The sequence below is a fragment of the Dendrobium catenatum genome, unplaced genomic scaffold, assembly GCF_001605985.2.
Source record: "Dendrobium catenatum unplaced genomic scaffold, ASM160598v2 original_scaffold_76227, whole genome shotgun sequence".
Lineage (NCBI taxonomy): Eukaryota > Viridiplantae > Streptophyta > Magnoliopsida > Asparagales > Orchidaceae > Dendrobium > Dendrobium catenatum.
The window spans coordinates 731,391-803,479 of record NW_021394673.1 but is presented as its reverse complement, the minus strand read 5'-3'; the positions used below and the strand labels follow the sequence as shown (position 1 = coordinate 803,479).

The 72,089-nt window shown below is 36.6% G+C and overlaps 2 protein-coding genes across 6 annotated transcripts; one reads left to right on the top strand and one right to left on the bottom strand.

Moving 5' to 3' along the window:
* Positions 1-18,833: 18,833 nt before the first annotated feature.
* Positions 18,834-56,840, bottom strand: LOC110116558 (protein RTF1 homolog). 5 transcript variants are annotated; one of them, XM_028691845.1, is made up of 5 exons: positions 56,570-56,840; positions 56,112-56,177; positions 46,665-46,769; positions 44,528-46,544; positions 18,834-19,120 (listed from the first exon to the last, which is right to left on the bottom strand). In XM_028691845.1, the coding sequence occupies exon 4, from the start codon at positions 46,518-46,520 to the stop codon at positions 44,544-44,546; it is 1,977 nt and encodes a 658-aa protein (XP_028547678.1). In that variant the 5' UTR covers positions 46,521-46,544; positions 46,665-46,769; positions 56,112-56,177; positions 56,570-56,840; the 3' UTR covers positions 18,834-19,120; positions 44,528-44,543. The 5 variants fall into 5 exon arrangements, with proteins under 5 accessions (XP_028547678.1, XP_020705850.1, XP_020705849.1 ...); XM_020850191.2 differs by having other exon boundaries at positions 56,112-56,159; XM_020850190.2 differs by lacking the exon at positions 56,112-56,177 and having other exon boundaries at positions 56,570-56,839.
* On the top strand, positions 28,514-29,026 carry LOC110116566. Its single transcript, XM_020850206.1, has one exon. The coding sequence runs from the start codon at positions 28,514-28,516 to the stop codon at positions 29,024-29,026; it is 513 nt and encodes a 170-aa protein (XP_020705865.1).
* Positions 56,841-72,089: the final 15,249 nt, after the last annotated feature.

Genomic DNA, 72,089 nt, shown 5'->3' with positions numbered 1-72,089 from the left:
TGAAGTTCAAGTATTATTTTCTTTGCTTCTTAAATAAATATGTAAAATATATATTTATTTATTTATGTTCGGCTATGTTATTTATTGAGCTTGGTATGTCTTCAATGATTTTTTTTTTTATTAACATGAATCTTGATTTATTATTTTATATTAGAAACTTTCCGATCATAGCTCGATCGTCAAGGAGACAAAGTCATAGAGACCACAAGTGATTGGATCCAACTTCAAATGAGCACTTGAAACATAGTTGAAAATTTCAGAACAATAATGATCTGCTGAAAAGATTGAAAATTTTCTTATGTAGGGTGATTCAGTTTGCATGATAGAGAAAATACTTGAGCCTTTAAGGTTACCTCTAATCAAATTAGCAGGGCAATTGGCGTTCGGTTGAATCGTTTCGCGGACACCATACACATGTCTAATGTTCGGTTGAGGATGGTCTAAAGGAATAACAATCTACATGTACAAGATAGCATCAAGCCTTTTTTAGGAGATGAAACTAGAACCTATAAAGAGAAAATTAAAAGATTCAAATTTTCTCGTAACTCTATGTATGAAGGACAGTTTGTTACCCTTAGTAGAAGTATGCAATGAAGGGTACACATCACCTAATAAATAATAGATAATTGATTATTGAAGCCATTGAAAGATGAATTTAAGGCTGCAAGCGAATCAAGCGTTCGACGAGCTACTCGATGCTCGGTACGATTAAAGCTCGTTTGTGATCGTTTAACTAACTAAACAAACAAACTTGAACAACATTATAAATAATCGATCCTTAAACAAACAAGCTTGAACACTTATGTGTTCGGTTCATTTATTTCACGAACAACATCATTTAAAGTTGGTGAATAAACTCGACATTAAGCTCGATTCATGTTTGATTCAGAACTCGTGAATAAGCTCAATAAAAACTCGTTTAATATTTATTATAAAATTGATAAATATACAAATATAAATATTTCATTATGTGGTAAATATCAACATGCTTTATTTTATATGATGTATTTGTTTTGATAGTGTGTTTTATATGATGTATTTGTTTTGATAGAGTATTTTTGTAATTCTGACAGAACCATTGAAGTATTTCTACTAATACATAAGATAATCTTTTAGTTGTTTTAGTAAATAGAGAGAAACGCAACATGTAAGCTTCATTTGAAAATACATTCATATAGATTAATCATATTTTTATTTTAAATAGACAATTGCTTTTATTATAAATTTAATTTCATGAATAAGAGATATTTCACATTAATTTGTCCATGTTTGCTAGATTATTTATTTAAGAAGTTCGTAAATAATTAAATTTAAGGTTTGTTTGTTCAATAGATTGTTTGCTAAATATGTTCAAGAACATAGCTCGTTAAGGCTTGTTTGTTTGAAGCTCATTAAGTACTAAACGAACCGAACATGAACCAAACATGAATACCCTTAAATTAAATGAATCAAACATGAACACAAACAATAAAGCTTGAATCAAATATTAACCAAACATGAACAAGCTAATGATAAGCAAACTCGAACATGAACACTCACATATTCGGCTCGGCTCCGTTCATTTGCAGCCCTAGATGCATTATGCACAATTTAAACAAGACAGTGAAAAATCATTTTTAAGAGAAAGAATTACACTGCAAATTTTAAAGAAAATTTTGTATATATATTTTAGATGTCATAAGCTTTGATGTTAAAAAATAAAGGACAATTGATATATCTTCAAAATTTTCATTTGATTGGTATAAATATTGATAATTAGAAGCTTTTTTTTTTTAATTATATTTAGGATCATTAAAACTTTGATTTCAATAAACTTATATTTGAACTGAATAACTGTACTAAACAAGCTCATCGATATCATAATTGATTCAATCTTATTCCAAATGAGCTTAAATTGAGCACTTAAAATATAATTAGAAACTTTGGGACACTAATTAGAGAAAAATAATATCTTTGAATTGTATATCCTTATAATCAAATTGAGAAAACTCACAAGATAGATCCAATTATCTCAATTATGAGACCATTAAGGTGCTCAAATGCCAACTAAAGGATATATGATCCATGAGATCAATATGAGCAATTCAATAGAGTATTTTTTTTTATTATATTGAAATATATCAAAATAGCTCTCCTAAAAAAGCTAATAAAATCTCATTTGCTACGTCAAAGAGATTTAGGAGCCTGAGATCTTAAGATCTCTATTACATTACCTAATAATTGCCCCGGACATCATCAGCAACCACGACCACCATCACATAATTGCTAACATCAAACCTTGTTGAATTCCATTGTCCAATTGTGGACAACTGACCTTTGTTACATTATCATAGTATCAATTGAGATTGTATAATGATTTTCACTATCTATCACTACTTCTTCTGTAATCCCTATAACAAAATCAGGCAATCGCTCTTAATTCTATAACATCACCTTCTTTAATTGTGGAAAATAGCACTCTAATATCTTTAATTATATAGTTGACTATTACAACTAGATTAATATTTCCCTAAACACAAAAATTATGTGCGTCTTCCAACTTCTATTTGTGGGAGTTATGTTATTGTACATAGCTAAGCTATTAAGCACTTTATCGACCCAATTTTTTAAGCATGTAATAGAGCCAAACTCGAATGTTCATGCACCAACATGACTATAATGAAGTTACCATAAAACCAAACACAATTGAATGAGGCCTAGCTTGAATTTAGCTTGTCTAATAAATGAAACTAAAAAAAAAATCATTTGAATAAGTCTTACCAAAAATATAATAATTTATAAAATCATATATTTATAAGAAAAAACAATTACCCGAAAAAAATATAACTAATTAGTTTGAGCATAATCATGGTAGCTTATGGCTTCTCATTAACAATTGTAATGATTTATCATATAAGGTAAGTTCACCGATTAAATAAAAAGCAAGAACTTTTTGTTTAATATTATTATTGGATGCTAGAATTTTAAATACTGGTGGAGGGAAAATTTATCATGTCAATATTACATAAAATTTAGCTTAGAAATAAATGAATAAATTGCAACTCAAAAGAGATGCAAGATTCTTACATGCAATATCCAACATAAGGTCCACCCTTCTCTATCTTCAGACTTCAAAGAATGAGGGATTATAAGATAAGGCGAGGGGTGTTGATGTTGATTAGTGATGGATGATGATAGGGGTGTGAGGGAGTCAAGTCAGCTTGTGAGTTGGCTCAGGTTTGACTCGATAAATGACTTATTAGTCGAGCCCGATGAGCTAATGAGTCAAGCTTGAGCCAGTACTGACTCAACTTGTTGGCTCGTGACCCGGTTCATTTAAAAATATTAATATTGATATGTCATGCAAAAATTATCTTGATCGGGCACGAATCTCGAGGCAAAAATCAAGTTGGAAACTTCAAAAATTAAATCCGGGAGCACCTGAACTCCGATTTTAGTAAACTTATAGTCAAACTGAGCGTCTCGGAAATACGAACCCAACGACACCAAATTTGACTCAATCCGAGCCAAAATGAGTCCAAATCAAGGACCCAAAGCGCTGTTGGAAGGTTCAAACCACAATTTGAGTTACCAAACGGTCTCCGATTTTAATGAGCTTATAGTCGAATCAAACGACTCGACGAGAAAAATCCAACGAGCCCAAGATCGTCGGATTCTGACATCACTAAGGCCTTCAAATGGCTGACGAACGGTGTATGATCAAAGGATTCAATATCAGTCATCCATTCAACCACTCCCTCTTTGCCCTTGATCTCACACCTATTTACAAGCCATGTCACTCCAGAAAAATTATAAATAGAGCCCTCATTCTTCATAAGGGGGGGGGGGAGTGAAGAGAGAGAAGAAGAAAAGAAGAAGAAGAGAAAGGGGAAAAGAAGAATCCTCTCCTCCTCGACCACCGCCGGAGCTCTTCCCGCCGCCTGAATACGCCGGAACTCTGCCGGATATTCAAAAGAACGCAAGAATTCTACCCAACTTCCATGGGATGCAGAAATTCTTCTCAATTAACCATAGAGCTCCCTCCTGACGCCGAAACTCCGCCCAAGTGATGCCGGAGTTCTCCTCGTCCACCAACAGACGTCGGACTTCTACCCGATACCTGACCTTCACTCTTCGCCAAGTTTCTACCCGATGCCGGACTTCTACTAGTTATCGGACTTTCGCTGGACGTATATCCGAATATGGATTTCTTTCCATTGTTGGACTTCTACCTAACGCCGTCCTTCTGACCTTCATCGTCAGACACAGTCCTTCCAGCCTCCCTCGCAAGGCAACTGTCCTTCTAACCTTCGTCGCCAGCCGACTACGGTCCTCCTGGCTTACGTCGCCCGCCGAATACAGTCTTTCCAACATCCGTCGCCCGTCGACTACGGTCCTCTTGACTTACGTCGCCCGCCGACTACAGTCCTTCCAACCTTCGTCGCCAGCCGACTATGGTCCTCCTGACTTACGTCGCCCGCCAACTATAGTCTTTCTGACATCCGTCGCCAGCCGACTACGGTCCTCCTGACTTACGTTACCCACCGACTACAATCTTTCCGACCTGTGTCGCCTGTCAACTATGGTCCTCCTGTCTTACGTTGCCCGCCGACTATAGTTCTTCCGACCTCCGTCGCCAGCCGACTACGGTCCTCCTGACTTACGTCGCCCACCGACTACAAGCCTTCCGACCTCCGTCGTCCGCCGACTACGGTCCTCCCGACCAAACGAACCTGTCAATAGTGATTCTTTATATTCATATCATGTAATGTGCTCTATAAAATGTACATCAAACACATGCCTTCCTCAAAGGAAGGGCCTCATTTGTAATCGACTATAATACTAGTGAATTCATTCAAAATGGGCTATGCCCCATGATTTTCCCCCTTTTCAGGGGTTTTCTACGTAAAAATCTTGGTGTCTCATAAATGTTAGACCCTCTCTCTTTATCTGATTGCGTGCCGGATTTTTGTACAACGCTAAGACGTTAAATCTTATATTTCTCTACCGCCGCGAATACTCCTGGACGCAACAAATATAAAATACAATTAAAATATATTTGAATTCAATATTTCAAATACAAAATTATTTAAAAAATATTTATAATTTATATCTCACTTTTTATATTAATTTTTTTTATTATTGTTGTTTTTTAATATCTCTCTTTTATTTTATCATTTTATTATAATCACTACAAAAAAATAGATTCTTTTGCATCGGTCATTAGGAGCAGTTTTAAAACCGCTTCTAAAACTCCTCCTTTGCACCGGTTTTAATCGGTGCATTTACACCGGTTTAAACCGATGCTAAAGCCCCGATTCGTAATTAAATCCCCAATTCCCAATCGCTATCTATGCACTTCCTTTCTCTTTCGATCCCTAGTTCCACCCGCCGTGCCTCTCCGTGTGGAGCGAATCGCCGAGCGTCGCTCCTCTTCTCACACAAAGACCCTCGGACGGCCAGCCCTTTCCCACTGTGAGTATCTTCCCCTTCTTCTTCTTCTACTTCTTCTTCTTCTTCTTCATATTATTCTCCCTCTTCTTCTCATTTTTCTGAAATCTTTTTGCTGAAAATCACTTGTCTAAAGCTAGATGCCTTTTTGCTCTTACTTTCTCTATCTCTTCATTCATTAGAAACGTTAACTGGCTCATGTTTCTCTAAAATGTTAACTGGCTCATGTTTCTCCCAAGAGACATTTGGAATTGTTTATGTTTCTCATCTACACAAAAAAAAAATTTTTTGATCAAGTATGTGCAAACACTACCATATGCCCATTTCATCGCTTGCTATTGTTGGTTGAGAAAAATAGGTTGAGAAAAGTAGGTTTAGGAAATTAAATATTCCATTAGATCTTGGAATATCACTATTTATATTGTTAGATCTCATGAGTTTGATTATATTACCTTTATCAACTTTATTTATTCTTTAAATATTATGCACACAATGAGTCCACCTATAGATGATTCTTTTTTCCATTGAACTGAAGATAGTAACAAAGGACTACAAACATTACAATATTGAAAATCCATGCCAACATGAGGAGAAGACAGACTATTTACTATTGATTCTGAAATGAGTTGTAAGCAATGAAGATTGGGAGTTTAATAAGTTACCAAAAATCATATCATTAAAAATCATCTACTACATTAAATTACTTGTGATATGCAAGCAAATGAAAAATGATATAGAATTTTGTAATAGGAGCTTTATGTTGATATATTTTGGTTTCAGAAATATTAGAAATGTATAAGCTATAAGGCCATTTTTATATGATAATAATGAATTTCAACTACTTGAAATTGTTCATAATTTATCAATTTTTTAAAAAATCTGGCAATAAAAGATAATTATTGCTCGTATTGCTGTATTTTTATTGCCATATGCTAGCATGAGTACTAAATTATTTTGCACATGAAGCCATTATTCATCATGTATCAGTAATCCTATTCTTATTTGTGATGGGGTGGCTTGCCATTGATGTGATGACTCTTTTTGTATACATGTTTTATTGTGCTAAACAAAGTTTTTTAAAACAAGCTCTTACAAAAACAAAAACTTGTTGAAACTTGTTGAAAGCAGAACAAAAAATAGCTATGTTTGGCTTCACCTCGATCTAGTTTCTTATAAATCATTAGAGCTCTTTGTATCTTAAGATTTCCGACAAGGATGTCAGATCATGTTTCTTTTTGAAGTACTTATGTGGATAATGTTATTAGTTGGTTGGACTGATTGAGTATGACTTGGCGTAGTTTTTTTGCTTATTTTATTCACTCAATCTTCACTTTGTTTTATGCGGTATTTCAAACAAGATTGTGTGAACTTATGAGGTAATTCTTTGGAATTTCTTGATTTGAATCATGCATAGTTTAAGGTTTTGTAGAAGTTAATGTGTGGTGTTTTTGACATGAATTTCCTGCAATTGTCACCATAAAATTGTAGTGAACATTCAGGTTTTGTTTAAAAAAAAAATCTGGACTATTTTGGCGGTTAAAACCGCCACAACCTTCCAGTAATGTGGTGGTTTAAACCACCACAAACTTGAAAATAATTTTTTGTTTTGATTTTAGCGGTTGTTATAAACGATGCAAATTTGGAAGGTAGCATTGGTTATAACTGCCGCTAAAACTAGCACTTCGTTTAATCTACCCCAGCGGTCCCAAAATTGCTGCGGAATGTCGTTGCAGCGCACTACAATCACAGCAGTAAGGCAGCGTTTTTAAAACTGCTGCAAAGTAAAATGTAGGGGTTATAACCGTTGGGAAAAGGTAATAATTTGTGCTGCGATAGCCCTGTTTTTTTTGGTAGTGAATGATTGTTTAAATTATAATTATTTTCTCTCTTTCATAGTAATCGAGCTGACTCGAACTGTAGAATAAACTATAAAGCTCAAGTCAGGGGTGACTCAAACTCAACTCAATTGATCAATGGCATTTTAATATTCCAATCAAGATTGCACTTATATGTTGTTGTGCTAGGCTGGAAAGTGGTGTTGGATATGGATGAGCGGTGGCGCCAACAAATATCACTGAGGTGCCAATATTTTCTATTCTATAGTAACTATGGAATTAATCATATGTAGTGCAACAGCATTAGGTGTCACACCTCGGGATCTATATTGAATAAATATGTCTTTCATTTTCGCCATTTAAGAAAATCTTATCAATATCTTATAAATAGCGGAATGAATTATGCATACTATATAGAGCCTCGTATCTTAGGACCTTTGCCACTTTTTGAAAATATGAAAAACCGCTTAATGAGCACATAGTCCAACAAGTAATCAAAATTTTGTAGCAGAAATCAATGAAGGTAAAATAGAGCAGTATGCTATAAATCATATAAAATAATATATGCATCATTAATGCATTTATATCAGTTATCTGTATCAATAATCAACCTATAATATATCATATCTCAGTTGGTTATATTTCATTCTTCCATTATAAACTATAATCAATCAGTTAGTCAATCAATCTTTATCACTCAATCAATTCTATCCAATCTTATCATTCATTCGGCTCACATCAATTTGTTAGTTACAATCACAATATCAATAATAATATTCAGTATCAGTAACATAATTGTATCAATAAAAACATCAGTATTATTAATCAATATTAATATCGAAAATCAATAATTGGTGTCAATATCATTATCCATATTAGTAATCGATATCAATATCATTAATCAATAGTAATAACCTTTTCAGTATCAGTATCGATATTTGACATTAAGATGAGGGTATCTTAAGTTTGTGTGTATCACGTTCAATCAATTATACCAATCAATCAGTGTTCTATTAGATATTCATGTGAGGGTATCTTGAAGATATCTTGCTCCTACACTTATGACTATGAATAAGTCACCACTTATGACTCCCAATAAGCATACTCCTTATAACTCTCTTGAATCACGTGAATCAATCACCCCAACTCCTTATAAATATTAATCAATCTCTAGCTCATTAAGACTCTCGTCAATGAACCACATGAATCTTGAGGATATCATATGAGGTTATCATATCATATATCTGATATCAATTAGTACATCATATTTATACATCAAATCAAATTTAGACTAGTAGCAAATATTCTTGCATAACTCAATTATATGAATCATTTTAGTACATATTACTTTATAGTCTATTCATGTCAAATCATAGTATAACATTTTTCAGCCCATTTTCAATCTATCTTTTTACCTACTCATTTTACCTAGAAATTCTTAAACACGTATTTAACTGGTGAAAATACAATAAATCATATCATATTGTTGAATGATCAAATCTATAATATATCAAAATTTATATGATGAAAGCTTATAGAGTCATGATATAATGCATTTTTATAGATTTAGAAGAGATAAATCCATATAAATCAAAATCATCGAAAAGAGAAATAAGAAGATAAACTTACAAAGAATTGAACAAAATTCGTAGCATGAATGACCGACCACACACACACACACACACACACACACACACACACACACACACACACACACACACACACACACACACACACACACACTATTAGTGCCCTAGTACCACTACGCTCCACTTCAAAATTTTTATATTTTAATTTTAAATAAATTTATTTCACATTTTTAGGTTATTACATCAGGTCACTTTGACGCCACGATGCCAAACATTAAAATGAGTTTTTATATATTTTAATATAAATGTCCCTACCATCCCACTTGAGGCATGGGTGGGAGAAGAGAAGGGAGGAGAAGAAAGAGAGTGGATGGAGATTATCTTTCGGGCTCGATCATCTATCACTCTAAGGAAAATTTTTCTGATTGTTGTTAGTGACCATTACCCTACTCTTATTTTTAATGATTTTGAATTTAGTTTATTTCTCTCCTAAAAATGATAAAAATGTTATATCTCTTATTTTAGTGAATTTTACCATATAACTTTTGATATGTTGCAGATATCATCATTATGAATATTTGATTGGTTTATATTGAAGTTTCACATGGTAATTTGATTGATATGATACTTTATCTAAAATAAGTAGATAAAATATTGACTGCAAAATGATTAGGTACTAATGTAAGAAATATGGATATTAAGTATATTACATGCATACAATTATTGTTCATTTGGCATAACATAATTTTTTGAAAAAATACATACATATGATATGCACATGATTTATATATGTGAATGAAGTGATGTGTAAGAACAAACAAGAAAGAGAAATAAACTGATGAGATTATTGCCATAATATTTATATAATTGAGCAGACTAGATGATTGATATGAAAATGATGTACTTATAGATATTAGATATATGATATAATAATTATAACATGATACTGTTAAAATCCACGTGATTCACTATTTGGGGGTTATAAGGAGGTGGAGACTAATACGAGAGTCATAAATGCAAGAATAAGATTCATGTGATTCACTAATTTGAAGTTATAAGGAGTTCTAGACTGATACAGGAATCATAAGGGCAGGAGCACTAGTTTATTGAGATGAATAATTGCATGTGATACCCTTAAGATCTAGATACCTCATAGAAATATTTAATGCATGATAAGTGTATGGATAGTACTAATATATGATAAGAATACTTATAAAGATTGATTGATTGATATCATTGATTAAAATATAGATTTGAAGGACTAACAAACTGCTAATTGATATGACAATATTGGATAACTCACCACCTGAATGATATGAGATCAATATGATATACACTACAGGAAAACTTGGGTATACCTGCGGACTTTCTGGCAAAATTATATCCACTAGTAGTAGCGGTGGTGTAACCAGCTGATATTTCGCCAATTAGCAGCGGTGTATGTAGCATGTCTTATGTTCAATGTTTGAATGTGAATATAATATGTGTATATTTTTTATATTGGTTTGTTTTATTGTAGAAAACATGTAAGGGAGTGCTTTTTTTGTACATGTTTCCGAGGGAGTTTCCCTCGGAAAACAGAGATACGACGAAAATGTATCATCTTTCTGGTAGAAAAATTCTGCAAGCAGTTCTAGTGGGTTATCCACCAGAAAATCATGTCGATTCGTATTCGGAGGACATTTCTGACGGGTTATCAACCGGAGTTCCGGCCGAATTTTCTACCATCATTTACGGCGGACAATATTGCCGAAACGAATGCTTTGCAAACGACAATATTGCTGCACAATTCCTCCGGAAATATTTCTAGCAGTAAAATTCCGTCGGGATAAAGTTTCTATAGCACATTTTACCATTGACTAAATTTTAATGTGAGTTTTTCCTGTATATATATGATATGAATTTGATATAATATGCTACATTATAAATGACACAAATATGTCTGATAGATGATTTTTTATACTAATATGATTATTTATATGTTGTGCATTGAATTTTATTGTAGATTTTTTTTTTTTTTGTGGACATTTATGTTCATTATGTTATTTTTACATTTTTTTAAGCAAGAGTATGAATCCTATGGAATGAGATTCATTTGAGCTGTGTGTTGGTGTTTCTTGTTGCATATGTTGGTCTTTCTTTATTTTGTAATCATGATATATTTATAGTGGCGTATGGTAGCTGAATGTCATGGTTATTACATATGTGAATTTTGGACTTTGAATCTCATGTAAATATTTAGTGATAAGTAATATAATTATGTATTTCAACTATTTATATTTTTCCTATTTATATAATTTGTTAGCTCTCGTTGTTAATTGAAAAGAAATGATAATAAAGATAAATGATGTGCAACTCTTTCAATTTAGATTCTAGAGCGTGACATTAGCATTAATGTTAATGGAGGCCTTACTGGCAAATATGGGCATTAGATTTGTTACTGACGAGGGCATTATTGGTATTGATGGTGTGCATCTTGATTCATGTGGCTATGTCAAGCATCTAGATTGATGTTAATGGGAGGAATTGATTTTGTTAGGGATGGCATACATCTACGTTGGTGTCAACGACTTACATCAACCTTGTTAGTTTGTTGGGCATCAACATTGTTATAAGTGACATATAACAGTTATTAGTAAACATCGTGTATTAGCCCTATTTGTGATGGCAAGTATTGAAGTCATTGTTAACAACAAAAGATGACCTTTTTAGCACAACATTACGATGTGATAATATAGTGATGTCCAACGTCAATGTTATAAGATGGTAGTATGGATTTGACTAACATCATCAAGAGAAGGTAGTCAAACTACATGTAACAACTCAAACTCTTAAATATCGAGATATTGTCATCTTTGTCCTAAGAGCCTCACGGGTTTATTCTGTTGGTGTAACTTCCCAACAGATCACCCATCCCAGAATTGCTCTGGGATGAGCACGCCTAACTACGGAGTTTCTTAATGAGACTTCAACCATTACACCAAAAGGCGCTGCAATGTTTAAGAATTTAGTTTCTTTTACTTAAGGGGTTTCACAATCTCCCACACTTAAATAATAGACGTCCTCGTCAGTATCTTTATCCCAGAATCATCCACCAAATAGATAGGATTCTAGAGGTGGCTCATACAAGTTCAAGTGGTGGCTCCCATCATGTAACACTTTATCACATACAGGGTTCAAGAGGTGGCTCTCATGGCATAGCACTTTGTCTTGTATAGCACTTATTTCCTATCTTTCAGCTGGTATATTATTCTGATACCATTTGTAACAGCCCAAACTCTTAAATATTGAGATATTGTCCGCTTTGGCCTAAGTGCCTCACGGTTTTATCTTATTGGTGTAACTTCCCAGTAGGTCAACCATCCCAGAATTGCTATGGGATGAGCATGCTTACCTGCGGAGTTTCTTAATGAAATTCCAACAATTATCCCAAAAGGCGTCTCGATGTTTAAAAATTTAGTTTATTTTACTTAAGAGGTTTCACACAACAGTTCTTAGGCAAAAACAACTGTGATGATGATCAGATAATAACATTTACCAGCTTTGATCACTACTGTTGATGATTAGGCAGTTTTAAAATTTTCAGATCTATAAACTCTCTCATTTTAGTTCCCCTACATATGTATAAAATGAGACTCTATTTCTAATTTTTGTATTGTTGTTTCAACTATTTAAACCAAAATCTTAAATACGTCATCGAACGGCCCATATTAATCTCATTAATCATATAAATTTTTTTTGGCACTCGAGTATTTTTAATGATAACATAATTAAGTGATCTTAAACTTCTCTCATCAAGATACTTATTTTAAACTATAAACATACAAGATTCGAATGTGAGTCCAATGATATCATCAAAATTTCAACTTTATTCTTTTGTGTTTGATCTATAATCAATTGAACTCGGATTAAGACCTTTTTGATGTCATTGGATTCACCTAGTTAAAATTGTTAGATTTAAGCCAGAAATTCAAAACTTTTGTGCAAAATATATAAGAGTTGCAGGGAATTCGAACGGTTGCATGTGCATTATTTCAGTATAAGACAAACAGAATGATCGAATGAACTCTTTGAGAGTCATCAGACGAATCTATCATCATCACAATTGTGACAAATCATTACAATTTACCAGGAAGAAAAAAGGATAGAAATTTAGTAAAAAAAACATAAAATGGAGACGAGAGGAACAAATTCCACCGCTGGAAGGAGAAGTTAAGCGTTCTCCAGGCGAGTAGACAACAGCGACAAACACCTCGCAGCGCTTCGCCACCAGGAGCCGAAACTCTCGCAGCTTTCCAACTGAGTGAAGTTCCTTAAATCCAGCGCCGCCACCTCCCCGCCCTCATCGCCGACAAACACCTTCCCCTCCCGCGCCGAAACCCCGGTGACCCTCCGCCTTAAAAGCGGCCGCGCAGCAGCCGCCGGAGCTTCATTCCCCGCCCTGACATCCCATACCTTCACCACCGACCCTCCGGCATCATCCGCCGCAGAAACTATCTCCGCTGGCGACGCAAACTGAACCACCGTAGTATCTCCGCTAGCGCCGCCATTATAAGATCTAAGAATATCGCCGCGAGTCGTATCGAGGAACGAAACCCCCCCTCCGGTCCGATCGAATCCAAGCCCAAACCCATCCCAGGCCTTCACGACGCCCACTCCCCCCACGAAATCCGCCAACGAGAATGAAGAGAAGGAGAAACCGCCCATCTCGTTCATCTTTCCTCTCCCAAAATCTTCAGATTCTTCTTCCCCCTCTTCCCTATCTTCCATCTCATCCATTTCCTCCTCTTCATCATCTTCACCATCGGAAGACGATACGGAGGCATCGTCATCGTCGCTGCCGGAGGAATAGAAGGACGGAAGCCGAATCAGGGTTTTCCGCCTTCGGAACCTGGAAAGCTGGAGCTTTGACAATAGGATTCCGACGGCGGTAGCTGCGAGCGCAGTGACGACGGCTGTGAGGAGGAGGACGCCCCAGTTCCAGAAAGACCCCGTAGCGGCGGAGTAAAGGAGGTCGCCGACGAGGCTAGGGTTTTCCAATCGGCCCAATTCCTCGGCGATTAGAGGCAACTCCATGTCCATCGAGAGCAATAGTGCTATGGGGTCAGAAGCGGAAGCGGACGGTAGAAGAGAAGAAAATGGACGGCGGGTGCAAGGCGGGTTTTATACAGGTAGTGATGCCGTGTCGTATAAAAACATGCTTTCCGTTGCACCGCGGGATATTTGGTTCCGTGAGGGCGTCTCTATTGTGGATATGGATCGCGTGGTGGAAAATGTAGTTTAATTTCAAAAGCTTTAGTTTTTATGAATTTAAGAGTTTTTTTTTAACAATTTATATTATTTTATAAGTTAAAATAAATAATAATGTTAATTTTAGGGTCCTCTTAAATATATTTTGTATTATTTTATTTTCGAGACCTCTCTTTTATATTTATTTAACTACTATTTATTTATTACAACAATAGGCTTTTTATCTTACTATATGAACTTCCCGTGCATGACCTGTCGCCCTAATCGTTTTATTAATGTCATCCATTATTGTCCAGACATGTCAGCAATAAATGTTCATAATATCCGAGAAAAGGATCGAAATTCTCTCTTTGATTTAACTGTTTATAAAAAATTAAAATAATTTTTAATTATATTTAAAGATAATTTTGCTCGTTCAACTCTTTGAATCGGATATATCATATAATTATTTTAATTAATTTTTAAAGACTTAAAAAAATTATCATTTAATATAATTAAGAATCATTTATATTCTTTATAAGAAAATCAACAAATTATTTTGATCAGTTTAAGATTAATGCAACCAACACAATTCTTGCGGCTAAATAATTATCACAAAGTAGGGAAATGAGATTAAGGTTTTATTTGGGACGATTTTTTTATTGTTATTTAAAACATAATTTTTATATCTGAAATGAAATCCAAAATTATTTGCTTTAAAAAAACAATAAAAATGTTGTTCCAAATAAAACCTAAATTTTCAGTTAATTACTAATTTTTAGATATTTGTAACAGTTTTTGGTTTTAGAACTAACAGTCTCTGTTAGTACGTACTTTGCCTTCACCTAATTAGTTAGTGACATCAATAAAAATCTCAACTGCATAATAAATAGCTGAAGTTCTATTAATTTTGAGGAAAACAGCTATATATATGACAGCTGTTTCGTTTCTTGTTAGGCAAGGAAATGGTAGGGAGATTTCTCTTTCATCAGAGTTTCATATTTGAGAGAAATTATTATAAAATAAATTTAAAAAAAAAATCATTTCGTGTGGAGTTTAGATGTAATTAATAATTTTTTCATATTCCAAGCACATTAATATTATGATCATGTGTTTAATCTACTCATCATTTGCTTACAGGTCGAACTTCATCAGGGGACGCTTCTCCTTTAGACCCCCGACATATATGCCTTATAAGTTTGCCCCCCCCCCCTAAAAATTTGGGATGGGTCGGCCCCTGTTTGCTTACATATGCATGATAGCACACTTAGCTGAACATGAACTTGTATTATATTTACCTAATTGCTTTATTAAGCTTAGTAGGCTAATTACCTCATTAATTTATTTGTTAAATAAATTGAGCTTGGTTTAAATATTACTAATATTCCTTGATTAAGTTTTTTATTTTGCAAATTTAACTAATTCAAAATGTTTTATGCATTTTATTAAAGTTGCTTGATTAGATTAATTATGTATTAAGCATGATTATGAAAGTAATTATCCTATAATAAATAAATTTAGTCTTAATTTTGATTTTATTAGAATTATTTACCCATTTACATTTATTTTGATATATAATATGATATGTTTTGCTTTTATAATCATATAATTATTTTTAATGCATTACTTGCACTTTTTAGGCTCTATTTGGACAGTTTTCTTATTGTTTCTTAAAGTAATATTTTAATACAAAAATTAATTTTTTTTATTATAAAGTTGTTTTAAGAAACATTAAAAAAGCAATCCATAATGAAACCTCAGTCTCATTTCATCATGACTATCACTACCATCTTCAATGTCTCATAAGAAGATGCCACAATGCAATTTTATGTATGAAATAATAGATTTGTGAACCACACGTAATGAGATAAAGACTTGTTGTTGTTGTTGCACTATGAGTAATAGCTATGCAAAGAATTTTCAGTATAGCTAGGGGTGTCAAAATGGGTTGACGGGTAAGGTTCGGGTCGAACCTGGATTGACCCGAGTCTAACCAGGTTGACCCTAACTTGACCCATTTTTGCAAATGGGATAGAAAATCCAACCCAGACCCGGCCCACACGGGTTACCAAATTGACCCAACCCGACCAGCGAACCCGGGACGAGCTATGCGAAGTGCTAACTGCGGACATAGGGCTACCGGAGGAGCTTTGAAGCCTTTTGAAGCTAGGGGTGTGCGGGCGGGCAGACCACATATGGCAGAGGAAGGACGATCGGACACGCTCGCACCTCGGACAGGTAGACAACGTAGGACAGATGAATGAACTTAGAAGCTGCGAAACCCGAAAGTTGGATGGTCGGACAAAGTGTGGGGGTGTGCAGGCAGGCAGACCACATATGGCGGAGGACAGACGATCGGACACACTTGCACCTCGGCCTGGCAGACAACGTAGGACAGATGACTGAACTCGGAAGCTGCGGAACCCGAAAGTTGGATGGTCAGACAAAGTGTGCGAACATAAGACGGTGGGCAGAAAGCAGGAAACCGCATCGTGTGAGCTGAAGACGGCGGGCGAAAATTGCGTCTCGAGAAGAGGCAAAATCATTAAAGGAGCACCTAGGATTTCTTAAGCGGGTCAACTAGATCACTTTCAGGTTTCTGAATCAACCCGAACTCAACCCATTTTTTGAAACTGAAAGACTTTCGGAACATGAACCAACTTGTATATCAAACGGTTTGATCCAAACCCAAAATTTTTCAAGTCAAGCCTAAGTCGAGTTTCAAGTCGTGTCAAATTTTTACACACCTAATTATGTAATATAATATATCTCTACAATGATTCTCCATAAACTCAATTATTGTAATCTTCTGATTAGTTAACATTCTTTCATTCATCTAGTCTTTGATTGAGCTTTTGTTTTGCACACTGCTATTATCTATCTTTCTACATTGAACTCAGAGATGATGAGGAATCTAATTCTATTTATTATGAAAATTGGCCATCTCTTCATTGTTTTTATTGCTCCCCAAGCAAGATATTGCAATTTGTGAAATATAGATTTGTAGCAATGTCAAAACTTGCTTTAGATGGTGATGGCTGAGCACATATTTTTCTGTCACTAATATTCTTGTTGCGGACTAGAATATGCGCGGCGATAGAGTTTTAATTATTCGTCTTAGTATTATACGGATATCCAGCTCACATACTGAGAACACAAGATTTTTTACGTGGAAAACCCTTGAAAGGGGAAAAACCACGGGCCCTAGCCTAGTTGAAAAGATTTCACTAGAACTTGAGTAGGTTACAATGGGCTGATTCGTCTCTAAGGACGATCAGATTATAAGTAGCAATTGTACAATAGAAATCCGAGTATCGAGTAATGGTCTTGCAGAACTTCAGGCCTTAGATGATGATGATAAGGCAGAAATTTCGGGCCTTAGATGAAGGTCTGACAAATGTGAGAATCTCCAATGGTGGCCTGGCAAAGATGAGAGCTTCAAGTGAAAGAATGGCAGAGTGTAGGGCGTCAGGTGGTGGTCCGGCGGAGTGATGGCGTTAGGCGGTGGTCCGACGGAGTGACGGCGTTAGGCGATGATCCGGTGGAGCACAGGGCGTCAGGTGGTGGTCCGGCGATGGTCCGGCGAAACTCCGGCGGTGGTCGAGGAGGCTAAGAAGAGCGATCTCCGATCTCTCTCTTTTTTCCTTAAGCTCCCGGGGGTCCTCCTTCAAGAGAAGAGGGGGCTCTATTTATAGATTTTGGGAATGACATAGCTCGTAAATAGGTGGAAGATCAAGGGTTAGTTGGGAGTGGTTGAATGGACGGTTGATTTTGAATCCTACGATCGTGCACGAACGTTCATTGGACATTTGAAGGTCTTAGAGATGTCGGAATTTGGCGATCTTGGGCTCGTTGGATTCGTCTCGTCAAGCCGTTCGATTTGAGTATAAGCTCGAAAAAATCGGAGATCGTTTGGTAACTCAAATTGCAGTTTGAACCTTCCGACAGCACTTTGAGCCCTTGATTTGGACTCATTTGGGTTGATCATGGTGTCGTTGGGTTCGTATTTACAAGACGCTCAGTTTGACTGTAAGCTCGTTGAAATCGGAGTTCGGAGTTCGGGTGCTCCCAAAATTAATTTTTAAAGTTTCCAACTAGCTTTTGCCTCGAGATTCGTGCCTGATCAAACTAATTTTTTGATGATGTATCAATTCTTATTTCATTCAATTTAAGTTTAGTTTGAGATAGCTTTATTCTTGCATTCTAAAATAATTTGTTAGTACAAAAATTTCTAATTAAAAAAAATGTAATAAAAAGCTATTTTAAAAAACATTAAAGAAAAGAAGCCATAGTTTGATGACTTTGTACATACGGCTCAAAATAATAGAAGAAAAATATACGTCGTCTCCTATGTCAGGATTCTCAATTCACCCTGACGGGAAGTTTCTGTTCGGATTGTGAGTGTATTCATCATGTATAAATAATGTGTACATATTTTGAATCAAATCGTGTATAAAAATTATATTCAATGTATATAGTGTGCACACAGTTTGGATGAAAATTTCTCATCGGGTCTCCGCATGAAATAAGTTTTCTAATTTGAGAGGGTCCCATACAACATTTAATTTCAAATGCTTTGTATATTTAATTGTCTTAAATTATTATTTTCATTATAAAATTTTGAATAAGATTAAAAGAATAGTAAAAAAAAAACTAAAGCATGATTGGATTTATAGTTCTAATGTGAGTATATTTCAGTTCAGGCTTTTAAGATTTTTCCACTTCATACTTCTTAGAGCAACAAAGGAAATAGACTAACGAAATTACAGGCAGCGCCAAGAATTTATTAACAGTAAGTCTGAGATCCAATCAGTTCAATACATAACAAAGCAAACCGATTAGCGCTACATTTTATTGTTCCAAACTAGAATATCATAACTTTTCAATTAAATGTTTCATTAGACAAACCATGATAATAAAATATCGTTTGGGTTAAGATGGCATACCTTTATAGAAACCCATCATTAAGTACCAGCCTTTATTTGCAGAGAGCCGTTGCAATGGCCTTTGAACATGGCAGTGTAGGCAGAAATCTTCCTGAAGAAAAAGAGAACAAGTTCTCAGAATATGGTTTGAGAAGCTGAAATTGATGTATGAAATTGCCGGCTAAAGCATGCGAACCAACTTTTCCACAACAAAAATTTGTAGTAAACATGCAGAAGGCAAGCTAGTATAACTGTAAACTCCAGTTACAAGGTAACAGTAAACACTTTCCATGTCTATACAATTTTTCTTTGATAATATCATTTAGCTCGACTGTGAAATAACTCATGATCCAGAGGTTAGTAAAGAAGATTGTCTATTCAAATCACATACTTCACGATTTCTCGCTCACGATTCTCAAAAAAAAAATCATTTAGGTGTTGCTAGCTGGAACTGATTGGCAGCAGGCAAGAGCGGAAGGACATGTCCTGCTTCGGTGAAAGTTATTACGTGCGGCATCCGGATTTGTCCGGAGGCGAATCTGGACACGCCATGTCACCCGGGGCCCAGTGCATCTGGGTGATGTGGCGCATCCGGATTCGCCTCCGGACGGTCCGGACACCACACGTAATAATCTCTCCTGCTTCGGATATCCGCCATTGTTATATAACATAACTTCAAACTTGGACTTCACTTGAACTATACGTCAAACTACCATCACACTCCCTAGAAAATTGGACGTAGCAATCATTTCCACCTATAATAAGACAAATTATTTTCCACAATGAATCTATTTTAGCGTGGTAAAGCTTGATAGCAGAAGACTATTCACCTCTTCCTACATTGCTGGTTCCACTTTTCTATCCAAAGCATTTCAAAGAGAAGTAGAAACGGACTTCCATTGTGGCAGTGACAGTGACTCCAGCTGTCTTGATCTGTATGCTGGTGGCAAGAGATGAAGTTGGGAAGGATAGATAGAGGATGTTCAGACAAATAATAGAGCTTAATAAAAGATAGATGAGAAAAGATAAATGAAGATCATGATAACTATGAGAAAAGGTTTAAATGAGGAATGTGCACAAAAGATAGGATGCAACTTTGAAAGGAAAAGTACCTATTAAACTTTCAATACTACAATTTCAGATATTAAATCTATAAGGGGATACATTTCAACAGGAGAAAATAGAAAAATTAAGTATGAAGAATTATGATATAGTAGCAGGAGTTGGGGGCGGTTTAGGCCAACCCAGCCAACCAGTCCAGCAGGAATCGAACCAGCCGCTGGGCAGGAAGGAACTTGGAGCAGGAGTTTTGACCCCCCCCTTGTGGGCCCCAGCTTTGCTGTGATTCATTTAGGAGGAATAAGGAGGGAATTATTTATGAAAAGATTTCTAATTTGAATTCAAATAAGAGAGAGAATTAATTAAGGAAAGAGGCTGATTTGGGAGGGAATTAGGATAATTTATTTACGACAGGTTAATTTGTATATGTATATATGTGATTTGTGTTTGCCGTATTTTTTTTTTTTTTTTCTTTGAGGGCTTCCTAGCAGCGTCTAAGTTGTTTGGGAGAGCCGATCTAACTCTCTAATCGTAAATCACTTGTATCTTATTTTTGTATTGAAGTGATAATATAAAGTCAACAATTGTTTCTAGTATTCCTGCAATTTTCTACTATTTCTTTCACTGTTTTTACTTTTAAGGCATATCTTTTATACAAATTCTACTTCCCAACAACAACCACTACTTACCATCTGTCAATCACCTTGCTTAAAATTCCCAATGGCCAACTATCCTCCAATAAATACTCGTTTATTTGAACAAGAAGTTCAACTTTGAAGCTATAAAATGGCTTAAATATATAAGGATGAAAGAGACTCTTCTTTGGATGAGATTCCCTAAATGTAATGGATTATAATAATCCAAATGCTGAAGATGATCATGTATGCGAATTTTTTTATGATGAATTACTTTGTGGTTGAGAGCTACTAATGATGCGTCCTCTCCTGCAGCCTCAATCAATGTCCTATTTTTTCTTTATGATATGCCATTATGTTGGGGTGTTGTAGGGGTTGTGAGTTCTGGTGGATCCTATATGATCATATTTGTGTTGTGTCCTACCACACCACAAGAGTAACACTTAATTCCTTGAAATGAATGAGCTAGTCTATATAATGAATGAATCTTCCTCTTATGAGAGGATGATGCATGCGATGCCCTAATGCATTTTTTTATGATCAAGTGCAGACATGAATGCAATGGCTCTAGGTTTTATGATATCACTTTTATATATTTCAAGTTTCATATGTGCTTGATGCTCACTATCTTGTAAATGCAATACTTTTACTTTTAATGTCTTACATGCATCATCTAATTCAATATTCATACTAGTTTTTCCGTTCAAAACATTCTTTTTTAATTTTAGATTCTTTAACTAAACTTGAATGCTCATTTATTAATGCAATATGTTCATTTTATAAATATATAAACTTGTTAACTAAATATGAGTTGCCCATCTATCAATACAGTATGGTTATTTTTCAAACAAAAAAAAATCTTTTAATCTTTTTATGACTAATATGCAACTGTTAAAAAAATGAAAGTAATTCATCATAAAAAAAAAAATCCTTAAATATCGTGTTTTTTGCATCTTTATAATGTTAGAATTTTAAGGCTTATTTCATATTTTATTTAACTTATGCAATAACAATTCAATGTTTTTATTTTTTTAAATTAAATAAATTACAATGTCATGTCAAGTACCTTCATCTGAGAATTCCCATAAGTGTCAATTAACCATGTTACAATCATTAAAAATTAAACTTGATGTTGAGTTTTTTTAGTGAACTGGAGAATCATGAAGTATTAATCATTTGTTAATTGTAATTTCTACCAATCAACTCATTTAATTAAACATCTAACCATCAAAGAACCTCTTTTAATTGACCAAAAGGTTCATCTTTGAGACTATTAGAGGCTTAGATCTGAAGGGATTTAGGATATTTTAAGGATGAACGTGAGAAATTATTCTTATTTGGTTCAGTAATTCACCAAAATATAAAGGGCAGTTATTCCCTTTCACGTGTGACTCCCCATATATTATGGGAGAGCAAGTTCGCATAATTTAGGGTGTGAATACCATATAGCTCACATAATCTTTCCTTCATCATAAAAAAATTTCTATTCCCGTCTATTTTTAATTCTACTTGTGGTCTTTGTGCAACATCATACGTATTCTCACAAATGCAAGTAGTCATCATCGACTTTTGGTTGATTAATGATGATGCAAAAATCTGACTAAATTATTATATTAATATTGTAAATTATGTGCTAGTAAAGTATAAAAATGAATAATGACAAAGGAGAAGCTTTAGTTCTTAACAAGTAGGGTGAAGAAGTCCTAAAAAATAAACAATAAGAGGTGACATCAAGAATCAAAAGGATATTGAGACGCATGTACTTTGATCAAGTAAATTTATAAAAACATTACAATTAGAGGACTAATTATTTTTCTTCAAGCAAATGCTACAATTATGGATTGTAGACTAAGATGAAAGAGCATAATACAACATCAACCCTAATCATTTGGCCATTACATCTTTTATTAGGATCAAACCTAAGAACAACTAGTTTGTCAAATTTTTTCATGCTTGAGGGTTTTATCATTTAGCAAATAGGAACGCATGTATATCATAATTTAGGGGCTGCACTAACTTTAGAGTACACAATGCATCTTCCCAAAAGGTGGTCGCAGCCACCACCCACAACCTGCGTCTTGCAGCCACCAATCATCACTAGCTACAGCCCCACCACATCACTATCATTGGCCACACCAGCAACCATACCGACCGCTTACATCATTTAATAAATATGAATGCATGTATATCTTAATTTATGGGTTGTTTTGTGAGTGTGTTTGTATTTTTATTTTGGGGGGGGGGCCTGATGAAAAATAAATTTTTGACAGATTTGAAAGTCGCCACCAATCATCACAGTTCTCCGCTAACTTCAGCCTTTCAATACCACTATCATTAGCCAACACCACCCAGTTAGGCTTTACAAAAAGGCTGGGTTAGAAAAAAAATATATTTTAGACAAATTTGAAAGTCACCCTTCAGTTTATTTTTGGCAAATTCCAACATTGTTTGATTCTACCAAATTTCGAGTACACCATCTTCCTAATAGGCGGCCATGGCCACCACCCAAAAATAATGCTTTGTCATCACCAATCATTGCCGCCTGCCACTAACTATGATGTAGGCAAAAATTTCAGTTTTTTTTTTTTCCTTAATGGGCTGTTAGGCCTATTCAAATTTACAAAAGGAGGATTGATGAGGTCCGCCCCCTTTAATGCTACCGACCATTTGGAATAATGAGGAGAAGGCGTTTTGGGAGGCTAGTTTGAGAGGGAAAATTTGAATGTGAGATGTTTGAAATTAGGAAATGAATTGTATTAGTAAGGGGGCTGGTTGGAGGGAGTTTTCTCATGCTTGAATATTTGGGTTATCTTGAGTTCTTAGGTGTTTGGGCTCTAGATTGCTTTTCTAGAGATTTGGGAAACAACGATCCTCTTATCGAATTGAGGGTCACTTGTATCTTGATTTGTCTTTGTTTGGTTTGATTTTCTCATTACAATCCATCCTTTGGGGGGCTGTTTTTCCGCCCTGATTTTGCATTATTCTCGATGTTTTCACCAATTAGTGATAGGTTTGCTTGCGAACTCAAGTATTTCCCTTGGGGATTTTTGCGAACTCAAGTATTTCCTATCAAATTGGTATCAGAGCATCTTTTTGGGACCATCGGCGGCTGAATTTTCGAAATCTTTGCGGATTTTTTGCATCCGGTAGAAACTCTCTTGAGATCCTTGAGAAGAAAGATGGCCAGAAAGAAGGTCGAAGTGTTAGAAGGCGAAATTGGTCAATTAAAATCGGATTTGGAGGAAAAATTCTTTGATTTTCAAAATCAAATCTCCTCCAACAATGAAAGGTTGGAAGGGAAGTTCACTTTGATGGAAGAGATGTTGAAGAAACTATTAGAGGTGAAGACCAATCCGACGACATCAGAAGTAAGGAAGACCACCGGCAGCCATGGTATAGGAGGGAATCTGAACCCGTTTAGGGGGAGGAAAAATCCGTAAGTGGACATCCTAGAGGGGGAGGATGACATGCCACCTTTAGAAAAAAGGGGTGCTGATTTTGTGGGAAGAAGGGGGTATTTCCACCACCGAGGTGTTGATTTTGAAAGAATGAGAGGATAAGTTGATGAGGACTTTGGTTATGATCGCCGGAGGGAAGATCGTGACAGCTGGGGAGCACCTCCCGTTTGTGACATGGGAGGATGTGAAGGATCCAGAGGCAATTGGGTTGACCCAAAGGTCAGAAAGCTGAAGATACCCATCTTTGAGGGCGATGATGGACATGGTTGGATCTACAAGGTGGAACGGTACTTTTCCGTCAATGGGCTGACAGAGGAAGAGAAGCTGACAGTGGCAGGACTATGCTTGAAGGGAAAGACACTGACTTGGTACTAATGGCGGGACATGAGGCAACCCATCAAGAGCTGGAGAGAGTTCAAGGCGTGCTTACTAGAACGTTTTCGAACCAGAAGGGGAGGGGACTTCTATAATCAATTCTTTGCCTTGACGCAGGAAGGGATAGTGGCAGAGTACCGTGATCGGTTTGAGTACCTAGCTAGCCGACTGGACCGTCTATCTGAGACTGTGCTTGAGGGGAACTTCATGAAAGGGCTCAAACCGGAGCTTAGAGCAGCTGTTCGAGTGATGTGACTGCGCGACATGGGGGAGGCCATGGAGTTGGCACAACTGGTTGAGGATCAGAAGTATCTGGAGAGAGGGGCTCGTGGCAGTAGTTTCTGGGGATCCTACAGGATGACTACTACTTTTCTAGCTCCCAAAGGAGCTGTATAGGGAGAACCACAGGAAGTACCGAGGGAGAAGTCTGGAGGAGGGTCTGTAGGACATTTTAAGAAGCTAATAGAGAAGGAGATCCAAGAGAAGCGGGCTAAGGGGTTGTGTTTCAGGTGCGATGAGAAGTACATGCCAGGGCATAGGTGTAAGGACCGAACTCTTCAAGTTCTCACCATCTGTGATGATGTGGAAGCTGAAGAGGGAGGTGGAAGCGAGTTAGAGACGGAAGATGAGGAGAAGTTGCATTTTGATGTGGCAGAGGTCTCCCTAAACTCAGTAGTGGGATTCACTCCAAATCACACTATGAAGGTGAAGGGAGAGATAGCTGATATGGATGTGGTAGTGTTGATAGATGGTGGAGCAACCAACAATTTCATCTCCACCCAAATTGTTGATCAATTGGGGGTGAAACTAGTGGACACAGGAGGGTACGGGGTGATGATGTGCACCAGAAAGGTAGAAATGGGCAGAGGAGTTTGTAGGGGAGTGGTGTTGACCATTCAGGAGATACAGGTGAGGGAGGATTTTCTTCCCTTGAAATTGAGGAGTACGGATCTCATGTTAGGGATGAAATGGCTACAAATCTTTTGGGGGGGGGGGGGGCAGGGAGGGGGGGGGGGGCAAGGTGAATTGGGGAGCACTGAGAATGGAATTGGCGGTGGGAGGAAGGAGAATGGTGATACAGGGAGATGTCAGGCTGTCTAGAGCGGGAGTGTCTCTCAAGTCCATGATCAAAACCATACAGGAGGTTGGAGGTGGATATTTGGTGGAACTGCAACGATTGGAGAGGGTCAGTTTGGTGGAAGAGGGGGACATTCCTCTTGTAGTGCAACCAGTCATACAACAATTCAATGAGGTATTTCAGACACCTCAAGGGTTACCACCACTCAGAGAACAAGGCATGCAATTCTTCTAAAGGAGGGAGTGTCACCGATTAGTGTACAACTCTACCACTACCCCTAGATTCAGAAGGATGAAATTGAAAAGCTAACTACGGAGATGTTGGAGGCTGGGATCATCAGACCAAGTGTAAGTCCTTTCTCTAGCCCGGTGTTACTAGTCAAAAAGAAGGATGGGAGCTGGAAGTTTTGTGTGGATTACAGGGCGTTAAATAAGGAGATTGTACCAGATAAATTTCACATTCCGGTGATTGACGGGCTTTTGGGTGAACTGTATGGAGCAGTGATGTTCTCCAAACTGGATTTGAAGTCAGGATACCATCAGATCCGAATGAGGGAGGAAGACATATCAAAGACAGCGTTCCGAACACATGATCGGCATTATGAGTTTCTGGTTATGCCATTTGGGCTGACCAACGCCCCTGCTACTTTCCAGTCATTGATAAACAGGGTGTTCAGACGGTATCTCTGGAAGTTTGTGCTGGTGTTCTTTGATGACATCTTGGTGTACAACATAATTGAGGAGGATAATCTGAAGCATTTAAAGTTTGGTATTGGGAGTTCTACAGGAGCATCAGCTCAGGGCCAACCTGAAGAAGTGTTGTTTTTCCCAAACCAGTGTGGAGTGCTTGGGTCATATCGTGTCCAAGGAAGGGGTGGTGGCTGATCAGTCAAAGGTTGAGGCTATGTTGAGATGACCCTTACCTAAGAATCTGAAGGAGTTGAGAGGATTCTTAGGGCTGACAGGATAACAGGTGATTTGTTAAGGGGTATAGTACTATAGCATGGCTACTGACAGAGGAGTTGAAGAAAGATGGATTCCTATGAGGAGAGGCAGCCACAATAGCATTTGAGAAACTAAAGAATGTTATGCCCACAGCACCCATCTTAGCTCTACCAGACTTCACTCAGGCCTTCATAGTGGAGATAGACGCTTCAGGATACGGATTGGGGGCAGTACTCATGCAGGATAGGCGACCCATTGCCTACTTCAGCCAAGTGTTGGCAGCCAGAGCCAGGCTGAAATCAGTCTATGAAAGGGAGTTGATGGCTATCGTTTTATCCATCCAGAAGTGGCGACCCTACCTGCTAGGTAGGCATTTCATTGTCAAAACAAATCAGAGGAGCCTGAAATACTTGTTGGAACAGTAGATAGTGACTGAAGAGCATCAGAGATGGTTGTCAAAGTTATTGGGTTATTATCATGGTTTAAAATTGCGTAATATGAGGCTCGCCTTGAGGCCCGCCTTTGCGCAATTCCAGTAAAAAACGCCTCAAGTTTTTTTATGAGGCTTGCGCCTCAACTTGGTTGAGGCCCGCCTCGCCTCACGCTATATATATTAAAACTTACATAAATCTTGAATTAAATGCCCGACATTGGACTTTATAGGAGAGGAGGAAGGGGAGAGAGCAGTTCATCATAATGATGATTCAAATGAAGAACTCCTTAGTGATGACAATGCTGATGACTTATAAGTTCTTATGTGATATGTCATTGCTATTTATTTTTTGAAATTGGAATTATATGTTAATAAAAAGAATATTGGGATTTGGGAAAGATAGAATTTAAGTTAAACTATATTTCATGTTGTCTTATTATTAGGATATTTTGATTTCACTTCATATCTTATGCTTTTTCATGTTCTATATCATTCACTCATTAGTATATAAAAATTTTATAATTTTATGTTTACGCGATCTTTTGATTTTGAGGCTTACGCCACAAAACGCCATGAGGCTTACGACTCGCCTAACGAATGAAAAAACGCCTCAATACCCGAATACGCAATTTTAAACATTGGTTATTATTTTGAAATCCAGTACAAACTAGTAGGGAGAACAAGGCGGCAGATGCATTGTCCAGATATATGGGAGAGCTACATACAGTGGCAGTGTCTGTTCCTTTGATGCTGGATTGGGAGGCCAATAAAGAGGAGAGCTCTAGGGATGAGGAGTTGGGGAAGATCAAGATGGCATTATTGAGGGAAGGTGGAAGCCACCCAGGGTATTCATTAGAGGGGGACAGACTGTTGTATCAAGGTGGTAACCACCCAAGACCTCCACCCACATCCCAAACTTACTACAAGAATTTCATGGAAATGATGTTAAATTAGCGGCCGATCTTTATTGGAAGGGAATGTATAGAGATATGGAGGAGATGGTGGCAAGGTGTGTGATATGACAGAGGAACAAATACTTGGCTATGTCACCAGGGGGACTACTATAACCATTGGCATCACCATGACAGTTATGGGAGGAGATATCCATGGACTTCATAGATGGGTTGCCCCGTTTAAAAAGCTTCACGGTGATTCTAATGGTGGTGGATAGATTAAGCAAGTATGCTCATTTTATTCCCCTCAGACATCCTTACACCGCGGTGACAGTGGCTTCAGCTTTCATCAGAGAGGTAGTCAGATTGCATGGGGTAACGGAGGCAATCGTGTCAGATAGAGATAAGGTGTTCCTCGGTCATTTTTGGAGGGAATTATTCAGGTTGCAGGGGACAGTCCTGAAGAGGAGCAGCGCTTACCACCCACAGACAGATGGTCAAACGGAAGTGGTCAATAGAAGCTTGGAGACCTACTTGAGATGCTTTGCGTCGGAGACACCCAAGTTGTGGGCCAAGTGGCTATCATGGGCGGAGTACTAGTACAACACCTCGTTTCACTTGGCTTCACAGATGACTCCATTCAAGGTGTTGTACGGAAGGGACCCTCCTCACTTGGTGTACTGTGGGAGTAGTAGTACTCCGGTTTCTTCAGTGGAGTACTTGGATGAGAGAGATCGAGCGCTAGAGGAATTGAAGAAGCATCTACTGAGAGCTCAACAAATTATGAAGAAACAAGCTGATGGGCATAGGAAGGACATCCCGTTCGAAGTAGGAGAGAGGGTGTTCTTAAAGCTCAGACCATACCGACAGAAAACAGTTGCCAACAGGAGAAATGAAAAGCTCGCTCTAAGATACTTTGGATCCTATGTAATATTGGACAAAATTGGAGCGGTAGCATATCGACTACAACTACCACCCACGACGACTATTCATCCAATTTTTCATGTGTCGCAGCTGACAAGAGCCATTGGAGATTACACAGCCAGCTCGGAGTTACCGGCAACACTTACTGAGGACTTGGAAATGATTCTGGAACCCTTAGAGTTGATGGGGGTTTGCCAAAAAGAAGATGGAGCTAAATAAGTGTTAATCAAGTGGAAGGATATGATTGACTATGATGCCACATGGGAACCATACGAGAGAGTGAAAACCCAATTTTCTAGTTTTCACCTTGATGACAAGGTGATTCTTTGGGAGGGATGTATTGTTAGGCCTATTCAAATTTACAAAAGGAGGATTGGTGGGGTCCTCCCCCTTTAATGCTACCACCCATTTGGAATAATGGGGAGAAGGGGTTTTGGGAGGCTAGTTTGAGAGGGAAAATTTGAATGTGAGATATTTGAAATTAGGAAATGAATTGTATTAGTAAGGGTAGTTGGTTGGAGGGAGTTTTCTCATGCTTGAATATTTGTGTTCTCTTGAGTTCTTGGGTGTTTGGGCTTTTCTAGAGATTTGGGAGAGAACGATCCTCCTCTCAAATTGAGGATCACTTGTATCTTGCTTTGTCTTTGTTTAGCTTGATTTTCTCATTGCAATCCATCGTTTGGAGGCTGTTTTTCCACCCAGATTTTGCATTATTCTCGTTGTTTTCACTAATTAGTGATTGGGTTTGCTTGCGAACTCAAGTATTTCCCTTAGGGATTCTTGCGAACTCAAGTATTTCCTATCATGGGCATTTATTGTTGGGCTGAAATTTTCCTTTTAGGCTTGGACCAATTTCCCTTGGCTGATTTTCTGGATGTTTGGTTCTTGGGCTGGCCGTGCCCCTCTCTTGGGTTTTTCCCATGTTTTGGCTAGTTGTTCGGATCCTGAGCTGACTGCTTTTTTGGTTGTTTGGTTCCTGGGCTGGCCATGCCTCTCTTGGGTATTTTCCATGCTTTGGTTGCTCCCATTGGAGGCTTGGGGCAACACCTTTTTGGTGGCTGGCTGTTGGTTTTTTGGGCTATTCGAATCTTGTGCTGGCTGTTGGATTTATGGTTGTTTGGTTCCTGGGCTGACCATGCCTATTTCTTGGATATTTCCCATAAAATCTGGCTGCTCCAATTGGAGGCTTGGGTGGCACCTTTTGGGGGCTGTTTGGATTCATTTTCCCTATTTATAAGGGGTTGTTTAATGTTGTTTTTAAATGGTTTTGGAAATGAATTTTTGGAGCAAGAAATATGCGGATTTGGAATAGCATGCGAGCTATTGTCTTTTACCCCTTTCTTCGTATAATTCGTCTCGCTCTCCAATCTTTTTCTTCTCTCCACAACATGGTTTAAAATTGCGCAATAAGAGGAGCGCCTCAAGGCACGCCTCAGCGCAATAAGCCTCAAAGCACATGCAATGAGTTCAGGATTTGAGGCGGACGCCTCAAGTTTACTCAGGCGCGCCAAGCCTCACAGTTGAGAGGTGTCTGACTCTAAAAATTTAAAAAAAAAAACGAACCTAATATATATTTGTTTGGTTCAGACCCCCAACCCCCGCGCGGTCTTCCGTCATTTCCCGAAAACAGGTTTTCTCCCTTCTTCTTCGAGCGACCTTTTTCCCTCTTCGTTCAGCGTCGTCTTCCTTCCACATTGAGTTGCTCTTCGCTTATTTCTTGGAGTTATCTTCTACCGCGAGTTGGGTTGGAGTTATCTTCTACCGCGACCTTTTTCCCTCTTTGTTCGGCGTCTGCTTCCTTCCACATTGAGACCGCTAGGTATATGCTCGGTACCATTCGGTACAAAAATGTTTAGTACCGCTCGATACCGATCGGTACATGCTCGGTACTGAGCCGGTACCGCTCGGTACATGCTTGGTACCGCTCGGTACATGCTTGGTACCGCTCGGTATTTTTACGAACTTTAGGTCGAACCCCGCTAGGGGACAACGCCCCCTTAGACCCCCGACAGACCGGTATATTGTTGTATTCATCATCTTTAGTAGTAGTTGTTAGTGTTAGTCTGCTTCTTCATGAGTGAATGCTTGTATAAGTTTTCTTAATGCAAAATAAGTGAAGCATTATGTTTAGGGATTTGATATATTGCACTAATATATTATTCTCATAAAGGATGGTCAGAAGTAAGGATAGTCAGATCATAAAAAAGATCCAGCATGGAAACATAGCACTCAGGTGGGTGTAGGGGGAAGTGATAAACATATATATATATCTAAAATGCAATTACTGTGATAAAATTGTGAAGGGTGGTGTGACTAAGATGAAAGATCACCTTTCAGGGTCTCACAAGAATGTTGCTCCATGCTTCAAAGTTCCTGATACTATAAGAGAGGAGATAGAGTCATACATGAATAAGTCTATCACTTCAAAACATCTTGCATAAAAGCAATTTGAGGATAGAGTTGATGTTGGCTCTTACTACTAGAGTGAGTGCAACGTTAGGAATTCATCTTATTCGATGAAGCCCATTTCATCTAGGGGTGCTTGAGGGCCTATGGATCATTATCTGGTGTACATCAGAGGATATGCCTCCTACTACACAGAAGATGGCCCCAAAAATGCAAGGGAGGTACGAATAAGAGTGTGTAAGGATATAGGGAGATTTTTCTACGAAAATGCAATTCCATTTAATGTTGCAACATCACCTGCCTATTACAACATGATTCATTCAGTTGGAGCATTTGAGAGATGGTTCAAACCTCCAATCATGTATTATTTGAGAACATTGATTATGAAGGAGTTGGAAAGCACTGATAAAAGCATCGAAGAAATTAAGAAGACTTGGGTCCAAACAGAAGTAACAATTATATCAGATGGGTATGATATTAAACATAGAAGTTTGATCAACATTCTCATTAATAATCCTTAGGGTATTGTGTTTTTAAGATTAGTTGAAGCATCTGATCAGGTCAAAGATGTTGAGTTCATATTGGATTATTAGATAGCATTGATGAGGAGGTTGGAGAACATTTGGTTGTACAAGTTGTGACAGATAATGCAAGTGTTTACAAGGCTGCAGGTAACAAACTTATGGATAAGAGGAAACATCTGTACTGGACTCCATGAGTTGCACATTGTATAGATCTTATTCTTGAGAAGCTTGTCGAGCTAACTCAACATAAGAATGCACTTACTAAAGCAAAAAAATAACAAAGTTTATTTACAACCACTCTTGAGTTCTAGCTCTTATTAGAAAATTTTCAAAGAAACAAATTCTAAGGCCAACAGCAACAAGATTTGTCACCTCTTACTTGACCTTAGAGAGCATGCTAGATGCTAGACAACCTTTAGAGGCTATGTTCACATCTACACAGTGGTTGAGTTGTGCTTGGGCGAAGAAGGCTAAGGGAAAAGAGATTAGAAATATTGTTTTAAATGATAAATTTTGGCAAATTATTTTATATGTCATTACAACCACTAGACCTTTGTTCAAGTTTTAAGGATGGTGGATGCTGAGAAGAAGCCTGCAATGAGTTTCATCTATAATGTCATGGATAAAGCCAAAGAAATGATTGCCTCCAACTTAGGAGGCAAAGAGGGTAGCTTTAGAAAAATTTGGAATATTATTGATGATAGATGGGCGCTACAACTTCACCAGCACTTGCATGCAGCTAGTTATTATATAAACCCTCAGTATCAATATGAAGAGAATAAGTCTACAAACCCTGAAATAAAGTTGGGATTATATCATTGCATGGATCGGCTAATAAGTGATGCAACTGAAAGATCAAATGCTGACATACAATTGGTACATTTTAGGAACAAAGAAGGCTTTTTTGGGTTACAACAAGCAAATGATACAATTGTCAAACGATCTCCATATAATTTTATTTAATGTTTTAAACATTTATTTAAAAGTTATTTTTTTCGCACTAATTAAACTCTCTTATATAAATATTAGTTGAGTGGTGGATTCAATTTGGCGATGGGACTTCAAAATTACAGTGTTTTGCTGTGAAAGTTTTGGGCTTGACATGCTCTTCATCAGGCTGTGAAAGAAATTGGAATACCTACAACCAAGTACATATAAAAAGGAGAAATCGCTTGTCCACATTAAAGATGAATTCTTTGGTGTACATTATGTATAATAGGAGACTCGGAGATAGGAATTTGAAGAAAAAATGATTAATGGATGATGAAGATTCTTTGCTTTGCAAGGATGTGGCATCTGATGACGAGTGGTTTGTAGATGATGAAGTTGAAGTGATGCCGTCTGAATTACAAGATGAAGATTTAAATGTTGATTTCTTTGATGGTCTTAAAGCATCTACATCCATCACAACTCAAAAACAAATCAAAAAAGATATATAAAATAATAAAATTTTATTAGACTTTTATTAATGTATTACACAATTATTTATTTTGAGATTGTTCAAAAATATTTATGGAACAAGAAGATAACTGATATTGAGGAAGGACCTGATTGAGAGATATTGGACTCTATAGAAGAGGAAGGGGAGAGAGCAGTTCATCATACTGATGATTTAAATGAAGACCCCCTTAGTGATGAAAGTGCTGATGACTTATGAGTTCTTATGTGATATGTCATTGCTATTTATTTTTGGAATTATATGTTAATGAAAATAATACTGTGATTTGGGAAAGATGGAGTTTGAGTTAAACTATATTTCATATTGTCTTATTATTGAGATATTTTGATTTCACTTCATATCTTGTGCATTTTTATGTTTTATATATTATTTACTCATTAGTATATACAAAATTTATCATTTTATGTATACGCAATTTTTTGATTTTGAGGCTTACGCCTCAAAACACCTTGAGGCTTACGCCTCGCCTCACGAACGAAAAACGCCTCAATACCCGATTACGCAATTTTAAACATTGCTCCCCGATATCCCTTTCAATTGTATCTTTCTTCTCTAAAACTATTATAAGTTTTAAGTTGTGTCGTGTCATGTTTTATTGAAAGTTGAAGTGTTATTGTGTTCTTTCTATTAGAAGTTGTAAGCGTTATTGTGTTTTGTTTTATTGTAGTGTTCCATTTAATGTAAGTTTGAAGCGGTTGAACTTTAAGGTTTTTTTTAAGCTATATTGTAAGAAGGTCTTATTTTAAGGCAATATTGTAGTGTTTTGAGTTTGCAACATTAGCAACTTTTTTGTTGCATCAAACTACAGCCTAGCAATACCACTATCATTAACGAGTCTGAAATTCCAACCTATTTATTAAACGGGTTAGATTCAGGTTGACCTGCCAACTAGATTTTGACCCAAAATGACTCGTTTATATTGTTTTTTCTTAATTGTTTTATTTATTGATATGATTGTCTTTTTTATTAATTAACATAAAATTTATTGTTAAAAAGTTATAAAATTGATTTTTTAATCAAAAAGAGTTATTGGGTAGTGTTCAGGTTGACTAGATTTGGTCAGGTCAATTTCGATTGGGACCCGAACCCAAACCATTTTGACACCCCTAGATAAAATCGTTCAACTCTTTATAAGTCCTTCCTTTCTAATAAATCCATGCTTTCTCTTGCTCTCTAGCTTTTCTAGCCTTAAGTTATTTAACCACTTGAGCTTTCGCTTGCACAACTCCATAAGTTAACATTATCAAAGTTGATCGAGATTCTTAAAGTAGCGCCTTGTTAATGGAACTGTTTTTTTTTTACAAAACATTACTTAAATATTAAAGTCTTCATTGCAGAAATAAATATATATAAATAAATTGACTTGGCAACCAAAGTGCTCCCGATTATATATTTATTTCCCTTTTACCTTTGTAGTATCATTTGCTTAAGGTGTTCAACCTTTTTTTTGTAGTTTTCAACTTGTGCAAGGGTTGTCCTTGAGCTCATTAAAAGGTGGGTAATAGTTGCTCTTGCGCCATTGAAAAGCTTAGTGTAGATTAGATCCAATGCTTTCTAAGCATTAACCACATTGCAATATATAACAATCCTTTTACTTCAATGCGAAAAGTGCTAAGTGAAGCAACGCTTTCATAAACTAAAGTTTTTATGACTTGTATATCACACAAACATATATTATAGGCATAAAATAAGTAGTTTAACCTAAGGGTGCAAATGAGTCAAACCAACTCTTAAGCCGGCTCGAACTCGACTCGGTAACGAGCTCGCGAGTCAAGCTTATCAAGTTTCGAGCTCGAGCATATTTTCAAGTTCATTGAATTATCGAGCTCAAGTTCAATCGAGATGATACTATGTTCGATTACTCATTGAGCGGCTCGAGTTTGCGCGTAGGAGGAAGGCAGACTACACCCGCGTGAAATACTAAGCGGCGTAAGGCGTAAGTCGTAAGGCGTCAGGCGTAAGGCGTAAGCTAACTCTTCAAACCGAACCGCTTATTGGGTTTTTTTCTATTCGTACGAAGGGATTGTGAGCAAGCTTTAGGATTATTCTCTTTACATGTTGTGGTCGTGAGTAAGAGGAGCGACAACAGACGAGTTCCTGTGGCAACTGAGAAATTTTTTTAGGTATCTCGTCTCTATCATGTATCGCAACAACTTCACTCATTATTTCCAGCTTAGAAGGCTTTTGTTGCAACCTATTTGTCCCTTATCAATGTTTTATTCAAGGTTAGATTGAACTTTTCGAGCTATTTCAACTCTTTTGAGCTTTCCTTTGAGCAAAAAAAAAATTTGCATATTGCATCTTCCATTTGTCTGATGATATGCCTTCTTCTCTGGCAGCATTATTTTTTTCCTCTCCGGCATGATTTCACAAGCTTCTCTGATGGGGACATCAGATTTCGACACATGTACCATCGCCGGAGACGCAGATCGACGGCTACGATCCAGAGTCTCTATTTCTGATCTATTTGCATCTTATGCTATGAGTGTATTTTCTTTTGTTTTCCTAGTTTGCCCCTGAGGGCATTGTTTCACTTATGTAGCCCTAAGGGCGTTTATGTCATTTTAGTTATGTTTAATTTGGCCTCCTTATATGAGGCATCATGCATTGTAATAGTTTAGTTTTTGTATGAATGAAAATTTGACATTTGATGTTCTCTTTGTGAGTGCAAACCTCCTCGATCTCTTAGTGAGTTCGTAGGAGAAACTAGATCTCTTTGTGAGTTCTAAGTTTTCTTGTTCTACTATTTTCCCTTTATTTCTCTTGATCGCTTCGTCGTCGCGGAGATTTGGGTTGAAGCATTTGTGGGAGATTGGAATTCACCCCTTGAATCCCTAAATTTTTCCCTACCACTTCCCCTCCCTTGCTCACTACCACCGCCCCCCCTCTGGATTGCCCAGATAACCGGCCTACAGCCCCAACCCACCGGCCAGCAGCCACTTGCCAACCCCCCTGCGGCCGGCCCCCTCCCCTCCCCTGCCGCCACCTCCTTCCCCCTCCTTTCGAATTTCAAATTTGAAATTCTAACCTTTTATGAGTCATTAATTGTTTCCTAAATTGTTTCCCTAATTCATGCAATCAAATTAATTAGATTTGAATTTCGAATTTTTAAATTCAAAATCAACCCAATTGATTGCTTTAATTTAGGAACCTCTTTTCCTTTTAAAACTGAAATTTTAATTTCAGATTTTCTAAAATTCTGAAATTAAACTTGTGGTCCCCACTTTACTAAAACTCCCCACCTCCCTCTTCTCTAAAATTTGGCCAGCCCCTCATTGGGCTCCTCTCTCTCTCCTAATCACCCTAATAGCTCCACAAAATCAGCCCCAACTCCCTCTTCTCTTTGCTGCCCCCTCCCCTCCTTGGATTAATTTGAATTTCAAATTAAATCCCAACATTAAACCTCCAAAATCTGTATTTAATTTAGAACTCCTGCACCCTACCACTTGACCCCCACCATAACCGAATCCCCTCTAGCCCAAACACGTGACCCCTCTCTACCTAGCTCACGGCCCACTCTCCCACCTCCCCCTTTGTCTTCCCTATTAGATCCCACCATGCATGGCGGACCCCGAATTTGAATGGGGACTTGTGTTCGACGCCCACGATAATCTCAACATCCTTCGCCGTTCTTCGACGCGGGATTTGACCCCGACAAAGACACAGTTGGAGCTTACTTGGATCGGATCCTCTCCACCCTCGTGCACGTCATCGACAGACAAAGTCCAGACTACGAGTGGACCATCGACGGCCATCCACCCGCTCCTCCAATTCCGGCTTCTTCCCCGGCGACGAGTCCTCTCGGTATCACCTGTCTACTAATGGCATCGCTGAGTCTACTTATGATCCTCTCCCGCTAGCCACCACTTCCAAGAGCGAGCGAAGGACTTCAAGGTGAAGGATCTAGATTTTAAATTTGAGGCTTCGTTATAATTGGCTATTTGCATTATCTAAAACTTTGGTTATTATTTTGCAAGTTCTTGTAATCTCAACATGTAATCTATTGCTATTGCCTAATCTTTTAATGCCATATTCTTAAACTCTAACTTGAGCAAACAAAGAGTTATTTGGTAGCAAAGTAAAATTCATCACTTCTATTAATATCTTAATTGCAATTCTTGTTTATCGCATGTTGTTTCACATCATTCTTACGAGCTCGTTTTCAATGGGACGAGCTAAGCTCGAGCTTGCCTTTGGAGCTTGAGAATGGGTTGTCGAGTCGAGCTCAAGTTAGGAAAGACTCAAGCTTGACTCGACTTGTTTGCAACCCTAGTTTAATCAACCAAACTTAAACCACAATAGATAATAATTTTCATCAAATATAAAAATATATTATACAATATTAATTTTGAGTTATACAAAAGTCAAAACAAGATCAAACACATAAATATAAAGTGATGAAAGAATATTTAAAAATCAAGAATAGTGGTTAGATTGAACAACCAGCTAGAGGCCAAGATGTGGGCAATGTGAAGCAAAAGAGAGATCGAATATGAGTCATCAAGAAGCATTCTCGAGAAAAAGCTCGTAAAAAAAATTTGTTAGCAGCAATAACAAAAACTAGTGAAGCATATAAAAAATCTAACATGCAAGATAGCATCACATGAAAACCAAAAAGAAGAGAATAGCTCTTATGCGATAGAATGAAGAATTAATGAGCAATAACTCAATAACTACAATAAATAATGAGAAGAAACAAACACACATGCTTAATTATCGTGACATTGCTGAACCAAACCATGAAATTCAAATTAGGATTTTGTTATGAGCTAGAGCTGAGCACACAATACTACAACGCAACACAATGAAGTGGCATGACACACACATTGTTGAAAGGTTGCATTCAACAGCAATGCGTACGCTAATCACATTATTTTGTTTCACATTAAAGTGCATTTTTAATAACATTGATTAGATCTTGAGCCCAAGAAAAAAAATTGTGGTTACCTATCTAAGCAAAAAGAGAGAAGTGAAGCTTGCAAAGTTTTTTCCTTCACAGTTTGTAAAATAGTTGGTTGAAATTTCCAAAAGGGAATTAAGAGAAGACAAAGTGAAAGCAAAATAAATGTCTTTTAGGATGATTTTGATTTCTCATGTTGATCATCCATTTTCATGCTCTTACGTATTCACCCACACCCCACACCACTCTTTTGTGTGATAAGAGTATAGAGAGAGAGAGAGAGTTCAAGAAAAACTTGAAATATGGAGTTCAACCTAAGGGTCTTAAAGTTTTCATTTGAGCAAATCTAAAATCGAATACATAAATGTAATTTTATTAATAATAAATCTAGTGGGGGATTGTCGCTTTGGGCCATCAAGTTATTAAAAAGAGTGCATGTTTTAGATATCTTGGGTCTATTGTTCAAAGATGGCGAAATAGATTGGGGTATTATTAGTAGAATCCATGTTGGATGGTTGAAGTGAAAGAGAACGCATCAGGCATGTTGTGCAATAGAAAAGTATCCCTCAAAGGCTCAAACCTAAGTGAAAATTCTATAAAATGGTGGTGAGACCCACAATGCTTTATGGCGTTGTTGCAGAGATGAAAATGCTCACGTGGATAAGTGGTTGTGCACTTAGAAACAAAAATGCAAAACTAATATATATATGAAAATATTGTAGTGGCTCTAGTGGCATATAAGATTAGATAGAGTCGCCTTAGATGGTTGTTCACTTAAAACATCGGCCTTCCGATGACCTTGTTACGAGAGTAGATATATTAGATCGAACATATATTAAGAAAGGTAAAAGTAGACCCAAAAAAACTTGCTAGAAAGTATTAGAATTGTCTTTTTTATTAGATTTAAATGAGAATTTGACTCTTAATAGTACACAACAGAGAAAAGAAAAACTCATATAGCCGACCACACATAGAGTGATAAAGGCTTGATATTCTTACTGTTGTATAAATTCATATTATAAAAGAAAATCTTTTTTTTTATCCAATGCATCCACAAAAAAATATTCATGAACTACCATTTTTAATGACATTGGATTCAAACGTACATGATTCTTAAGTTGTTGTGTATGATATGATTTAGATGAGATCTTATTGAGTTTTTCATAGGAATTGGTATAGATGCAACAACTCTAATAAAATTATTGTAACATGCCCCAATATTCAAAGATATAATAAAACCACGGAAGATGTTTTATGTGAATTATAACTTGGTTTATTCTAAAACTCTCGCAGACCAATAATGAAGAAAGCTGCGATAATAAAATAATCTCAAGGACAAATAATATGAAGATACAAGACATGTAAACTTTGCATGATATTCAAACACATTATAATTAACTTTTTTTGCCTATAACTTTGAAATTGATTATGCAACTCATCTTGATGTCTAAAAATTGGTCGATATTTCTCTTTAAACTTATGCTATCCGCCAACCCATGTTGATTTTCCTGCATTAGAAACACTTAACCAAAATAACTAAGCGTGTTCACTAATTTTATTTCAGCAACTTCAACTTTCTAGAATCAAATAAATAATAATGCTAAAATTTAAAAAAAAAACTTTATAATTATTATTCACCCTGACAATTTTCTATAATCATACTTAAATCAAATGTAAGAATTTAATTTTAAATTTCACAATAGTTATGTTTAATTTAATAAAATTTTAATTTACTCTAAAATGTTTAAATTGCATTGTTTATTGATTTTTAATTGAGCCAATTAACGTCCCATATTTAGTTGATATGATGATGCAAACTTAAGATCTAATACCAATTTGAAATAGGATGTCTTAGGATTAGGGTTTCCTAATGCAACTAGAATAATATCATACATGTAAATTATGCAACAAAATTTAGAATTAGGAGATTATAGACAACTAAATATGTGAAAAACTTAATTTCATTAAATACAATATAATAAATATAAAAATTATAGCCCAAAAGATAATGTAATAACCAAATAAGCCAAAAAAAATAATAGTGAAAATTCAAACCATGCAAAATTAGTAAGCAACTATAATTTGATCGCTACAATTAGAACATTTGTCTCAAATTTGAACAAAATTTGAAACAACAGCAAAGCCAGTAACAAAATATATTTAAGAAATTAAGTCAAGAAAAAATTCAGCAACATAAAAAATTTTAGTCTCAGGTCGATACAAGGAGATGAAGGCGTCATTCGTGACTACAATCAACTCACAAGAGATGTTAGGCTAAAAAAAGACACGAAGAGGAAGAGTAGGAAAAACCTTTGTCAAAGATTGGCGGCGTTCCTCCACTCGATGATCTCTAACTGTTCTTCAATAGCTTCCACCAACGTGTCCAAGATTCGTTCAATGAAATCTTCCAAATAGTGATCGATCCTCGGGCTGACGCCGAAGAAGGTTGAATGTAAGATGCTTACGAAACCGTGCTCGTTGTAGGCAAGCCCGTAGTCAGTGTCGGGATCGGCCATTCATGGAAGCTCAAGGATGATCTCTTCCAAAGGGTGCTAGCAATCTCGAACTTTGTTGAAGAGAAAGAAGTTTCTCTTCAACTTGTAGTAGGACGGCAAGGTGTGGCCGGCCAAGGGAAACGGGAGAGGAGTAGTAGATCAAGTGGGGAAACACGCGTAGAAAATCTGAAATAAATTTCAAATTCTCAATGGGGGGGATTTAGGAATTATTCCCACTTTAATTTCAAGAGAAGAGGCTTTAATTTAAGAAAGAAATCAAGAGGTGGGAGATGATGGGGTTCGGCCAAGCAAAGGGGAGGGAGATGAGGGGGTTCAGCCAAGCAAAGGGGAGGGAGCAAGTGTCTAGATGCAATGTATTTTGGAATTAGGGATTTAATTTAATCAATCCACCATGAGTTGATTGATTGATTTAAATTAGGACCCTTCCAAAAAGAATTAAGAGGAAATAGAAAAGATTTGGAATCTAGATTGGATTTAATTTCAAATTCAAATACTTTCCAAAGGCAATTGGAATTAAATAGGGAAGGGTGGAGGAGTTTGGAAATAAATCCAAGTGGATTTATTGGAGGTGGGGAGGGGGGGCGGCATCATAAGGGTGGGAGAAAATTGTGGCTAACAATTGGGGCTTCTTATTTTGGGATTATGAATTAGGAAGGATTTAAATTAACTCCAATTTAAATTTGAAATTCAAATATGATTAATTTAAAAACTTTCCTAAAATAGATTTGATAATTTTAGAAAGATTTTAAATTTTTTATTGATTAGATTTGATTTCAAAATCTACCCCCAATTATACCAATCTAAATTAGGCAATGGAAATCTAAGAGGGAAGGAGGCTAGGGCCGGCGGGTGGAGGGGTTTCGGGTAAGGTGGCCGGCGGCTAGTGGGGGAATGTTTGTGGAGCTCGGTTGGGAAGAGACGATGGCTTTGAGATGGAGAAGGGTTTGGATGTAGTGATGTCTGGTGGTGGTTGTGGAGGGGAAAGGAAAAATATAAGGAAGAAAACCACGAATCCGGCCATCTCCAAGGTGGTGGGTGATCCGATCTCACTCTCCTAGGGATTTCTCTCCAATCAAACTCTCAAGCTCTCACAAGAACTCATGCAAGGAAGAAATTTTAATTAATCATTCATTACCTTCAAAGACAAAACAAGGGGCTATAAATAAAAGATGACAATGCCCTCGGGGCTTACATACGACATCCTTTTATTAAAAGGGTACAGCGGGAAATAAGATAAAACATAAGACAAATACAACGACGCATAAATAAGAAAATACATAAATCAAAAATACAATGACTCGATCGTAGCCGTAGATCGGCGGTCACACCTCTGATAAACCTTCCAAGATCTGATGTCCCCGTCACACACACATTGCCCTTAAGAAATAGCAAAATAGACCACTGTCATATGCCAAATCAAAATAAAAGTTATCTCATCATTTAGCAAATAAAACCAATAAACCAACGCCAACCAATAAAAAGAACAGTAACCAAGAAAAAGCTTTAGGGGTAATGATGGGAACCAGCAAGTTAAAAGCCCAAGGAGAACACTAATGAAAGTAGAACACAACTCAATTCAAAACAGATGAAAAACCACCGACAAATAAGTTTGACTCAAGAAACATCAAAGAAAACTTAGAAAGAACAAAACAAGAATATAAAGAAACTAAATAAAGCAAATATTTTTAAAACTAAAATAAATCCCCTCAGAACAACTAACTAGTGGTCATCTCACGTGTACGATACGAATAAAAAATTAGAGTGCTCAATGACATGCAATCCCATGGACCACCACAACAAATTCGGCTCAAACTCCTTATGAACTCCTCTGGCAAATACTAACAAACCAGCCACCAACGATACCACTTTCACTTTGAAAGAGAAGAAAGATACAATGGATGGCAACTTGTGGAGAGAAGAAATAGGTAGAAGCCTTAGAAGAAGAAATAGGTGGAGAAGAAGCTCTCAAGATTTAAGAAGAAAAACCCTCATGTTTTAAACACTTACTTATAAATCTTCAACCAACTCCAATAGCAGAAATATGCTCCTATAAATAGGAAAGAAGCAGCCCAAAGGACACCAAAACAGCCGCCCAAACAGCCAACCAAAAATAGTAAAACCCTTGGGAAAAAGGCACAACAGAAACCGAACAGCCAAGGAGGAATCCCAAACAAAAAGGCACGACTAAACCAAACAACCAGGGGAGCGGAACATCCAAGGGGCCCTCAGCAAGGATCCCAACAGGCACAAAACAAAAGGCTAATCCCCAAGCAGCTGACAGCTAATGGGCCAAGCCCAAGATGAAATGCGACCCACATCAAATACCCAAAGAACCAAGGATGCTAGCAATCCAAAGGTGGACATGATCCAAGAGCACACTAACCTAATCATGATCAATGATTGCCTTCCATCATTGGGGAAAACATAAAACATAAAGTCCACATTACAATAGAATTGAAATAAACATAAAGTATTGATTGCATCATGTAACAACACTAAGACAGCAACCGCATCATTAGAGCTTCATTTCGGACAACTTTTTGATTGATTTTGTGATAGAAAAGCAACCAACAAAAGGTATTTGTTTGATGAAAAACTATATTGTTTTTTACCTCCTTTTTATAAAATCTGCTTTTGGGAAAACAGAATAAAAATTGTTACTGAGAAAACAAATTCTGAAGTCCTAAGAATAAAAGTAGAAACACATAAGGGTCTATTTGAGATGTTTGCAACTAATTACAGAAGTAGCTTTAGAACTACTGTGGAAAAAATATATTTTTTGCAAGCTGCTATCCGTTTTATAAAATTTTATCTCTTTTAAAAAACTCGAACAACTATTTTCTTACAGCTATCGGGCACTAGTAGATCTAGTTATACATAAATGCTTCTCACCAAAGAAATTTTTTAAGGTAACAAAAATATTATAGCCAAATAGAAGCTAAATAATCAAACAACTACCTCAAACAAATCCCAAGTAACCCCAAAAAAATCCTAGGGAGCGTATGTAGGATTGTGAAGAAGTTGAACAGCTATAAATACTTCTCTTCTAGTGTAGTTTGGATTTCTTATGTTGACCTTCTGCTCCTTTAGTTCAATGTATTTCAGTCTGACTCCACACCACCCATAGGTGTAAATCTGTTTTTGTTTTATACACTCATATGCATGTGTTTTTAATTAAAAAAATAAAAATTTATAACTTAATTCATCCCCCTGACCAATTGAGGTATGCTTTCGAGATTACTAAAAGGACAATTGGTCATGTTCAAGATCTAAAAAGAGTGAAGTTTAGAGAAGGATGGGGTAGGGGCAGCTACTAGATGGGGTGATTGGTCGTGTTCAGAGCCAAAAATGGGCAAGGTTACTGGGCAAGCTAAGTGACCTGGAGCAGGGTGGGTGGAAAATAAACTACCAAATGTGCCATCTATCATTGATGAGTTGCAAGGAGTCAAATTGGTTGCTAAGGATGATCTTTGTCACACTTTATAAGCAAGTTTAAGCTAGAAAGTTAATCTCAAGCAATCATTAAAGTTTTAAAAGAATATCAAGACTATTTCCCTTGGAAAGTTGGAATTACACTAAAATGCCCAGTCTAGGTCTTCAAAATAGCTATCCATAAACTGTAATAGTAGAACAGTAAAATCAAAATTACCAGTTGATAATGATACAAGATATACATTATTTTATGGCAAACTAATCAACCAATCAGCATTCAACAAACACACATATGTGTCAGTTCATACTTAATTTAGAAAGCATAATGCTTTTGCCAGTCAATATAACTGTAAAATGAAACACCAAACATGCCAAGCTAAACAAGCACCTGAAGTTCAAGTAGCTCAGAAAAACTGCCTGTTATAGTAACATATAAAAAATAAAAATGTACTGCAAGTTTTAACATAAAAAAATATAGCATACCTAAATTAGCAGCCACTTAAAGAAGACCTCTGCGTCTCTTGTAGTCACTAACACTCAGTGTCAATACATGTCGCCTCCCATCATTGTCAGGTACCTTATAGCCAATAGTTGCTTCAATCTTCTGCTTTCTTGCCATAAATCCGAGATGTACGCCATGAGGGCCCCCAAACTTCTGGAGACCAGCCAATGATATTGGCAAATCAAAATTATGTAGCGAATTTGACTCTGTACCAAGATCAACTGGGGCTGTGGTGTCAACCAATTTTCCTGCACCTGCAGCTGCCTCTAGAGCTGCCGCAGTGGCTAACACGCCAACTTCCACTCCATTACCTGCAGTCACCCCATTTGCATCTCCTGAACTAGCAACTACATTCTCATTACCACCATTTGTGATTGGTCTATTTCCATCTACCCCAGGCTTGGCAGGCTCATAATAGTTAATAGACCTAGTCCATCTTCTTGAGAAGGGATCATAACCTGCTTCACCAGCCTTTAAGCTGGTATTTACTGGCTTCACCTCTGATGCATTCCTAAAGTTCTCTGCTCGATTCTTTCGGTTCATTTCTGCTAATTTGATCGCCTTAGCATCAATTCTCTTAGGCTGCCTAGATAAGTCTTCTAGCTCCTTCAGCTTCGCCCGGATCCTATCTACCTCCGTGCCATTTCCATGACTCTCTGCCGATTCTATCTCTTTCCTAAGACGGTCTTTCTCAGCTGCAATGTTTAATGGCCTCGAAGAAGCTGATTTCTTATCCTTTAACATCTGCTTTACTGTATCTGCTGAATAAACAAAAGTGCTAACTTTTTTAATTTCTTCCTTCTTATCATCCACATCTTGCCGACATGGGATCCTGCCCCCATTTCTCTCCACCTCTCTTACCCACTCTTTGAATTCATCCTCAGTAGGTAGAGAGTCAGAAACCATAGCCATCTGCCACCTGGCTGCTGAGGCCTCGCTGCCCCACACACAGTTTAGATACTTGCAAGTGGTGCGGCCCTCAAGCTTGTAAGTTCTGTCTGGGTCACTTGCATCCACATTTTTAATGACACAAAGCCTATACTTAGGACCTTTCTGTGTCTTTCCGATACCAACTCTTACAAAACATCCAACAATAATATTTTCAAAGAAAGGCTCCATAAGCCATTTAGCCAACTTTGATCGGCGAATTGTTATTTCTTTGGCATCTTCATACCTAATTGGTTCTGATTTAGATGTCAATAAATCCTCTAAATTATCCCCAATATCAACGTCTTCAGGTATTTTGTCTTCCTTACCATCAACACTTGTTCCCTCATCATCACTATCGCTTGAATCAAGTGCAGGAATAGAAAGAGAACGGTGTTTGGGAGGAGAAGGATCTCTATTACCAAAAGTAGACCCAGTCATTCCACCCGAATCCCTTAACCTGCGGTAACCCTCTGGATCCTGCTGCCTCATCCTCTTTGCACGCAACTCATTTAATGCATCAGTTTTTGCACCTGTCTTCTCTGTCCTGACAGAAGAACGTCCACGAGAAGAGAGAGGTGGGGGGCTCTCTTTTCTAGATTTCTCCAAGTTTGTTGATGAGGCCCTTGCTTTCTTCTTCAAGCGGTAATCATCAATCTTTGTGCTTCGTTCTGCTAAAATCATCTCCCGATCCAGCTCAGTCAGTTTTCCCAGCTCTTCCTTATCCGCCTCATCTCTGTACAGATCACTTCCAACAGAAGGTGCACTGTCAGAATCATCACCACTGAGCCTGTCATCATGATCATCTACCCAGTTGCTCCTCTTGTCTTTCTCAGGAGGATCTAGCCTCTTCTTTAGAGGAACTTGTGATCCAGAGTGTCTCCGCTTGTTGAACTTAGAGCTATCAGAATCATCCTCTTTCGAGTCACTTCCATCCGAGAATGATTCGTCTCGTCGCCATCTTGAATGTGGATGGGACTGGTTCTTTCTAGATGATGTGCCAGTTCTTCCAGCAGCTTGTAGTAGCAAATTCTCCAAGTCTGCCATGATTACAACTTCCTCTCTTAAGATCTGCAAAACATTGGCACGCAGGTCAGCACATCAGTGAAGAAAACTAATTTTAGGTTCCTACTGAACATATGCTAGTGAAACACATTAAAAGAGACATTTAAAAAAGTAACAAAAACTTACAAAAGACAGGCGATGACTGATAAACAGGAGTAAGTTGCAGCTTGAATTTGTTCTGTTTGATTATCCAGCACTGGTTCCCTCCAATACGCCCAAATGCAAAAACAACTGCATCATCAGATAATCTGAAAGTCAGCAAATGTAGAACAATACAAACACAACTATCTAATCCATTTACAAAAAATCAGTAATTTACATAAATTTATTCCAGATAAAATGCATCATCATCAATAGCTGAATAGCCTTAATTTCAGCTATTTTGGGTCATTTTTCTTTATCATTTATCTACATTCAACACAAAAACAATTAATTTAACAAATGATTCAATTCAAAGATGGCCATATATTTCTAATAAATGCTGATTCAAACCCTTATAGAGAAAATCAAGTTGAAACAACTTAAAAAAAAAAAGGAAAAATCAAGATAAGTTCGATTGTTCGAACAATTGAGGGTTATCAAAAATTTTAAGTAAATTTCTGAAGACTAATAAGTCTCCATCAGCATTCACCTCGCAATAGGCGCAGGGTGGGATTGAAAAAGAGACTACTTACAAAGTAGTTAATATCATTAATATTTTATAACTATTTAATCATGATCGTGAGATAATTAATAATAAGTAAACTTGCTAAAATAATTAGCAATTAAAAAACTATTTAAGCTTATTAAATATTAGTTAAGATTTCATTTAAATTGTAAATATTTTCTTAATATTTAATTGAGGTAATTAAGATTAAAATAATAAAATCAACAATTGATTCAAAAATAATCAAAGTAAATATCAAGATAAATTATACAGTAATTGATATTTAATTCTTGTCATAAGGTTCTACGAATACTGAATTATGATAATACAGCATGGCATAATAATTAGTCATTAAATCACGGTTAACTACTAACTATACTTAATTAGTAATTCATTACAATTTTAAATTTTATAATTATGATTTAAATATTAATTAAATTTGGTTTTGACTAATATATATATATAATTAATTAGTGTTTATATATATATTAATTACTATAATGCAAATTAACAAAAGTTAATAATTAATTAGTGTTTATAATAGTAGCTTAGATTAATCAGAGACTAAATAAAAATTCATTAGATTTGTAAATATATATTACTTTTATTTAAGATATGCTAATTAGATAAGCCTAAAAGAATAATAGGTTTTGATTTTTTGTTTTAAAATAAGCACTTAAGTTCGTTAGATTGGTTGATATATATATATATACATATATTAGAAACATTTCAAAAAAAAAAATTGATGAAAACAACACATGAAATATTTTCACTTATTTAAATAGATGGGGATATTATCAGCAGAATTCAAGTTGGATGGTTGAAGTGGAGGAATGCATCGGGCTTGTTATGTGATAGAAATGTACCCCTCAAACTTAAGGGAAAATTCTATAAGATGGTAGTGAGGCCTGCAATGCTTTATGGTGCCGAATGTTGGCCTTTAAAAGAGAAGCATAATACTAAGTTAAGTGTGGCAGAGATGAGGATGCTCAGGTGGATGAGTGGCTTTACCCTTAGAGATAGGATACGAAATGAGCATATACGTGAAAAGGTTGGAGTAGCTCCAGTAGAAGATAAGATTAGAGAAAGTCGCCTTAGATGGTTTGGTCACATAAAACGTGCGGCCTTGCGATGACCCGATTAGGAGAGTAGAGGTATTAGATTTGACTTATGTTAAGAAAGGTAGGGGTAGACCTAAAAAGACTTGGTTAGAAAATATTAGGAATGACCTTTCTTTATTAGATTTAAACGAGAATTTGACTTTTAATAGGACACAATGGAGAAAAAGGATTCATGTAGCCAACCCCACGTAGTGGGATAAAGGCTTGATGTTGTTGTTGTTGTTGTACAAAACATATATTATGACAATAGTAAACAAATACACATCCAAGCATATTTTTATTTTGTAAGGGAAAACAAAAACAAAATAGAAACAAAACAAAAACAAAACACAATCGAACATGAGTTTGTGAGTGTGTGATAATGCTAACAAGCACACCATATATAACCAAGTCCTATAGATCTATATTTGAAGTCGGATGCAATCAACATGGCATCTACTGGATCCAAATTTGCCAGTGCCCAATAGCAAACCCTATTAGCAAGTCCTAGTAGGTCAAAACGTGAGAATCAAGTGAAAAAATTAGCATATGGAGAGTAAGTAAGAAGCTCTAAGATCTCTGTGAACAATGACAATAACATAAAATGATATGAAATAGCATGCAGTCCAAAATATGTCTTATAAACCCTTATTTATAGGGTTCACAGGGATAAAGGAGAGAGACTACACCTACAAAAAATGAAAAAAATAATTAATGACATGATGGGTATAGACTGAAACAGACACTTGGACTAAGCTGACTGGGACACATGTGGCCCTCTGCCTCTATATGAGTTCTCTGGCCAGTACATTGGGCGATTTTTTGGGGTCAAGTGCCTTGGGCAAGTCCTCCATAGCTAATATCTAGGGCATATCTATGAAGGCAATTCTCTACAAATGAATGGTGAGTCCCAGGGAAAAAAGCAGTTGCAAGCCAAGGATGAACACAGTCAACGAAGTCATGATCGTAAGCTCTATAGGTGTGTGCTTCGTGTAGTTTAAAATGCACATCCTCAAAATGCAAATGACCTTGAATGTGGACAACTATTATTGGAGAAGCAAGCTCTCCTGGGGTGGGTGAAGGCCTACATGGGTGAGTCTTCTTGATGAACTCGTCAGGAATAAGCACATCTTAGGTCTAATTGACACCGGACCAGAGGGAGCTCGACGAATCCACGTCGATGATCCGGTGGGCGTGGCCGGATAACTCCAAGAACTCCTTGGAAGAGGGATCACCACCTGAAATCCTTCATGATACAGAAACCCAACAACAGTAAAATTACTCAAATATTATTCATATCTCAAAAGCTGCCATTACAAGCAATAACTACAAGTATTTATAGAAAATTAGGCAACATAAAAGGCTACATGTCATAAAAGAAAGTACTATTCCTATATAGCCATATATCTACCAATTGGAATTAAAACTATGTTGAATTTAATACAATTAACGTCTCAGCCCCGGCGTCATACTATCGGGGTAAGAGGAACTTCGGGCTCATGGAAAGATGTCCGGTTGGCCGCCATAAGGAGGCGGGTTTGGTTGGCTAAATCGATCTGGATATTTCCACCCGGTGTCAATCTTCTCGTCTAGGAGAGACTTCAACATAAGCTGAAGTTGACGACATAGGTCAACCCTCAATTGCTTTATATTCTTAAGCCCCTTAGCACCATGCTGACTATCAACCTTTATTATCTGCTCCACGCTATGTTTTCCACAATAGGCCTTGTGTTGTAACCGGCCACCAATAGCTTTTAGGTTCATGAATAAGCTAGCACTTCTTGCACAGGTTGGATAAAATTTAGCCTGGCAATGTCCATAGCTGCACTTAAGGCACAGACCAAGTCTGTTATGACGTATACAGCAATTAATTATATCCTTTTCCTTCGAAATAGCTTCCATTTCCTCGACCAGATTTTGCTGGCACATTTTGTATGTTGATTCCAGCAACCACTCAGCACAAAAGGCATGAACCCATTCTCCATTTGTTGACTTGCGGAATGCACCAGTAACACCACTCCATAAGCTGCATTGGACTCTAGAACAAGTCTTTTCACCTCTACCCAATTGTTGATTCCCAGTAAGCACATTCGTTGCCTTATGCATGAATAACTCCGATTGGGCATTCTTATTGCTCTCGTCATCATCATGTGCGGAATGATCAATATCAAGAATTTCAATAAACATGTCATCCTCATACACGTCAAACACGGGCTGGCTCATCGTAAAGAAGTAAAGACGACAATTTCGAAAATGAATCTTCAAATTCTTCAAAGCTGAACTCGATCAAGGGTGGGGTGGAAGACTGACGAGGTGGCCCTTCAAAAACGCATTTATGGGTAGAAGAGATTTGATTATCTGAAATGCCCTCGGCGTCGTTGGTTCGTACGCATTCAGTGCCTTTCTTCCGTTCGAGCCTTGATAGTCGCTGCTGGAGTTGAATAATTTTTCTTTGAAGATCTTCAATTTCTGCGTCTTGAAGTGGTCGTTGATAACTCCGGCGAAGTGACATTTTCTGGAGCGAATTTTTCTAGAGAAGAAGAGGTTTGACGGAAGCAATAATTGATTGCGAAGACGAAGTCGGCCAGCCGGGGAAGAAGGACCTCAATTCCGGAGGAGTCCAGAGCGCTCACACTAATAAAGAAAAATGTGTTTGTTCACTTCTTTCAAGAACCACACCTAGCTTGAGAATGCTCGGACAGAGTCCGACTCTCGATCTCAAAGCTAACAGATTTTTCACGACAGCGAGCAAAATAAAGATTTTACTCTTCTTGATGTTTTTCTTAGACAGGGCAAATGCTGAGCCTTTCCTAAGAAGTTTGAACTTTCATAGATCTTGCCTTCAATCTCTCAAGAATCACCACCTCTTTGCACCGAAGGTTGGATGAATCTTTGCCTCTTCTTGATAGCTGATGCAATTTTGAAGGTGGATGACATATGGAAGTACAGGTGGCGTTTGGTGGCAGATTTCAGAATGCAAAAATCTTGATATTCTAAATTATAGAATTTGTGTTGTGAATCTTGAAAAACTTCAGAAATTCTAAATGCAGAAATTATGGATGCAGAATTCCGAAAAGAACAAAATAAGGAAAGAAGATGCAGAATTCTGGAAAGAACATAATTGTTAATGCAGAAGTGCTGAATTTGGTGGTCGTTGATGTTGAAGAACAGATGGTTACTACTGGTGTTGAGGCATGAACCGTAGAGGATGCTATTGTTTGGGTTGTCGTAGGTTGGCTAATGGAAAAAATGTGATCGCCTCCACGCCGCTTTGCTGGCTTTGGTGAAAGACAAAAAGCCACAGAACAAGGAGATTGTTGGTTGTCGCAAAGATGGAGGAAGTGGTGGCTGGTAGAGATGGATGGTGACCACCACCTAGATCTTTGTCCAGGATACAGAAAAATGAACAAGAAGAGCTTGCCGGCTCTGATACCAAATGACACCGAACCAGAGGGGGTTCGACGAATCCACGTCGATGATCCGGTGGCCGTGGCCAGATAACTCCAAGAACTCCTTGGGAGAGGGATCACCACCTTAAATCCTTCAGGATACAGAAACCCAATAACAGAGTAAAATTACACAAATATTATTTATATCTCAAAAGTTGTCATTACAAGCAATAGCTACAAGTATTTATAGACAATTAGGTAACATAAAAGGCTACATACCATAAAAAAAAAGTACTATTCCTATACAGTCATATATGTACCAATTGGAATTAAAACTATGTTGAATTTAATACAATTAACGTCTCAGCCCCGGCGTCACTGATCCATACAAGCCTTAACCCTAGAGCTTTTCTCAACTTCTTGCTATCCATGCCGACATATATGAAGAGTGCCCCTCAGGGTGAAAGCAAGGCCTGTATGAGTGACCATATATCCTATGATGAACTCATCGGAAACGAGCTCATCTTAGGCCCGATCCTCCAAGGATGAGCTTGTATGGTGTGAGCTCTAATGGGATGACTTCATCCTTATTCATGGACTAGGATGGCAATTGAACCTTAGGATGAGGTTTCCTCAAGACGAGCATTTTTGTGAGCTTGTTTTCTTCATACTTGTCAAGGGAGAATGGCGCACCACAGCACAAAGATCCCCTTGAAGCCATGACACATAGCGCACGGCGCGGCGCATGCCATTTTGAACACGACGCAAAGTAAAAAATAATTATTGAAAAAATAGGTGTTTGATAGATATTTGCGTGGAAAATTTATTTATGGTAGCATTATTCCAATTTTTAATGCACGACAATACATCCAAGCAAGCTTGTTTGAACAAGCATGTTCAAGATAATCTAAACAAATAAAAGAGCCAAACCTATTTGAATAATAAAATGTCTTAGGGCATATGTTATCAGTTGCCACATATCTATAAATTTTCCATATATTATGCTTTTCATTCATATCATTATGATAGAGGGAAGCATTGAGCAATGATTCTATTAGACTCTATTGTGACTAAAAAATCATGAATTCAAAACTTTCGTTCATTTAAATAGTTGCAAGAAGGGCATTGTAAATCTAATAATCGATGAAAAGCAGAAAAGTTCGAGAAAAATAGAGAGTTGTCAATACTCGTGAAGGGAGGAAGGAGTACCCGGGCGCGTGAAGGGAGGTGGAATCCATGCAAAATCCCGTGTGGAATTGAAAAATCAGGCGTCCATGAGGTTTGCAGCTTCAATCAAGCGTGAGGAAGGCGGAATCCATGCAGGCGTGAGGATTGCAGCTTTGGCAGTAGGGATCGAGCAGTAATAAGGTTGGGCCGTAAGGTTTTTAGATTTAGTTAATAAATAAATAACTAATAATATAAAATTTATTATTATATTATTTAAAATTAAAATTATATAAAAATTAAAAAATTATATACCGTGAACCAAGAGACATTGCGTACAAATGGCGCGCGCCAACTTGAACCTGCACACTGCACCATGCAAATGGCGTCGTAGGTGCGTCGCGCCGTGCCCTGCAGTGTAATATGGCCAAGCTCCTTGACAGGAACTTGTTTATATACTTGAGAGACATCAATCTAAGCATATATGAACATACATTTTAGTTCCCCAATTTGCTTGCTCCTTAAAAAGCAACATGTGGAAAAAAACAAGGGAAATTACAAAGAAAAGCATTTACCATCATCAGCAAATGACAAAATAGATTGTAAATGGGGATTATTGCCCTACTTTTTACTATTGCATCAAGTGGAGCACCTCTTTCAAGATTCTGAGTATGAATTGATCTAACCCATGTACCATATATGGCTATAAATAGCCATGAGGGTCTTTGGTGTGGTTGCACTCCTATGCTTTGAGTGTTTTCCACTAACTCACTAGAGAGATGGTTGACATGAGCCCTCCAAATATGCCAACATGGATAGTAAGAAGGTGAGAAAAGCCCTTCTCTGAAAATATAAGAAGGGGGAAGTTGAAGGGAAAAAGCACAGCCAGATTACTAAAAAGAAGGCAATCGTGGTTGGGTCGAGCAAATCGACTAGGGAGGAGCATAACAAGGCAATGGAAGTAGAACCAAGCAAGGCTATAAGTTAAGCCGAGTAAGGCCAAAATGAATTAGCCAAATAAAACAGCGACTATTAACCCGAGCAAAGCGAGAGTCATCCTTTCCTTACACATTGCAGAGGGTTCATCAAGATCTGGCTGTGGTGAACAGTGTTCCTAAGGCAGTGACATCTTCTCCTAAGATGGTGCTACTCACTCTCTGGTGGAGCCTACTAGTAGCCATGATCCCAATAATGAGGTTGGGTAGTTGCGATCGACCAAAAGAGGTAAAAAAACAATTCTTTTTCCATTTTTGAACAAGTCTGTTCTAGAGGCCAAGTGTAGCCTAGATATGTTCGCGAATATGATAGATGTAATTGCTTGTTAGTAAGCTCGATAAGGCTCGTTTGTTAAGCCAATGAACATCTTGAAGTAAAGCTTGTTTATAACTCGATAAGACTCATTTTTTAAAAGCTAGATAAACATGAATCAAACATGAACATCCATTAATTTAAACGAACCCAGCTTGAACACAGATAGAAAAGCTCAAACCGAGCTTGAGCAAATTGATCATAAATGAACTCAAACATGAACAAGCACCCACTTAGCTCGGCTCGGCTCGATTTGTTTGCAAGCCTAGGAAATGTTAATTAAAGTTCACTAGAGATGTTAAATATTTATTGCTTGTGTCATCGCTCTCACTATTTATTCAATGTCATGCGCCCTCCATAGGTAGGGCTATAAACGAGCCGAGCCAAGCCGAGTAAGTGTTTGCTCATGTTTGAGCTCATTTATTTAATGCTTGTTCGTGCCCGATTCGCTTGATTCGAGCTTTTTCGTTTATGTTCAATCTTGGTTCATTTAAAATGGAAGATGTTCAAATTTGGTTTGTGTTTGGTTCATGTTCAGGTCGTTTTATACTTATTGAGCTTTAAACGAGTAGCTTGCTTCAATTAATAAATGAGTCTTATCAAGCTATTAACGAACAAACATAATCAAGATGCTCTTTAGCTTAACAAACGAGTGTTATCGAGTATACTAACAAACACTAATATCAAGCACATAAATGAGCAAGGTTACTGAGCTTACTCGTTCCCATAAATGAGCAAACTTATCAAGCCTATAAAAGAGTAGTTTGTCGAGCTCATAAATGATATTTTTAACGAAGGAGATTCTTAATGAACACCGAAATCAAATGATTTATGAAATATGAACAAGTACATCTTATTCATGAACAAATTCAATCATATGATCAATGAAAGAATATTTGAAACCATGTGACATTTTCTACTGAAAGAATATTTGAAACCATTTAATATTTTGCCTAAAAATCATTCAAACTTTAACAATATAATGCCTAATAAAAATACTTTGATATTCCAATCAACTCTAAAGAAAAATGGGTATTTTCTTGATATATAAATCATGATGCATAAAATTGGAAATCTAAAAGAACTGAATTTGTTATTGAATCTCATTCTAATAAAATTTATATGATTTATTATAAGTCCACATGTAAACCAAATTTTATGCCGGGGCTAAATGAAAACCATTGGAAATGCTAGAAATCTCCTGGCTATCTTAAGCTATTGTAATAGCACCAGCTCTTCCCAAAGAGTTATCTTTAACAGAGAATGCAAGGATGGTGTTGAACTATATATGGAGCACCTAGTTTTTCGCAACATACTAACTGGGGATACATCCAGCTGTATTAGGCCTTTAAGTTCATCGTAAGCTTGGCTTGCTTGAATTCTTGAAGGTGAAGATTTGATAAATTAGTCTCAAGGGTTGGCATACAAATAGGTACCCTGGTAAGTATGTGTAGCTGATCTATCACAAGCTTTGAGTAACAAACATTTAGGCTAACATCCTATCTAGAGTGTTCAACCACAATAGTAACAATAGAGGGTAGTTCAATTTAGGCTAACATCATATATGTCTATATGTTACTTCCAGGCAACCACTTTTTGTAGCACCTCAAACCCGGAAGTATCATGGAGCAAATAAAGAATTGAGATGTTGGCTTTATGAAAAATATCAAATAGTGAATAGCTTAACAAAATTGATCCCGACATAACGCAGACATGACAGTGTACTAATATGTTTAGGAAACACACTAACAATTCAGCCTCAACAGCGAAAAGAAATGATAACATCAACTATTCACCTCTCTACGATAGATAAATTTAATATGATATTTAGCAAAAAACATGGCCAAATTTTAATACGATATTTAGCAAAAAACATGGCCAAATTAACATTCTAAGATTACTAGTACGTAGAAAAAGCAAGAAACTTATCCTAATTTCAATGAAATGCTCTAACTTTCATACTCACTTCAAGTGTGATACAAAACAACTTTGATATGGTTTTGTTCTGCATGTCCTTTACGTTTTTCCCAGCCTTCCCAATGAAACAAAGCCAACATAGACAACAATTCAAGACTATTTAACCAAAATAAGCGAAGAACAAACAAATAAATTCATAAAAATTGGTTAGGACTCTGCTTCCACGTACAAAAGCATAAGCTGATTTGTAAAATATAAGTCCAATATAATGCAGTTAATGAAGGCATCTTTAGGCCTTTAGAGGGTGTTTGGTATCGGATTTATTTCGAGTTTTTAGTAGGATTTACGGTAAACCCAGCCAAACGCAAAAAAAGTAGCGGTAAATCCGTAAATCCCGGATTTGCGGATTTATGGCGTAAATCCGCTAAACCCCGGTAAATCCTAATCCCGCTAGAAGTCGGATTTAAGGAATTTGGCCGAAGAAACGCGCGAAAGGGAGAAAGTTACCTTCACAGCGAGCGAGCTACCGTCGTTGCTTCAGATCAAAATGTTGTAACGTCCGAAAAAAGTTACCTCGCTCGCAGCCGAGCTCCTTCCTCCGATCTCCACCAAGCTGCTCGATCCGACTCTAGCAGACGCTCCCCTACCCGACGCCAAACTCTGCCCTAGCTCCTGTTTTCCGATTCCCCACCAACCAAAGCTTCAGACCCGAACTTCATCTCAGCCATCCCCTTTGCCGATCTAGAGATCCTACACTCTTCCTCATTTATTTCACTAAGCTGCTAGTAATAAGGTTATTAATACAACATTATTTACTATTATTCTTAATGTTGTTATTATTTATCTTAGTATTGTCATTAAGATTATTATTATTTAATGATATTATTATTAGTTTTGTTATTATCTGAAGCAGCGACAAGGCGGGTAATTAATACTGATAAAATAGTAATTAAATTATTAATTAAATAATTAGTAGGCTTATTAGTTAAATAATTAATTATTTCCTTAATGGCAAACAACTTTATAATTTGATACGGAAGCGAATTAAGTGGCTTTATATTACTCAATTCAATTTTAAATCTCCAACTGTTTTAAATCCTGTAATCTGTTGCCAAACATCTTTCTGGATTTAACAGGATTTAAAAATTGTCATACCAAACACAATTCAGGATTTAAGAGCCAAGGATTTACTAAATTCGGATTTACAGAATTTAGTAAATCCTACTAAAATTGAATCCAATCATATACCAAACACCCCCTGAGGGTTGAGCGGCGTAAGAAGACGTCTAGGGTTTCGCCTTTCTTTCGCGAGCTTGAAGCGGCTAAGTGCCTTTTCATTCGGGAGTTTGAAGAGGTGAAGTGCAATTGCAATTGCCGTAGTGCGAATTGCGAACCGAGCCGAGTAATTGAAATGATATAAGAAAATCAAAATAATATATTCTAGTAGAAAATAAAAATAGTGAGTAATTGAAATGATATACCAAATTATGGGTTGAACCTTTCAAATGTGCTTCGGGTCTTTGATTTAGACTCATTTAAGCTCCGATTAAGTCGAATTTGGTGTCGTTGGGTTGTATTTATGAGGCATTCAATGTGACTAAAAGTTTACTGAAATTGGAATTCAGATAATCCCGGATATAATTTTTGAAGTTTCCAACTTGATTTTCCCTCGAAATTCATGCCCAATCAACATATTTTTTAATGATATATCAATATATATTATATTATTTGATTATATTTATAATTTGTTAATAAATTGTTGGTATATTTCTAATCATAATAATGATAAAATATTTAATGAGATTTTTATCTTTTTTTATAACAAAACTTAATTAATATTAATATCAAATAGTAATTGAATTTTCCCACAAGCTTCATATCCAACTTCTTATCTTATTGTGCTTTATATCTAGCATCATATTAAGCATGTTCAAGAGCTTTGAACGATATTATTCATGAACATAAACGAGTCGAACACATACTTGTTCAAACTTATTTATTAAAACATTGAGTATTTAATAAAATATTCAAACTTATTTGATTACTTAATTAAAATATCACAAATGAGCTTTTATTAAGCCAAACCTCGAGTAACTAGTCAAACATTCAGTTCGTTTATAACCCTATCCATAGGCATCACATCTTCCTCCTCTACCCTAGCTATGCATCTCATCAACCTTCTCTTCTCATTCATACCCACAATCCTACCATTTCAACCACTATCAACCAAACCTCGCATTATATTTTATATGCTCTTATTTGACAATTCATTCACCTACAACTATGTTGATTCGTTTAGGTAAACTTTCTCATTGCTTCTTGAAGCAATTTTCTAGTACAAAAGCTAAAAAAAAAATTACTCGAAAGCCATTTTAAGAAGCAGTAAGAAAGTTGTCCCAAACGAAGCCTTTGTCATGACCCCTCACAATAGAATCTTTGATGAACTATACCCCCTTTGTCTCCCTAAAGTAAATTTTATAAGAATTAATAAAATTAGTCATAAAAAAAAGTAGTTCATAGCCCTTATAAGATTATTATTATGCAAGCTCAGTGTACATAGCAGTTAGAATATATTACAATAATTCCAAAAATATAGCCAACATATAGATGGTCGAAGGTTGATGATTTGATATCGGCTCACAGTGTAAACTTTCATAGCCCTTAAGAATATTTTAGTTGTTAGTGACATATTTTGTCAACTTTAACTTCAATTGTGATATGATTAGGGGTGTCAAAATGGGTCATCGGGTTGGATTCGAGTCGAACTCAAACAACGTATTGCACAATTCCTGATAATTAGTTATATTATGAAACAGTGAATTTATGTATACTAGTGTTTTCCACTGTCTACCATTACATTATTTATGAAATTCTTTAAGCATCTTATTTATATTTTGATTAATGTAATATAATAAATTATGTGCTTTTATTGAGAAATATATGATTCTAAGGAGATATGATCATGTGTGTTAGAAGTTCTAGTGTTGAATGCAGAGGGAGTCATAGGTGCTTAAATTTATGAAAATCTGATTTACGCTAAGTATTAGGAGTCATAATGGTCTATTTTCTATTATGCAGATACATGGAGCCATAACGACATGATATTATGATGTTTATTTCTGATTGGAGATATAAGGGCCTGAGGAAAAATCTTTTATTTCTTTTTTGGTATATGAACTACTTATTTTTTTACTTTCTCAGTATTGTTATTTAAAGTTCTGATAACTACAATTAATATTATGTTTAGTAGGGGTGTCAAAATGGGTATTTTGGTCAGGTTCGGGTCGTATTTGGAAATGATCGGGATCTAATTCAACTAACCCAAACCCGAACCGTGTGGGTTACTGGGTTGACCTAACCCGACCAACACGAGTTACCGAGTTGACCGACCCAACGCACAAGCGAGTAAGACTCGAGAGCAAACAACGAGGGTGAGGGCAGGCCAAGGGGCAAGTGCATGCGCATGGGTGGGCGAGGGCACGGGTGCAAGTGCGAGCACCGAAGTGCACACATGAGCAATATGGGTGACTGTGTGAATACAAATGTGACCCAGGTTAGTTTCAGGTTGATTTTGGATCTTCAGGTCAACTAGAACTCAACCCGATTTTAGAAATATGTCATTATCTTGAACCCGAACCCAACCCTTTAGGTAAACTGGTTGACCAAAACTCAAAATTTTTCAAGATTGGTTAAATTTCGAGTCGGAACAAGTATTAATACCCCTAATGCTTAGCATAGTGATTTATTATATCACTTTTTATCATTCAATTGCATGCTTAGTAACTGAATAATTTGGAAATTTAGAATAATAAATATGATTTATTGAACTGCGTTAGCTCAGAATTGTTCTTCCTTTTCCTTTCAGGGTCTGGGAAGGGAAGGAATATGTTGAGTGGCCATTTTTTGATTGATTTGAGTTTTTACATATATTTTTATTTATAATTTTTTTGTACAGTCATGACTAATTATTATTATACTCTGTTCAGTGTTCTTATCTATAACTATGTTTGTAGTGTAATCATTATAAATATTTTTTTTTTGGTGATGATGAATGAGAAGTGAATTTGTGAATGAGTTTCTTTGCAGTACATTGGATGCTATTAGTAGCTCCGTGTCTATTGTTTATTTTACAATTTAAATTGGAAGAAGAATTCAAAAAAGTTTCCAAAATTTAGGTTCTGTGATTTGACCAGTTGCAAGCCAACATTATAGGATATATTCCTTTTAAGGGTCCTATTTGGTTGGTAATGACAAGTTATATGCCATGAAGGGACATCAATAACATTTTTGCAACATAATAACTTGGAATTTTCTGAGGGTTACATGTGCCATATTTGAAATAGTTGTGTAAATTTTTCAAGTAAAGAAACAGTGAGTTTTTACTTCAACTAGGTGCTATTAGTAATTATTTCATTAGCTAAAGAGCTTATCATCCTATTAATAATGAAAGTAGAATGTCAAACAAACATAATAGATAGTTTATAATTCCATCCCTTCTTCTTCGACAATGCAATCGAGGTAATAATGGCAAGCATGTGCCATATACTATCAACCATTGCCTGCAAAATAGTTACGAAAAGATAAAGATATTTTATTTGCAAAATGTAATGGCCAATCTCTTATTTAATAGGTAATCCATCCATGTCTCTTTTGGTTGGGAAGGTTAGTGGATATGAGGGTGTTATGGTCAATGGAGGAGGGAGTATTTATGTACCATAATAAAAATATTATTTGGTTAACTTGAACATTGCAAACACCGACAAAACTATTACAAAATTAATGGTATATCGATTATTATATTCAATCAATTTTCTTATTAGATTCATTAAGATTGATATGTCATCGGAAAATTATCTTGATCGGGCACGAATCTCGAGGCAAAATCAAGTCGGAAGCTTCAAAAATTAAATCCGGGATCGCTTGAACTCCGATTTCAGCAAACTTACAGTCAAACTGAGCGTCTCAGAATTACGAACCCAACAACACCAAATTCAACTCAATCCGAGCCCAAATGAGTCCAAAGCAAGGACCCGAAGCACTGTTGGAAAGTTCGTACTACAATTTAAGTTACTAAACGGTCTTCAAACTTGACGAGCTTATAGTCGAATCGAGCGTCTCGACGAGACAAATCCAACGAGCCCAAGATCGGCAAATTCCGAAATCATTAAGGCCTTTAAATGCCTGATAAACGGTCCACGATTGAAGGATTCAATATCGGCCGTTCATTCTAACCACTCCATATTGGCCCTTGATCTCTCATCTATTTACGGGCTATGCCACTCCAAAAAATATATAAATAGACCCCTCATTTCTCTTGAGGGGGGACCGAAGGGAGAGCAGGAGAAGAGAAGAGTAGAAGGGAAGAGACTCCTCCTCGACCACCGCCGGAGTTCCGCCCGAACTCTAAATGACGCCGGAATTTTGCATGACTTCTACGGGACACCGAATTCTGCCTGACTTCCACGGGACGCCAAAATTATGTATGACTTTCACTGGACGCTAAAATTCTGCCCAAGTAACGATAGAGTTCCCCCCAGATGCTGAAACTCTGCCCAAGTGATATCGGAGTTCTCCTCGGCCTCCAACAGACGTCGGATTTCTACCCGATGTCAAACCTTCACTCATCGCCAAGTTTCTACCCGATGCCGGACTTCTACCACTTATCGGACTTTCACTGGACATCTATTCGAAAATGGATTTCTTTCCATTGTTGGACTTCTACCTGATGTTGTCCTTCTGACCTTCGTCGTCAGACAACAGTTTTTCTAACCTCCGTCGCCCGCCGACTACGGTTCTTCTGACTTACGTCACCCACCGACTACAGTCTTTCCGACCGCCTTAGCCCGTCGACTACGGTCCTCCTGAGTTATGTCGCCTGTCGACTATATTCTTTCCGACCTCCGTCGCCCGTCGACTACGGTCCTTCTGACTTACGTCGCCCACCGATTACAGTCCTTCCGACCTCCGTCGCCAGCCGACTACGGTCCTCTTGACTTACGTCGTCCGCAGACTACAGTCTTTCTGACCTCCGTCACCAAACTATGGTCCTCCCGACCAACGAACACGTCAATAGTGATTCTTTGTATTCACATCATGTAATGTACTCTATAAAATGTACATCAAGCTAAGGCCTTCTCCCAAGGAAGGGCCTCATTTGTAATCAACTACAATACTAGTGGATTCATTCAAATTGGACTAGGCCTCGTGATTTTTCTCCCTTTTTCAAGGATATTTCACGTAAAAATATTGGTGTCTCTTATGAATGCTACACACTCTCTTATCTGATTGCGTGCCGGATTTTCGTACAACGCTAAGACGTTAAACTTTATATTTACATAAAATTTACTATTAAATACAGTCTACTTTCATTGTACATTATTTATTATTATTATTATTCTTAAAACTTCCTTAGAATTACTAATTATGTCACTCATGGCACACACTGACTACTGTGGGGTCCTCACAATTCGGATTTTATTTATTTCTTTATTATGCCAGAGAGTCTGTAACAAGTTGCTTGAGCTTGACCATGGGGATTTGAACTCCTATGGGCCTTCGAAGAGTAGATGAATTCCAATCTTTGGGAAATTTCGCCAGTTTCTATGCTATAGCTTTTGGCTTTATTGCCTATTTTTGTATGGAGAAGTACATAATTGCTAGGTCGATGTATTGTTTGATTCCCTAAGAGTGCATTATGCAAGTAGCAGCCTAGGGTGAGAACATTAGAGGGTCTGTAAGTCCTTGCCCTCTGATGTGCCACTCCTTTGTCTTTATACATATATGTGTCACCAAAATATATTTTGATCCGGCGCAAATCTCGATGTGAATTTGAATTGAATTTTTAAAATTAAAATTCAGGATTATTCAAATTCTGATTTTAGCAAGCTTATAGTTAAATTGATCATCTCAGGGAGACGAATCCAATGACACCAAATTCAGTCCAATCCGAGCACAAATGAACTCAAATAAAAAAATGAAAGCATGCTTAGAAGCTTCAAAGTATTAATTGGATGACCAAACAATATTCAAATATGGAATGCTTATAGCTGAAACAAGCGACTTGACGAGATGAATCCAATGAATCCAAGATCACTCAATTCTAAGGAACTTAAATATTTGATAAATGTTTTATGATCAATGAGTCAATATCAGTCTTCCGATGGTACACTTCCAACCTACCTTTGATCTTCTTCATATTTACTAACCATCCTACTCCCAAAAAATTATAAATAGTTCATCATTCTTCACATGAGAGGATAGACGGAGAGAAGGCTTGAGAGCTTTCTTGAATTCTCCATTCAATGAGGCTAGTGCCAGAGTTCTTACCGAACACCGCTCACGGCTATACTTCGGCTCGTTCTCCAACTATTGACTAAACTCTTCCCAAATGATATCGATGTCGGTTCTTCTCCCAAATATTGTTGCTTGTTAACTACGGTTCTTCTGACCACTGCCACCCGTCGACTATGATCTTTTCGACCATTGTCACCCGTTGACTATGGTCTTTCCGACCATCATTGCCAGCCGACTATGATTCTTCCAATCACCGTCGCCTGTCGACTACGATTCTTTTGATCACCATCACCTGTCGACTACAATACTTCCAATCTTCGCCACCCACCGGCTACGATCCTACTAACTAAATAAATATTCAAACACTCTCTAACGAATTATTGACATGTAATGCACTCTATACAATGTGTATTTGCTAAATTGAGCTAGCTCCCTCCTCTAGGGAGGGGTATTATTTGTAATCAATCATCAATATTAATGAATTCATTTAAACTGGGATAGACCCCATGATTTATACCATTTTCAGGATTTTTAACATAAAAATCTTAGTTTCTCTTATGAATATTACACCATGCTCTTTAATTTGTTTATGTGTTGGATATTCTTACAATGCTAGGTCATTAAACTTTATATATCTCTACCATCGTAAATATTCCAATACACAAACAGATCAAACATATGTATTATTTTTTACTTGAAATATTGAAATTAAATTTAGGATCATTTAAACTTTAATTTTAGTAACATTATAATTAAACTATGTATCTTGATAAAATGAATCCAATGACACAAAAGGATGGTATGCTTGAGTGCAAATAGGCCAAATCAAGCACTTAAAGTATAATTGGAAGCTTAGCAATATTAATTGAAGAACTAAAAGATTTTTAAATATTACATGTTTATATTAAAATTGAGCAGCTCAACGAGTGAAATCCAATGAACTCAAAATCATTCAATTATAAGGTTCTTAAGACACTTAAATATTGAATAAATTATCTATGATCAAAAGATTCAATATAGGTTGTTCAATGAACTGCTACAAAATTTTGATTAAATTTATCAAAATGTCACTTCCAAAATACTACAATGAGACCTTCAATTCATTATCTAAATGAAAGGACCAAGACTTGAGATTGGAGTGGCTTGGAGATTTGAAGAACGTACACTAATGCTCTATCCAACATTCAACATCCACAATCATCACTTGTCACCACATAATCCGACTGTCATCACCCAACTGTCATCGATTGACCATCATCGTCTTATTTTCGATCATGGGCAATTCCCCATAATTTGATTGTTGTTCCCAAACCACTGTTATTCGACTATCATTTTTTTATCATCATCATCCAACTATCGTTGTTCATTTGATATCTTCCATCTCTCGTTATTATCCCTCTACTACTTTCTCTTATAATCTCTCCTACAACTACATAAGAGAGAAAAAATGCTTCCAATTTTATAATCTCATCTTCTATTTTGAACAAGAGCAGACTTCTATAATTTCAAATATATATTGGATTATTTCAAGTGGATTAGGCCTGGTGATTCTTCCTTTTTAGGGGGTTTTCACATTAAAAATATTGGTGCTCATTTATGCTCCTCTTTAATATGTGTGTATATGGATTTTTATGCTGAAATTAGGATAAAGGTCTCTCTCTATCACTATAAATGTTATAGCACATAACAATTTAAAAATGCATGAAAATTGAAAAAATGATATTTCTAAAAAATATTAAAAATACAAACATTAAAATAAAATAAAATGGTGGTATTTATAAAAATGAAGGCTTTGTTTAGGGCGGCTTTCTCACTACTTCTTAAAGTAGCTTTTCAGTACAAAAATTTTGCCGCCCCAAACGATCCAGTCGAAAAAAGAAGTGCATTCAAGCTTATACAATGCACGTCGACACATGTTGGTCGGCTAGCTAGTTACCTAGCAAGTCTGGCCCGTTTTATGCCTAATTTCAAGCACTACAGGAAAAACGCTGAAAACCGGCGGTTAGTCTAGATTTACCGGCGGTTTTTAAAGTTACCGGCGGTCTAACGGCGGTTTGTGAACCGCCGGAAAAAACGTTTTTTTTTTTTTTATGATAAAATCTTTGACACCCAAAAATAAGTGGACGAATTATATGTCCTAAAAAAATTTTACTTGATCACTGTAAACTTTAAAGAATTATTTAGTATTGAACACTTATAAAAATTAAATCATGATCATTTAAACTTCAATTTCAACAACTTATTGTAGAATAGAATATCTCAACAATATGAACCTAATGAAATCAAAAGTGATTCAATTTGAGTCCAAATTAGCCCAAATTAATCACTTGAAGCATGATTAGAAACTTCATGACATTAATTAAAGAATAAAATAGTCTCTAAATTGTGCATTTCAATTAAGCGGCTTCATGAGTTGAATCCAATGAACTCATTATCATTCAATTTTGAGGTATTAAGTCACATAAATGTATTTAAGTCACATAAATGTTGAATAAACAAACTATGATGAAAAGATTCAATATAGACTGCCTGATGGAATTGTTGTGTCCTGGAATATTCGCGGCGGCGGTAAAGAAATATAAAGTTTAACGTCTTAGCATTGTACGAAGATCCAGCATGCAATAAGATAAGAGAGAGGCTGTAGCATTCATAAGAGACACCAGAGCTTTTACGTGAAAATCCTTGAAAAAGGGGAAACCTGGCCCAGTTTAAATGAATCCACTATTATTTGCAGTTGATTACAAATGAGGCCCTTCCTTGGGGGGAAGGCCTTGGAATTCAGATGATCCTAAATTTAATTTTGAAAGTTTCCAACTTGAATATGCCTCGAGATTCGTGCTCAATCAAAGTAATTTTTACTGACGTATCATGAATATTATAGAATTTAACTTAATTTATTGCCACTTCAAAAATACTATAAATATACTTTCATTCTCCACATTAAAAAATATAGACTTAAGAGCAGAGAGCTTAGAAGTTTGAAGAACTCTTAATCTTTACTCGACATTCGATGGTGATGGTCTCCATTAGGCATCACATCGTCCAACTGCCCTTTTTTTTACTATGATCACTTGATTTGCATTATCTGACCACTGTCACGTGGTTATTATAATCCATTTCTCATCTTTTGACTGTCATCATTCGATCACTATCATCCAACCAATATTATTCAACTACCAATATTGTTCAACTATTGTTATCCAATTGATATAATCCGTCTGTCATCAACATCTCTCCGCTACTACAATAATCTAAGTTACAATTAGTGGGGACCAAGCAATTGCTTTGAATTTTATAATCATGTGTTCTCAGTTGTGGAGGAAAACAAACTTTTGTAACTGAAATTGTATAAAAAATTATTTAAACAGTGCTAGACCCTATAAATTTTTTTCTATTTCAAGTTTTTAATATAAAAACTCAAGTGTCTTCTATATTTTTCTCTTTATTTGTGGGTGCCCTAATCTTTTTTGCAAAGCTAAAATAGACAATTCTCTCAGTGTATCACGACCAATATCAAATTGTAGATAAATGACTTATCAATTTCATTGTGTAAGAAGGATCAAATCAGATAATTTTTTTTAGCATGCAAAAAACAAAAGAAAAAAAAAACATTTTGAACAATTTTAATATACAATTTATTTTTAAGAAGCCATTTAGCTATTTTTTCATCAAATTCAATTAACAAGAATAACTTCATAAGAATAACAGATCAAATTGGATCAACACATTCTAGATCAACATCAACAATGTTTAACTTGTAGTTGAAAGTATTACCATAACAAAACAATCATGTAAAGGGTGAACTTTCTTTACATAAAAATATAGTAAACCTACTCTATATCAATACTATTCCAATAAAATAGGAGAATATCATTGAGTTGCTTAATATTTTTAAACATCCATCTACTTGGCTAGGTCTGAAAATCTCCAAATTCAAACCAACTGCCAATAGTGCTTCATCACCACATACTAAGGTTTCATTTGGGATGACTTTCTTACCACGTCTTAAAGCAGTTTTCTAAGAAGCAGTAAAAAAAAGTCGTCCAAAACGAAGCTGGCCTAAATAAAATACCTTATTATTATATTCAAAATAAAATAAAGCGGCTTTCTTACTACTTCTTAAAGTAGCTTTATGGCTTTCTCACTACTTGTTAAAGTACCTTATACAATGCACGTCGACATCTATTGGTTGGCTCGCTAGTTACCCGTTTGCAAGTCAGGCCCATTTTATGCCCAATTTCATGATTCAGCTAGCCTTATTCAAGATTTGTGAGGTATATATAACCATTTCTTGAAGTTGAAGATTCAATTTTAAGATTTTAAAGCCCTCTACAATCAATTTCAAACATATTTGAAGAGTTTGGAATACGAGTTTCAACAATTTTATTTCGATTGGGATGTCGAGTTCATAATAAAAAAATAGATATAATTTAGAAAATTTTACTTGGTACATATATGGCCCCAATGGGAGGTCAATATTGATGTTTAGGAGCGATCATGTGTGTAATTTTTAACATGCTATGTAATTTTTATGACATTATAATCTTGCTTAGTGGATTTTATTGAAGATTCAAAAAATATATTTCTTAGGATCACTACAGAAAAAACGCTGAAAACTGGCGGTTTTTTCCGGCGGTTAGTGTAAATTTACCGGCGGTTTTTAACTTTACCGGCGGTCTAACGGCGGTTTGTTAACCGCCGGTAAAAACGGCGTAGGAAACCATTTCCGACGGCTTTTTACCGGCGGTTTATTTTTGCGGCGGTTTGCCGGCGGCCAATACCGCCGGTGACCACCGGAATTTTAACCGTCGGTCTTCCGGCGGTTAGGCCGCCGGTATTGTAACCGCCGGAAAACCGTCGGTCAAATTACCGGCGGTTTTCCGGCGGTTAAACCTGGCGTCGTCTGGTTCATTAGACCGCCGGACGGCGCCGTTAGACCGCCGGTAAGGTACCGGCGGTGGACGGCGGTTATAGCCGTCGGTATTACCGACGGTTTAAAAACCGCAGGTGAAAACTTTAAATTTTACCGCCGGTTAATGTTGATATCCGGCGGTTTACCGGCGGTTTATAAATCGTCGGTAATACCGACGGTGTATCGTAGCTAAGCCGCCGATTTGACCGTGAATACAGTCCGACGGCTTAACCGCCGGCGGAGCCGTCGGTAATACCGACGGTCTATAAACCGCCGGTATTTGCCATTTTTCCTGTAGTGGATAAAATCTTTGACATCCAAAAATAAGTGGGTGAATTATATGTGCCAAAAAATTTTCACTTGATCACTATCAAGTTTAAAGAATTATTTAGTATTGAAAACTTAAAAAATGAAATCAAGATCATCTAAAATTCAATTTCAGCAACTGATCTTAGAATAGAATATCTCTATAAGATCGATGAACCCAACGAAATCAAAAGTGATTCAATTTGAATCCAAATGAGCTCAAATTAATCACTTGAAGCATGATTAGAAACTTCATGACATTAATTAAAGAATAAAGCAATCTCTAAATTGTGCATGCCTATACTCATATTAAGCGACTTCATGAGTTGAATCCAACAAGTACATGAACATTCAATTTTGAGGTATTTTAAGTCACATAGGTGTTGAACAAACAAACTATGATGAAAAAATTCAATATAGAGTGCCTCATGGAATATTATAAATTTTGACTGATTTTATTGCCACTTCAAAAATGCTATAAATAAACTTTTAGTCTCCACATAAAAAAGACATAGAATTGAGATTAGAGAGCTTAGAAGTTTGAAGAACTCTTAATCTTTACTCGACATTTGATGCTGATGATCTCCAGTAGGCATCACATCGTCCAATTGCCTTTTTTTTACTGTGATCACTTGATTATCATTGTCTGACCACCGTCACTTAATTGTTATAATACATTCCCCATCTTTTGACTGTCATCATTCGATCACTATCATCCAACCAATATCATTCAACCACCATTGTTCGACTATTGTTATCCAATTGATATCATCCATCTGCCATCAACATCTCTCCACCACAACTCCCAAAATCTAAGTTACAAATAGAGGGGACCAAGCAATTGCTTTGAATTTTATAATCATGTCTTCTCCGGCTATGGAGAAAAACAAACTTTTGTAACATAAGTTGTATAAATGATTATTTAAACAATGCTAAGCCCTATAATTCTTTTCTCTTTCAAGCTTTTAATATAAAAACTCAAGTGTCTCCTATATTTTTCTTTTTATTTGTGTGTGCCCCAATTTTTATTTATTTTTTTTGCAAAACTAGAATATAAAATTCTATCTCTATATCATGACTAATATTAATTCTAGCATGTAACAAGGATGATTTAATTACATGTCATTACAAACATAACTTAAAATACAATCCAAATAGTGAGAAAAATGATTTATGAATTTCATTGTGTAAGAGGGATCAAATCAAATAAAATTTTTTGAGCATGCAAAAAAATTTTGAGGACAAAAAAAAAAAAAAAAAAAAACATAAGGAACAATTTTAATATAGAAATGTATTCATTTTTTTTTTAAAGAAACCATCTAGCTATTTCATCATCAAATTTAATTAACAACAATAACTTCATAAGAAAAAAGATAAAATTGGATCAACACATTTTAGATCAACATCATCAATGTCTAACTTGTAGTTGAAAGTATTAACATAACAAAACAATCATGTAAAGGGTGAAATTCTTTACATAAAAAGATAGTAAACCTACGTACTTTATATAATACTACTCCAATAAAATAGGAGAATGTCATTGAGTTGCTTAATATTTTTAAACATCAATCTACTTGGCTAGGTTTGAAAATCTCCAAATTCAAACCAACTGCCAACCGTTTTTCATCACCACATATTAAGGTTTCATTTGGGATGGCTTTCTTACCACTTCTTAAAGTAATTTTCTAAAATTTTTGTACTACAAAGCTGTTTTAAGAAGCGGTAAAAAAAAGTCGTCCCAAACAAAATTAGACCTAAATAAAATACCTTCTTATTTTCTTCAAATCAAATCAATCTACAGCTAGTAACAACAACTTGCATGCAAAGTAACTTGACTACATAAAAGAAGCTTAAGCAAGAAAACAATCAACAAAATCAACATTGTTACCCACACACATGCAAAAGTCTCTCAAAACCCTAAGGAAAAGACTAAGATGGCAAAAGGAAAGCAATAATATATGTGTAGTCCCACTTCACATCCATCACCAGTGCAAAGCACTAAGCTCGCATAATTGCAGACAGCATGCCATTTCAACAACTCAGCACTACTGATCCACCTTTCTATAGCCAACCCCTATTGCCCTTACTGTCATCCTTATTCGAACAACTGCATAGAAGAAATCTGAACACACGGCCATGGTGAAAGCTTATCCTCGCTCCGTCATAGCTGTCGTCGCCATGGAAGGAAGTGTGAGGTTTTGGCTTGTTGAGCCTCTGCTTTGAGAATGAATTGGAGCCTGTTGAGTAGCTTCGAGAGAGTGGGAATGGAAGTATCATGCTTAGCTTGGATTTGGCGCGGCTGCAATTGAGGCTGAAGCTTCTGTGGAAGTGAGTGAAGGAGTTTGAATTGGTGGTGGAGGTGTTTGAGATTTGAGGGAGATGTGGAGGAGGAGGAGGAGGAAGAAGGTTTGTGCAGGTGATGGTGGAGGAGGAGCAAGAAGGTCTGAGGGGGAGGGGTAGAAGAAAGCCACTGGAGAAGAGCTCATCGGCTGGAGAGGGATCAAGAGTAGAGGCTTCAAGGCTAAATTTAAAGTCGAACTCGGAGAAGGAGGAAGAAGGATGGAGAGTGTGAGAAGAGTCAGTAGTTGTAGGAGAGGAAGTGGAGACGACGTTATTTGAGATGGAAATTCTTGGGCTTGAGGATAAGGAGAGAACGAAGGGTTCTTCCAAGAGATTGGTGGTTGCCATTGTTGATAAGAGGAGTAAGAGAGAGATAGAGCTAGAGGGGGAGAGGTAGAGGATGAAGAAGAGGAGAAGAACGAAGGAGGGGGCTTCAGACTTGGAAGATGTAAAGCAAGGTGATAGTGGTCATAAGGGTATGACCATGTCTCATTTTTTTTAAAAGGGCCATTGTGGTTATCATTTAGAAGATGAGTTTTACTGGTCTAATCTGGTAGGCTTATCATTGTGCCCAACCTTGAAACTAGCGTGTGATAATTACTATACTTTTATTTGCTTCAATATTAAATTGATTTTTTTCTCTTAAATAAATGGGGCTTATTTGTACTTAATTTGATGCAAATCGAAATTACTTGGAAGAATAGAAACATATTTACATCTCTCTCTCTCTAATATATATATAAAGTTAAATATCTTTATTATATGTTTATTTTGAAAAATATTTCTGAAAGTATATTTTGAAAATTATGCCAAATGAGGGAGATAACCTCTTTTATTCTTGCAAAGCTCATTAGACTCATGAATCTTTTGGGGTAGTTCATTTCTTTCATTGTGAGAGATCTTCTAAAACCGACAATATTTGGATGACTATCATTAAGATTATAATAGCTCAGTTCAAATAACCTCATGCTCTTTGGTTTTAAAAAAAAAGTAGTTGAACCATAGTGGCATCACCCTTCTATTACATTTTAATGAGATTATAACTGAGGCAATGTTTCATATGATTCTTTTAATGCTTTGCTTAAATGTCTTTGACTTCATGAGCATAAGATTGTTCCATCAATACTCCATTACTATAATAAATATATACATGCTAATGTGTAGTACATATGGGTG

What these genes read in the sequence shown, in the direction of transcription:
- LOC110116566 (XM_020850206.1), top strand. Translation starts at nt 28,514, where the DNA reads ATGACTCCATTCAAGGTGTTGTACGGAAGGGACCCTCCTCACTTGGTG.
- LOC110116558 (XM_028691845.1), bottom strand. Translation starts at nt 46,520, where the DNA reads ATGGCAGACTTGGAGAATTTGCTACTACAAGCTGCTGGAAGAACTGGC.